Source organism: Eumetopias jubatus, unplaced genomic scaffold (assembly GCF_037043125.1).
Source record: "Eumetopias jubatus isolate StellerSeaLion01/CBP00866 unplaced genomic scaffold, mEumJub1_p1.0 scaffold_11, whole genome shotgun sequence".
Classification (NCBI taxonomy): Eukaryota; Metazoa; Chordata; class Mammalia; order Carnivora; family Otariidae; genus Eumetopias; species Eumetopias jubatus.
In genome coordinates this window covers 45,703,260-45,773,476 of record NW_028274817.1, presented here as the reverse complement: position 1 = coordinate 45,773,476, position 70,217 = coordinate 45,703,260, and the positions used below count along the sequence as shown (strand labels likewise).

At 44.2% G+C, this 70,217-nt stretch overlaps 3 protein-coding genes and 3 pseudogenes across 13 annotated transcripts; 2 read left to right on the top strand and 4 right to left on the bottom strand.

Annotated features, from left to right (window-relative positions):
• The window catches only part of LOC114202254 (protein ARMCX6 pseudogene), a 1,115-nt pseudogene extending 511 nt beyond the window's left edge, over positions 1 to 604 (top strand).
• Positions 605 to 4,962: 4,358 nt separating this feature from the next.
• On the bottom strand, positions 4,963 to 7,275 carry LOC114202247 (delayed-rectifier potassium channel regulatory subunit KCNS3-like; annotated as a pseudogene). Its single transcript, XR_015769412.1, has 3 exons — positions 7,076 to 7,275; positions 6,710 to 6,741; positions 4,963 to 6,450 (listed from the first exon to the last, which is right to left on the bottom strand). The product of XR_015769412.1 is annotated as a delayed-rectifier potassium channel regulatory subunit KCNS3-like (transcript).
• A 3,427-nt stretch (positions 7,276 to 10,702) lies between these two features.
• LOC114202258 (guanine nucleotide-binding protein G(I)/G(S)/G(T) subunit beta-2 pseudogene) lies at positions 10,703 to 12,265 on the bottom strand (annotated as a pseudogene).
• A 10,705-nt stretch (positions 12,266 to 22,970) lies between these two features.
• ARMCX6 (armadillo repeat containing X-linked 6) lies at positions 22,971 to 25,874 on the bottom strand. Of its 4 annotated transcripts, none has more exons than XM_028095346.2 (4): positions 25,776 to 25,874; positions 25,384 to 25,628; positions 24,946 to 25,063; positions 22,971 to 24,636 (listed from the first exon to the last, which is right to left on the bottom strand). In XM_028095346.2, exon 4 carries the CDS (start codon positions 24,488 to 24,490, stop codon positions 23,588 to 23,590), a length of 903 nt encoding a protein of 300 aa, XP_027951147.1. In that variant the 5' UTR covers positions 24,491 to 24,636; positions 24,946 to 25,063; positions 25,384 to 25,628; positions 25,776 to 25,874; the 3' UTR covers positions 22,971 to 23,587. The 4 variants fall into 4 exon arrangements, with proteins under 4 accessions (XP_027951147.1, XP_027951149.1, XP_027951148.1 ...); XM_028095348.2 differs by having other exon boundaries at positions 25,396 to 25,628; XM_028095347.2 differs by having other exon boundaries at positions 25,384 to 25,474.
• A 5,177-nt stretch (positions 25,875 to 31,051) lies between these two features.
• ARMCX3 (armadillo repeat containing X-linked 3) lies at positions 31,052 to 36,501 on the top strand. Of its 3 annotated transcripts, none has more exons than XM_028095359.2 (5): positions 31,052 to 31,188; positions 31,734 to 31,813; positions 32,104 to 32,162; positions 32,408 to 32,478; positions 32,756 to 36,501. In XM_028095359.2, exon 5 carries the CDS (start codon positions 32,904 to 32,906, stop codon positions 34,041 to 34,043), a length of 1,140 nt encoding a protein of 379 aa, XP_027951160.1. In that variant the 5' UTR covers positions 31,052 to 31,188; positions 31,734 to 31,813; positions 32,104 to 32,162; positions 32,408 to 32,478; positions 32,756 to 32,903; the 3' UTR covers positions 34,044 to 36,501. The 3 variants fall into 3 exon arrangements, with proteins under 3 accessions (XP_027951160.1, XP_027951159.1, XP_027951161.1); XM_028095358.2 differs by having other exon boundaries at positions 31,692 to 31,813; XM_028095360.2 differs by lacking the exon at positions 32,408 to 32,478 and having other exon boundaries at positions 31,692 to 31,813.
• Positions 36,502 to 60,798: 24,297 nt separating this feature from the next.
• Positions 60,799 to 65,282, bottom strand: ARMCX2 (armadillo repeat containing X-linked 2). Of its 5 annotated transcripts, none has more exons than XM_028095374.2 (5): positions 65,203 to 65,282; positions 64,521 to 64,947; positions 63,914 to 63,977; positions 63,508 to 63,580; positions 60,799 to 63,165 (listed from the first exon to the last, which is right to left on the bottom strand). In XM_028095374.2, exon 5 carries the CDS (start codon positions 63,034 to 63,036, stop codon positions 61,207 to 61,209), a length of 1,830 nt encoding a protein of 609 aa, XP_027951175.1. In that variant the 5' UTR covers positions 63,037 to 63,165; positions 63,508 to 63,580; positions 63,914 to 63,977; positions 64,521 to 64,947; positions 65,203 to 65,282; the 3' UTR covers positions 60,799 to 61,206. The 5 variants fall into 5 exon arrangements, with proteins under 5 accessions (XP_027951175.1, XP_027951177.1, XP_027951178.1 ...); XM_028095376.2 differs by having other exon boundaries at positions 64,521 to 64,580; XM_028095377.2 differs by lacking the exon at positions 64,521 to 64,947 and having other exon boundaries at positions 63,504 to 63,580.
• Positions 65,283 to 70,217: the final 4,935 nt, after the last annotated feature.

Below are 70,217 nucleotides of genomic sequence, written 5' to 3'. Positions count from 1 at the left end.
GCGGAGCGGAACGGAACGGGACGGAATCCACCCAAAAGCCTGCTGGTGAACACACCCTCGTGTTCTCATTCAAAGAGTCTGCAGTGGGTGCTGTTGGAGATCCAGCCTTAGCCAGTCACCGCATCACGGGGTGCAAGTTACACTTGCTACGTGGAGGACCACACTCTTCTGGGCCAGGCAGGGGTCCCCCCAGAGCTCGGAGTAACTTCTTGGTTTTGCAGTCTGCAGGCCGTGTGCGCTGTCGGTTACTCCCTTGCGGCCTTCCTCCTGCGGCAAAGGGATCCTTTCAGCCGCCAGCCGTGGCTACGGAACATCCTCTAAGAGCATGGCGAGGGAGGCCTTGCCCGTGGCGGTCTCCCTGTCCAAGCTGGGCCGCTTTGTGGAGACCAGACACGTGTCGGGGCTCGTGCTGGAAACGCATCTGTTGCCGCTTAGGTCGAATTCTTTCCCATTTACTCCTTCTTCTATGCGAGCTGATGGATGGAGAACCTGTGCGTCCACGAAGGACACGCCCCTTGTCTGTGCTGTACTGACTTAACCTCATCCACCCAGGCCTACGTTTGTATGTATCATCAATAAAGTTGTGCGCTTTGATTGGCGAAAACGAGACGTGGAACTTGTCCCTGAGTTTACAGTCTGCATGCAGAGGAAGACGGAAGTAGGCGACCAACGCTGACTCCCTGGGGCCTATGCTCCCTGACAGGGGCGCGCTTATGGGCGCTCACAGGAGGCGGGGGTGGAGGTGGGCGGGAGTGCTCAGGATCAGCCTAGAGAAGGGGCTGGGGGCCAGGGGCGGAAGCCAGGGAGCAGAGGTGGGGCTGGTGGCATCAGGACTGCAGGACACAGCACCCGGGAAGCCGGCGGCACAGTGCCTGGCACCTGGAGCAGGGAAATCCCTCGAGGAAGGGGTTTCTCCTGGACTGCTAGCCTGGGCAGGAAGGGCAGTATCCTTGGGGTCTGCCTACACATCCCCGGGGACCACCTGGCAACCCATCGCCGGGCATTCAGTGCCCAAGTCTAGCAACAATGGCTGCCGCTCGCTGTGTGGCCCCTTGGTGTCCTTCTCTCTCTCTCTCTCCTGTGAAGCGGCTGTTAAACCCACTTCTGGGCCCACTCCCTTCCTTGGGACCCCAAACCCCAATTCCTGGCAGAGGGAGAAAGGTTGGCCCCCACTTCCTTCGGAGGAACCTCCTTTTGGCCCTCTCCCCGGTCCCTTCGGTGACCTCCGAGAAGGGGCCCGTGGAGCCCTCCGTGAACTCCCGGTCAGGGTGGTAGGGCAGACGCTGGGGTGCCTGGCAGGGCTATGGCCGGTCCATCGGGAGAGACGTCTCCGTCACCCCCATCCAAGCTCCCGGCCCCCCTGGGAGGAAAGGAGGAACCCAGCCCTGTGCACGGAACCACTCCGTGGACCTGGGGGACTCAGGCAGCCTCCCCGCTGAGCGCTGCCAGAGCCCTCCCAGCAGCCCTTGGCCCCTGCATCACCAAAGCCAGCTTCCCTGAGTGGTTGTGACGTGTCAAGCGATGGTCCTCTTCCCCTAAGCCCTGGCCCACAACACAGGCCACAAGAAGCTTCCCTTGGGCAGGGCTGCCTCTGTGCCTGGTTCCCTCTCCTGGTCTCCCTGGGATGCTGCTCTGGGCCACGGTGCCCTGGGCATCAGCACTCTGCCTTCTGCATGCTCTCCTCCACACACACCATAGTCGTATTTGTTCCTCCCTCCTCCCGGGCTTTGGGTGGCAGGTGGATTACAACTCTTCAGCTTGTACCCGACCCCTCACCCTTCGGGCTGACTAGCAGGTACGGGAGCTGGCCGGGTCCCAGGACCATCTCTGGGGAATCTTCCAACCTGCAACGGGGACACCGCCTCTCCCCAGGCACTGGCACCTTGGATGGCCAGCATGTGACTTGTGGTTACTGTGACAACACACCCCCAGCAGGGCTCACACACACACACACACACACACACACACACACACAGACACACAGCACCCCCGCCCCCCCACCCCCGGGGGCTTCCTCTGCTGGCTGCAGGGCCCTGTCATGTTTCCTAAGTTGCTAATGTGACCAACACTTTCTCCCAAGCCAGCCTCACGGGGACTGGGCAATGTTTCCCAAGTAGGGGTGCCCTGCAGACAGCTCCCACACCCACTTGTCCCAGGGGAGCCTGTTTGGCCAATGCTGTCTTCAGCGACACCCCTTCACGCTCAGCCTCCTGAAGCACAGCACAAAGTCAGAAGATCTCCTTCCTCCTGGCTCGGGGTCCCAAATTAACAGGCACCTCCCCACCCTTCTGCACTCTGCCAAATCCCCATTCGAGTGCTGCCACAGGCAGTTGTCCCCCCTCTCCAAGGCAGGCCTTTGGCCCTTTGGGGCCACAGCTGACTTCTAACACAGGGAGGACCGTGGAGACTGTCTGCTCATCTCCTGAGCAACTGTCTGTCACAGGGAAGCCCATTGGCGTCCAAGGGTCTCCAGGGTGGGACCCTGGCCCAAGGCAAGAGCTTCCGGTGCCTCTGCTGGCACTGCCCTCCCCCAAACACTCCCCCCGTGTCATGTAGCTCAGGCCCCTGGTCTGCCCTTTATGCCTTGGTTGCTTGCTGTGCCAGGCAGGAGCCCTAGGGGCGGCGGAGGGGGTTCGGGAGCATGCCTGCCAGTCAGGGCCCAATGGAGACATTCAGAGGCTGTCAGCCCCAGGAAGACTGTGGTGCATCGCTCCCACACACACACCTAATCCAGAATGGAACGGCGTGGGGCCACCAACACTGAACGTGCCCACCTGCCTGGTACAGTGAACAGATTCTTTCTGGGCTTCCCCGTGGTAAATGTTCGACAAGGGCATCAAAGCTGCAGCTTGTCACACTCCATGGGGAAGTGCCCCGCCTTGAGGGGGCCCACCCCAGCCTAGCCTGCCTCTTGGGTAAATCTGGGGGGCCCGTCCCCGTGGACTGCCTTCCAGCTCCACAAAAGGCTTGGTCTTGCTTCTTACGCATCTCCTGAGGACGTCCACTTTGGGTACCTGTAGGTACCGGCTGCACACCAACTCCCGGTGCCCTCCCCAGCTTGCTACCTCTCCTGGGGGTCTTGGGATTTGCCCTCCCCGCTCCCCGCCCCCATGAAGTTGCACACACCTGGCTTCCAGGCCCATACAGCCAGTCTCAGACTCTGCCTCCTCACCGGGACCCCATGCGCCGGTCTCAAAGCCGTTTCCACCACCAACCCCTCACTTTGAAGTGCCACCCACGGACAGGCACGGCCCTCACCAGGTCAATCTCTCAGCTGCCACAGCGCCATTCCGCTTCGAGTTTGACAACTGTGGCCAGGGCTGGCCCCAGGCTCCCTTAGGGGCCCCCCCACCCCCAGTTGTTCTAAGATGCAGATGGGCGCGTCACCACAGTCCAGCACAGTCCCGCAGAGGGTTGGCCAATTCCTTGTCTGCTACACATGCCGCAGGCGTCACCTCACACTCTGTCACTTGCCTCCTCTCTTTGCTCAGGGCCTCCAGTTCCCCCTGAGGGCAGGCTCCTTCTCCCTTAGAGACTCTTGTTTCTATGTGTGGCTTAGGCTGCCCTCCCTCATGCCCTGATTACAGAGAGAGTCTCCTGCATGGTTTCCTAATTCCTTCACACTCTTCCCCTGAAAGGGTTGTCTCACAGATCTCCTTGGAGTTTACCTTTGTGCAAGGTGGGAAGGGTGACCCAACTTCACTTCTTCCCCCCAGCGGGGAACAGGGTAACCCAGCACCACTTATCACTCTGTTCTCCTGCTGCAGTGTGGCACATCTGGGAACCTCATGCACCCTGCGGAGCATCCCCTCTGTGGCTCCCTGGTGTCAAGTCTCCCCGGGACACACCTTTCTCCCAGGAAGCTCTAACTGACTCGGGGACCCTCAGCTCACTGGGGGGCCCTATGGCAAGGGGTGTGTGTGTTAGCAGGGAGGTGGGTGTTGGTGCTTGTGAGCAGGCCTCTGCCCCAGGTTCCTTCTCAGGACATATTCTGGCCCAGAGGAAACTTAGGAACGCTGTCCCCTGACTTACTTTAACAACATGGGAAAGTGGGGACTGGTTTCTTCCCTCACCAAAGTAAGTTGATTTGTGTGAGAGTAGAGCAAGTTCATTTTCTATGTATAGAGTTGCTCTCCTTGGCTCATCGTTGTTATTAGCTGCACTTGAAATATGGCTGTTGGCACATGTTGAACTCATGTGTTGCGATCGTTTCCCTCAGCCCTTTCCTTGATTTTTTTTTTTTTTTTTTTGGTGTGGTACTTTCAATCAATCTGGAATTTAAGTTTTCTGTTTTTGTCAATGTTTTCTATTGAACTTTTGTGTTTTCATTTATTTAGGACAGTCTTCACATCCCACGTTTACTAGAATACTTTTGCCTATATTTCCTTCTAATAGAAATACAGTTTTCTTTTTAGAATTAGCTCCTTTTTTAACCTACTAGTGGTGTGTATGTGTAATGTGTGTGTGTTCGTGTACCTTTGCTTTGAGGTAGACTTTGTATCTTAATTTTCTCTAAAGGTATAATTAGTTAATACTAATGCCATTTACTACAGAACCCAATTTTTCCCCATAATTAGGCTCCCAGTTTCCATGTCTAGAACAGGAACACAGATTTACATGCATTTTCTCATTTAGTGGATCCAACATGCATGTAGTCTTCAGTCACTGAGCTTTTTTTTTTTTTTTAAGATTTTATTTATTTATTTGACAGAGAGAGAGAGAGACAGCGAGAGCAGAAACACAAGCAGGAGGAGTGGGAGAGGGAGAAGCAGGCCTCCCACAGAGCAGGGAGCCCAATGTGGGGCTCGATCCCAGGACCCTGGGATCACGACCTGAGCTGAAGGCAGACGCTTAACGACTGAGCCACCCAGGTGCCCAGTCACTGAGCTTTTGATTCTACTTATCAGTAATTTACAGTTAGCTTAATGTGAGAAAATGACAAACACAGACTGATACGTAAGCCATAGTAATAAATCCCACCCAATACCATTTACTTTTTTTCCAAAATCTTAGCTCAACTCTCTCTTGTAAAAAATAAATTTCAAAACAAACATTTAATTCACTTTAATGAGGAAAATAAAGAAGATTTTATCATTTTGGAGCAATGAACGTCCAACTATGGCTGAAAGGTACACCCTGAGAATTAAGTGATTTTAATGAACCCATTGAGGTTTATTAAAACTGTGTTAACCTAACATCAGGAAGGGACACAAGATACAGGCACAAATGTCCCTGTTCATTTTGCAGTGTAATTGTCCCGGGATGCTGCGTTATAAACATTCTCATCGTCTTCAATGCTTGAAGCATCTGTGGAATTGGGATTGCTCATCCCAGTTCCCACAGAAGATAGACTGTGGTGAAGACATGCATCCGGTGTGCACAAATATCTCTAATGTTAAAGCAAGATAGCTCATGACACTTCCCTGGTGGGTCCTCACTGCGCTGGTCCACATCAGTGTCTTTCTGCTTCTGGAAAACTTGTTGGAGATAATGTGGAGACACCCATCCAGTCACCAAGATGCTGCAGATGATGCATGTGCTGGTAATTAGCTTCCCGACCAAGGTGACCGAGTGGGTGTCCCCATAGTCCACAGTAGTCGAGCTGATGGTGGCCCACCACTAGCAGATAGGGATGCTGGTGAGGCTGGGCATGTGGTCGTCTTTCTCCACAGAGTAGATAAGCACAGAAAAGATGGAAATGCCCACAAACAGAAAGAGAAGGAGCAGCCCAACCTCATGGTAGCTGTGTCTCAGTGTGGCACCTAGAGACCAAAGTCCTACATAGTGCCAGGCAAGCCTGAGAATTTGGAAAATCCTCATAAGCCTGAGGATCTCAACCACCTTGCCCGTGTTCTCAATGTCTTCACTCTCTTCCTCCTTGGTGTCTACAGCCAAAGTGGCATAGAAGGGAATAATGAAGGCAAGGTCAATTTATGTTCAGAGCATTCTTCCAGAATTTCTTTTGACAGGGAGCAGCACCCAACAGGCTGGCAAAGTCGCAGGCGAACCAGGTGCTGCACGCAGTCTCCAAACCTTCCAGCATGGCGTCATCCACTTCTCCATCTTCCTTCTGGAACTCTGATATACTCTGGACACACACGGCCACAACGGAGGCCAGCATCATGCTCACGGAGGAGATGGCAATGAGCTTGGCGGACAGGCAGGCAGTAGGCTGGGTTTTCCATTCGAATCCAGATCTTCTTCAGGAACTGACCAAATCACCCCTTGTCAAACTTCTCCAGCTCCTTCTCAGAGAAGACTCTTCAGAGGAGGAACTGGTATTCGCGCCATTGCTCTCCTGGTCCCAGTCCTCCTCCGTGGTTTTCTTCCTTGCGTTCCTGGTAACACTTACTGCAGCCGAAACTGATGAAGAGCTCTTCAATGCCCTGGTACTCCATCTCCTGGCAGAACAAAAACACGCACAGTTCCTCCAATGACACTGCAGATTTCCTGTGTAATAAAAATGCAAAACACATCTGAATAAGTTCCGATCAAAATAGTACACTCTTTATTGGCCTCATTGTGGTAATTGCCCGGCTCCAGAATGGCCTCTTTTGAGTGGCAGGTGAGCAGCTTTCTGAGTCTGGTGTGAGGAAACTGCACAAGGGTGCTTTGGTCAACGCACTGCTTAAAGCTCCCCCCCCCCCCCCCGCCCCACGTTAAAATTGACAAGTTCCTCCTCTTGTCCAGGGCAACGGAAAAAACTCACCAAACACCGCGGTGGATAGAGGAGGCAGGGAGCTGGACGGGAAGGGAGATGAGGAAGTTCACACTGCACCCTTGTGGTGTAGATATCACACTCTCTGCCCTCATTCTGTCCAGTGGAATGTCCATCATCATCCAAGAAGCTCCGCCCTTCTTCCCTCATGGAATGTGTGGTGCACGTAGGCATTTCGTGGCCAAAAAGAGAAGAATCCTGTTCTTTTGTTGTATCACCCAGAGCAGTTGCTGGGAAATCGCTCTCCCAGATTTGGGTGAGATAAGATCCTCCACCGACGGGCTCCTTTGTCATCTGTAGAACATCTGTAGAACCCTAAGCTTCTCCTGTTGACTGCGTATGCTTTGTGGCACGCACTCTGCCAGGAACTGCAAGAGTCCGGGCGACTCAGGCTCGCTGAGCTCTACGATGCCGTCTGCCCACCTGCCCGCTCTGCAGGGATCAGGCCTCGCCACGCAGCCCCGCGCCCGCCAAGGTGGCGGCGTCAGAGCCAGGTGGCCCGCCCGGGGTCTGTCTGTCCGCCTGTCCTTGCAGAATCCAATATGTAATGTTTTCATTGTAATTGCCCTGAGTTTATGGGTTAATTGGCAAGCATTGGCATCTTTATAATTTTCCCATCTAGGCACCCTTATCTAAATCCTTCTTTCATTTAGTGAAGCTTGCTTTTTAATGATCTTCCCCATTTCTTTTGTGGTTTTATTCCCATGTATTTGTCTGGGTTTGTTCGCTTATGAATAGGCACGGTCTTTATACCTTCCCTTGCAATGCTATTCTACTTCGATTCCACTGTACCTAGGCATATGTCAACACACTAGGCGTATCTGTGGTTTCTGCTGCTTTTGGAACAGCAATAAAAAAAAGGTGGGGGGAATGATCAAGTGCTTCACCATAGTCACTCCTAAAGAGGAGGGAAAAGGAAAATGACAAGAATTAAGTCCTATTGTTCCACAAATGCTTTCCCCACCCCCAACTGTCCCTATAGACCCTTTCTTTCTTTTTTTTTTCATTTTACTTTTATATTCTCTTGCTCCCTCTCCCCTAGCAGTGGAGTAGCTCAAACTGGTTCTTCTGGTTTATTCGATCATGTTTTTTTTAACCCTGGCAAGGTCTCCATTAAGTTTAGCCGTTAGTATTCTATTGTTCTTTGTTCTTGGATGTATGGATATTGGGTGATTTTGAAGGTACTTTGATGGCTCAAGTTATGACCACAAATAAGTACTTCAAATAAGGGGCGCCAGGGTGGCTCAGTTGTTAAGCATCTGCCTTCAGCTCAGGTCATGATCCCAGGGTCCTGGGATGGAGCCCTGCCTGCTCAGCGGGAAGCCTGCTTTTCCTTCTCCCACTCCCCCTGCTTGTGTTCCCTCTCTCGCTGTCTCTCTGTCAGATAAATAAATAAAATCTTAAAAAAAAGTACTTCAAATAACCATGTCATGTATCTCCCTTTGAATAAATATTGTGAGCATCTCACAAGGACTAATTGTCAATGTGTAAATATGTATCTAGAGTTCTATATTTTTCACTCTCCAGACTTTTAAACTGGGTAGTAGATGGATTTGGTGACTTTCTAAACAGGATGGGGGGCCGGGGGGGGGTGGAGGTAAAGGAAGTGATGGGGGGGTATGTTCCCACCAACCTTCTCTCTCAGCCTTTTCTAACCTCCCACTTGGGCTGCCCCATGCCAGACCCCACACTTTTTGAAGCTTGTGCCTGGGGAAGTGAGAAACTCACCCTAATGCTTTGAGATTTTCTGATATCAGATCTGGTCATTTCTAATCCCCACCCCCTCTAGGGTTTCGATATAGGGATTGATTTGAGCCAGGAGACGGGGCTGGTTGTGATTCCTTCTTCTCTCTCCCTCCACAAAATTCCTCTCCAATGGATACTTCCTTTAGGTCCCAAGTTCTCACTACCTATAGCATCTAGCAAAGATCTATAGTCAGTCTTCCAGGCCTGCTTCCTGATATGTAATGAGAGCTTTTGGAATTTAGCAAAACTCTAAATTGATGGCTATGAGGTTTTTTTTCTTTTTTTTTTAATTTAAATTCAATTAGCCAACATGTAGTACATCATTAGTCCCAGATGTGGTGTTCAACAATTTATCAATTGCACATAACACCCAGTGTTCATCACATCATGTACCCTTCTTTTTTTTTTAAAGATTTTATTTATTTATTTGACAGAGAGAGCGACAGCGAGAGAGGGAACCCAAGCAGGGGGAGTGGGAGAGGGAGAAGCAGACTTTCTGCTGAACAGGAAGCCTGATGCAGGGCTCGATCCCAGGATCGTGGGATCATGACCTGAGCCAATGCAGACGCTTAATGACTGAGCCACCCAGGCGCCCCTCACGTGCCCTTCTTAATGCCCATCACCCAACTACCCCACCCACCTCCCCTCCAGAAACCCTCAGTTTGTTTTCTATAGTTAAAAGTCTCTCATGGTTTTTCTCCCTCTTTCATGACTTCCCACTCAGTTTTCCCTCCCTTTCCCTATGATCCTCTGTGCTGTTTCTTATATTCTACAGATGAGTGAAACCATACGATAGTTGTCTTTCTCTGATTGGCTTATTTCACTCAGCATAAGCCCCTCCAGTATCCACATTGATACAAATGGTAAATATTCATCCTTTCTGATGGCTAATATTCGATGGCTATGAGTTTTAAAAATTAGCTTTGAGAACTCTAAGTTTCTTGAGCAAGGTACAGGCAGTAGCTTGCTTCTCTTTGTGTAAGGCTATAATCCTAAGTAGTTTTTTTTTTAATTTTTAATTGTTATGTTAATCACCATACATTACATCATTAGTTTTTGATGTAGTGTTCCATGATTCATTGTTTGCCTATAACACCCAGTGCTCCATGCAGTACGTGCCCTCTTTAATACCCATCACCAGGCTAACCCATCCCCCCACCCCCACCCCTCTAGAACCCTCAGTTTGTTTCACAGAATCCATAGTCTCTCATGGTTCATCTCCCCCTCCGATTTCCCCCCCTTCATTCTTCCCCTCCTGCTATCTTCTTCTTCTTCTTCTTCTTCTTCTTTTTTTTTTTTAACATATCTGTACCTCTGAAACAAATAATCCTAAGTAGTTTTAATGGTGAATGGGCTACATGAGAACATTATTTACAGGGGGAATTATATTTAGTTTAGTTAAATATTTTTATAACATTATCATTTTTACTTGCTGAAGGGACTGCACCAGACCAAGGTTAAGAATGGGCAGGGACACAGGGGGCCAAGTGGGCAACCAGGACACTGCCCTCCCATATGTTTGCCTCAGTCCTTGGGGGTTAGAACAAGAAACATTGTATGAAGAGTTAGGAAGCTCTACAAAGCATGTATCAGGCATCTCACATAAAATGATATCCACAAGGCTGTGCAAAGACAGATCAACCAATTCTTTACATTTCATCTTAAATTTATTTTAAAAAATTAGTTACATCCTAATGGTTCAAAGTTCAAAAGATAACAAAGGGTATACGTTAAAAATCTCCTTCCCACCTTTCTGTCACCACTACCCAATACTCCCCCACCACAGGCAATGTTACCAGTTTCTTGTGCACAATTCTAGAGAATTATATATATATGTATATATTCACACACATATAATAATCTTGTCAATCATTTGATATCACTACGTAAAAATGTTTTTTAGTTTATAGCCGAATAGTATTTTGTTGCATGAATATGTCATAATTATTTAGTCAGTCCCTTATGTGTGGATATTTAGCTTTTTATTCCCCATTTTTTTCTTGATATTGCAAATAATTATTCAATGCTTATACATATTTCCTTTTCTTCCCTTCTCCTTTTCCTCTTTTTATACACCCAATTTTCATTGATCAAGTTATATTTTTTAGTGTTTCCCTTTGTGCTACTGAATATACTTAGACCCTTATTGCTACGTTTGCCTGCTTTAGATGGTATCTTTTTTTTAATTTTTATTTTTTTATTGTTGTTAATCACTGTATATTACATCATTAGTTTTTTTTTTTTACGGAGTTGAAATTGGTTCCTTTATGGAAAAACTGAAAATATAATAAAAATTAAAATAAAACCAGTTTTAAAAAAGCCAGCCCCTGGAGTTTCTACCTCCTGCCTCTGGCCCTCCAGAGGGACAAGGCCCCAACCCCAGGGCAGCAAAAGGATGAGGGCTTTCTGCCCCTCCTCTTCCCCCATTCTATCCCCATCTTTATCTCCACAGTGGGGGCCCCCGGGAGGAACCAAACCTGGGTAGGGGAGCAGGGACGCAAGGCCCCGTGGCCCAGGGAGGGAGGCTTGGTGTGCACCCAGCCCCAAAGCTCCCGGCCTGTAGTGTGGGCATGGGCAGGGCCCCTCTTGGCCTGGGCCCAGCGGGGTGGTAGCTGTTAGTTCCAGATCTTGAGGAAGGAGTCCCAGGAGCCTGTGGCCACAGCCATGCCATCATCAGTGACCCCGAGGCAGCTCACACGGTTGTCATGGCCAGCGAGGACACCTGCGCGGTCGCCCTTCATGGCGTCCCAGATATTGCAGTTGAAGTCGTCGTAGCCGGCGAGCAGCAGCCGGCCGCTGCGGGAGAAGGCCACGGAGGTGATGCCGCAGATGATGTTGTCGTGGGAGTACATAAGCAGCTCCTGGTCAGCCCGCAGGTCGAAGAGGCGGCACGTGGCGTCGTCCGAGCCAGTGGTGAAGGCGTAGCCATTGGGGAAGAACGCCAAGGCATTGATGTCTGACTCGTGGCCAATGAAGGTCTGTCGGCACATGGAATCCCGCACGTCCCACAGCTTGATGGAGGCGTCACAGGCCCCAGACACAAAGGTGCGGCCATCAGGGGCCAGTGACAGGGACATCACATCGCCACTGTGCCCAGCAAAACCCACCGTCTGCTGGCCTGTCTCAATGTCCCACAGGGCACAGGTGGTGCCCCCGGAGCTGGTGATAATTTGGTTGTCATCCAGGAAGCGGCAGCACGACAGGTACCCAGTGTGGCCGGGCAGCTCCCAGCTGACCCGGACATTGCCCTCGCGGGTCTTGAGGCTGTAGATGGAGCAGATGTTGTCCAGCCCTCCACAGGCCACAAAGTTCCCTGAGGGCGCATAGGCACAGGTCATGACCCAGGAGGAGCGCAGAGGGATGGCATGGACCTTGTTGGTGGTATAGCTGTCCCAAATGATGAGCTTCCCATCCTGGGAGGCGCTGACCAGCAGCCTGGAGTCTGTCCCCCAGTGCATGGCATAGATTTTTGCCAGGTGCCCACGGAGGGTCCTCCGTGTCCTCATCTGGATTCTCCCCACTGGGTCCAGCCCAGCTGTGATCTGGGTCAGTGTTGAATCCCCACATGCTTTTCCGGCATCCCGGATCTGGTTCCGGAGCTGCTCAGCCTCCTGTCTCAGTTGCTCCAGCTCACTCATGGCGCCGGGCCCGTGGGGCGGGGTTGGGGGCGGCTGGGGGCCGCAGGACGGGGGCTGGGGGAGACAGCTCCTCGCCGCTGGCCGAGGCCTGTGGCGGTGGGATTCTGCGAAGGGTCGCTAGAGGAGCGCGAGAGGTCCTGTCTTCCTCCGCGGCGGAGGCGGCAGCGGCCTACATCATTAGTTTTTGATGAAGTGTTCCATGTTCATTGTTTGTGCATAACACCCAGTGCTCCATGCAGAACGTGCCCTCCTTGAATACCCATCACCAGGCTAACCCATCCCCCCACCCTCCTCCCCTCTAGAACCCTCAGTTTGTTTTTCAGAGTCCATCTTCTCTCATGGTTCGTCTCCCCCTATGACTTGCTCCCCCTCATTCTTCCCCTCCTGCTATTTTCTTCTTTTTCTTTTTTCTTAACATATGTTGCATTATTTGTCGCAGAAGTACAGATCTGTGACTCAACAGTCTTGCACAATTCACAGCGCTCACCTTAGCACATACCTTCCCCAATGTCTATCACCCAGCCACCCCATCCCTCCCACCCCCCACCACTCCAGCAACACTCAGTTTGTTTCCTGAGATTAAGAATTCCTCATATCAGTGAGGTCATAGGATACATGTCTTTCTCTGATTGACTTATTTCACTCAGCATAACACCCTCCAGTTCCATCCACGTCGTTGCAAATGGCAAGATCTCATTCCTTTTGTTGGCTGCATAATATTCCATTGTGTATATATACCACTAGATGGTATCTTTTGACTGCAGCTACTAAGGATAAGAAAATCAACATATTTATATTACCTCCCACCTTTTTCTTTCCTCTCCCAATTGCTGTTAATTATATCATTTCTATTTCATCTGGGTTATCACCATTACATTTGTTCCATAACCATAATTACCACATTTGCTTTGGTCTTTGTCCTAAATTTACATAGACTTGACATCAGTTGCTAGAGTTTTGCTACAGTTTCTTTCTTCCCTGTGTTTCTGTCACTTCTGCTTTCTTCTTTGTGATTCTCTTACATTTTCCCTGAGGCCTGACAGCTCATATTGTAGTTCATTCTTATCTTGCCATCCCTTTCTTGAGCTCTTGCTTAATTGCTTCATTAAAACTTTCTAATTCGTGGTGAAATATTTGGTGACAATTTTCATCTACTTTTTTTCAGATGAGTTTCCTTTATCTGCCATGCATTTTTCAGGTCCTTTATCTCTCTCTGTCTCTCTCACCTGTCTTTACCATTTTGATTCCCCATCTTTGAGGGATATCAGGTTTTATTGAACCAGTTTTTTTTTTTTTTTTTAGAAAATCCATCAAAGACAAGGGTCAGAGTTGTTTTCCCTGATACCAAGAATTTTCCTTATGTCCCAAGTCATTAGACAGAGGTAGCTAAGGGTTCAGTCTCTCCTCTTCCTTGCTGCTTGGGGGAAGACTTATCTCCAATGCTACCTTGGGGACAGATTACTTCTTGCAAATTGACTTGTCTCTGTTATTCCTTATTTTGCCCATTTGTCTATGCTTCTTATTATGAATCTTCTGCTCTGTGGTGGCTCTTGTTGTCAATTTGTTCATGCTTCTTACCTTTAAGAAATATACAAATTCATTAACAGGATATTTCTCACATTAAATGTTTTTACTACAATACAAAAAGAAAGAAATACACAAACCATCTCTCCCCTTTCTGAAATTCAGTATTATCTAGCGGCTGACTTGAGGATGTAGAAATGCAACTAGAGAGTTCCTGGAAAATTAACTGAACAGACTGTCAAGCATAAAACCAATTTAAATTAATGGAGATGCTGTCTGTGAAGGAGTTAGAGCTCAGTGTACTCCCAGGCTTGGTTTTGACAGAGTCTCTAGTCAGGCCAAGAAAGGCAAACAACTCCATGTTTTCTGCCAGCCTTTCTGAGCTTTCTTACTACACGGCACAGGGGGCAAAGAAACATACAACACAGTTTCTTCCTGTCCTGGCAACTGAGCTCATGCCTATTAAGAGAAAAATGGGTAACACAAAAGATGCTTAAATCACATCCTATTGCATCTTTAGTTGAAGTGGCTTTTCATCACTAATTTTCCAGGCATTCATCACTCTCCATTGTATTTTCTGTTTTCTTTGCCTGTATTCCCCAGTACATGGTAAGCTCTATGAACACAAGAATGGTGACTGTTTTGTTTACTATTGAATCTCCATCTGCCTCACACATAATTCGTGCTCAGTGCCCACTCAATTTGATTGTCTAGCATTAAAGATGCCATTCTGATTCTGGACAGGAGTTTGTGCTTATCTATTTATTTTTGAAATATTTTCAATAAATATGCATTATGTTTGCAAAGAGAAATTTGTTTTAAAAATGAATTAAACTACATTTACAGTACGGTCCTAATTAATTTTTAAAATGCAGAAGCATGAAAAAAACACCAGGATGTAACACACTCTATCTTGAGGTCTTGCTCTCAGGTCTCTTCTCTTTTCATGAAACTCATCCACTGCTATGGCTTCAGTTATCATCTATATGTTAATGACTCAAAAGTCAATATATCCTGAGTTTCGAGATGAATTTATTTAGTGCCTACAGATTGCATATCCTGCAGCTTTTTCATGTTCAACATGTTCGAAATTGGAGCCATCATTCTCCAGTCCCACACCCAAATGTTTCCCCCTCTGGTCTTCCCTGTCTCCGTGGACACAACCACCAACTACCCAGTTGTCCCTGCCAGAAACCTAGTTATTACTGACTTCTTCCTTCTCCCTCATCCTATATTGCTAGCTTGTCTCAAAGTCTCATTGATTCCACTTCATTACTGTTTTTCTATAAACATTAATATTTCTCAGACCAATACATATATATGATAACAGTGCAATTACAGAATTTATGATGAAAGTGAATAATTTCCCTTCCTGCTCTTCCCTAGACATAGTACCACTCTCTAGAGTCCAGTGGCAACCTTTCTTAATTTTTCTGATTTTAGCTCCTTCTGTCACTCTGGTTTTCAACCAGGGTAATTTTGCACCCCCCCCAGGGGAAATTTGTCAGTGTCTGGAGACATTTTTTGTTGTCACAACGGAGGACAAGGGCACTACTGACATCTTATGGATAAAGGCTAGGGATCCTGCAATGCACAGGACAGTCTCCAGCCCAAAATGTTAGTAGTGCCAAGGCTGAGAACTATTCCTGTGGTTATCTTTAAAATGCCAAAAATACACTTGTACCTCTAATGACCTTCTGCTATGAAAATAGGACACTGAAGCTCATTTATTTCATAATTCGTCCTCCCCCTCTCTTACTCCTAATGTTTATAGTATTATTAGTAATCATAGTTTAATCACACAATCAACAACTATTTATTGAGCACTACATGTGCCAGGCACTATTCAAAACATTTGGAATTTGGTAGCAAGCAAGACAGAGATAGCCTTTATGAAGCTTGCTTTCTTAAGGAGGAAATAGGCCATGAAATCAATTAAAATAAAGAAAGTAGCTAAATGTAACTTTAAATGATATACATAAGCATTTATTTTTTCCTAAACTTTCACCAGGATTTGTTTACTTCTCGCTTTATAGAATGAGGATACCAGCTCTACTGGTATCTACTCTCTTTTCTTCTTTTATCATCTTTTTTTTTAAAGATTTTATTTATTTATTTATTCATGAGAGACAGGGGGAGAGAGAGAGCGAGAGAGAGGCAGAGGGAGAAGCAGGCTCCCAAGGAGCAGGGAGCCGGATGCGGGACTCGATCCCAGGACTCTGGGATTACGACCTGAGCCGAAGGCAGACGCTCAACCATCTGAGCCACCCAGGCGCCCTTATCATCTTCTACATAGCAAGTTCTGCCAGCTGTATTTTATTAAGTCTTTTGCCAACTTGAAATATCATCCCCAAAGTGATATGTGAGTCATTTTCCAAAACTATACCAAATAGATTTGAGTATTAGGACACAGCATGGCTCAGCAACTAGCATCATTTTATATAGTTATAATCATCTAAATTCTGTTCATGATTTTCAACTTCCAGAGTTGAAAGCAGAAAACTTTACTGGGAGACTCAGTTGTTACAGAATATAATATAAAAGTAAACTGGCACTTTCTATATAGATATGGATGATATAGATGTAGATGTAGATATAGATATGGTATATAAAGAAGAAATATCAGCAGCATTCTCTCCATTAGAAGCTGAAGCTCCTTTTGCTTTCAAGACTCCATGAAGGCATCATAGCTTTGATGATGACACCAACTGACTCCTTCAGCTGCTTTCACAAGTTCAACCTAGGTCTTTTGTGGGATGTTGGAGTGTTGCCTTTATATCCATTTGGTCACTTCAGATGGTTCTGAGAGCCATGCAGCCATGGTCTACTTATCGCCTGTCTTCTGGTGTGGTAGAGCTAGGTGTTAAGTTTTATCAGGCTACGAATGCATCTTACCCTGGGGATATTTACTTAATAACTTAGGCGCTAGTTCAAACATGCCCCATCTTATCTGGAATGGTCACATCCCAGAGACATCTGGGATTAGCTTCCGATTTAATGTAGCCCACTATAGTTTCTTAGAAATGTTCTGGAATCCAAGGTCAAGGCTCTTGAGTCATTTGAGTGATACTGTTCTTAGACTCGAGATTCCATAGGTTCTTTTTCCTTATACATCATCAAATGCTGAACTCTGTCTTAATTTGTTGCCTATTTGAAGCAAGTACACATTTTCTTTTGTTTGTATATCTATCGTTATGTAAAAAACCACTCCAAAATTCAGTAGCTTAAAACAGCCATTTTATGTGCTCCTTGTTTTGTGGATCAGGAATTTGCACTGGACTTGACTGGTTGGTTCTTCTGCTATTCTTGCCTGAGGTTATTCATGTGGCTGAAGCCAGCTGGCAGATTAGCTGGGGGCTGATTTTCCTGTAGCTAAGGTAGCTAGATAGAGCAATAAAAATAGAAGATGCCCAGTTCAATTTGAATTTCAAAAAAATAATTAATAATTGTTTTAGTATAAGTTTGTCCCATGCAAAGTTTGGGGCACACTTATATCGAAAAATGTTTTATGTTCATCTGAAATTCAAATTTAACTGGGAGTCCTATATTTTATCTCTTTCTAGGGGTTATCAGTCGGAACGGTTCATGTCTATTCTCCGTTTTTTTCCTTCAGCAGGTTAGCTTGGGCTCCCACACATGGTGGTTTCAGATTAGGAAGGGTGCAAGCCCCATGGAAAATGCACTGTTCAAGCCTCTTCATGGGTTATGTTTGTTTATGTTGAAACTGCCCCCAAAATTTCAAATGGCTGGGTCCAGAGTCAATGTGGGAAGGGACTACACAATGGTATAGATACAAGAAGGCATGGTTCATTAGGAACCATCACTGTAATATTTTCTTAGAGGTTCTGCTAATTGCTTTTCCTCCCTTATTTGCCTCTAATTTTTCTAACCTCTCAACTGATTTTACAAGTCCCCTTTTATTCATGAGTTCACCCACTACTTCAAATCCTCTGCCATTTTGTTCCACTTTGGTCTGGTCAACCAAGTGTGCTGTTTAGCTATTATCTTAACACTAACCTTTATTGCTTTCCCAAGTTTGGATCACCATTTCCTTGATTCTGTATTTCCTTTTGACTTGAGTACTACCTTGTTTAGTTGGAGGACATGTTCAAATGACTCCTAAGAGAAGGTCCACAGGAGATAAATTTTCTGAGTACTTTCAGTCTTAAAAACATCTTTATTGTCACCACATAACTACTTGATAGTGTGTTTAGAGATAGAATAATAGAGAAAAGCATATTTTCTAAGTATTTAAAGGCATTTATTCATTGACATTGACCATCCAGTGTTATGAATAAGAAGTCTGATGTCAATATGATCTGTAGATGACTTTTCCCCTACCCTCGAAAGATTTTAGGGTCTCCTTTTAATCTTTATTATTCTAAAACTTACTTCAGAATGTGTCTAGGTGAGGGTCTTTTTTAAAGATTTTACTTATTTATTTGAGAGGAGAGAGCATGAACGGGGGAAGGGCAGAGGAAGAGGGAGAAGCAGACTCCCAGTTGAGCAGGGAACCCCACATAGGGCTCCACCGGGGGCTTGATCCCAGTACCCTGGGATCATGACCTGAGCCAAAGGCAGACGCTTGACCTAAAGAGCCACCCAGGCGCCCCGTGAAGGTCTTTTTTTATTGGTTGTATTGGGTGAACAACGCATCTTTCTTTGTAATTAAAAAAAGAGAGATACAAACAAAAATGAGATTATATGTATATATCATCCATAATTAATAAACATTAACACTTTCTTGTATTTGTTTAATATCTTTGTATTAACAGATCAAATTAAACTACATATACTGTTAGAGTCACACTTTCTTCCATCCCTTCCCAGAGGTAATTGATATTGTAAAATTGATGTGCAACTTTCAGTACCCATTTTAAATTGTTCTAGAAATATATCTATCCAAAATAATATATAGCATTGTTTTGTATGCTTAAAATTATATAAATGGCATTATCCATATCTTTCTACAAATTGCTTATTTCACACATCATTAGGTTTCTGAGAATTGTCTAGACTGATATATAGAGATCTAGCTCACTCAATTTTACTGCTTTATAAATTCTATTATATAAATATATGATAGATTACCTATTCAAAAACCTACACAGCAAACATCAACCTTACTGCAGAAACATCGACCATTAAAATGGGAAACAAGACAAGTATGCACTGTATCATCAATACTGTTGTTCTGGAGGTCTTTGACAGCGCAATGAGATAAGAAAAAGAAATGAGCTATAAAATATTGAACAAGAAGAGATAAAACTGTCATAATTTGTAAACTATGTATATCTACTTAAAAGTCAGAAAGTAAAGAGCAGCAAAATAATAAAACTAATAATAGAGTTCACAAAAATGTAAAATGACAATGCTACATCAAGAACTTTTATACAAATCAACAGTAATTGTTTTTTTTTCAAAGATTTTATTCAAATATTTGACAGAGAGAGAGAGCGAGCGAGAAAGGGAACACAAGCAGGGGAGTGGGAGAGGAAGAAGCAGGCTTCCCGTGGAGCAGGAAGCCTGATGCGGGGCTCGATCCCAGGACCCCGGGATCATGACCTGAGCTGAAGGCAGATGCTTAATGACTGAGCCACCCAGGCACCCCACAGTAATTGTTATTTTAGAATGAAAAAATATATATGTACAAAATTATGAGTCTCTTACTGACTTTTCCCATACAAGCCCAATATATCTGTCAGGAGGTAGAAACTGCTATGCCATTCTTTGTGTATCATTAAAAGAAAATCTATACAATCTTAGAAAATGTAAAATTACATATATGATGCAATAACATAGATAATATTTATGAAAATATACACAGCACTGTTTATTCAACTTGCTTTTCTCTCACACAAATAAAGTAATTTTGGTGAGGGAAGAAACCAGTCCCCACTTTCCCATGTTGTTAAAGTAAGTCAGGGGACAGCGTTCCTAAGTTTCCTCTGGGCCAGAATATGTCCTGAGAAGGAACCTGGGGCAGAGGCCTGCTCACAAGCACCAACACCCACCTCCCTGCTAACACACACACCCCTTGCCATAGGGCCCCCCAGTGAGCTGAGGGTCCCCGAGTCAGTTAGAGCTTCCTGGGAGAAAGGTGTGTCCCGGGGAGACTTGACACCAGGGAGCCACAGAGGGGATGCTCCGCAGGGTGCATGAGGTTCCCAGATGTGCCACACTGCAGCAGGAGAACAGAGTGATAAGTGGTGCTGGGTTACCCTGTTCCCCGCTGGGGGGAAGAAGTGAAGTTGGGTCACCCTTCCCACCTTGCACAAAGGTAAACTCCAAGGAGATCTGTGAGACAACCCTTTCAGGGGAAGAGTGTGAAGGAATTAGGAAACCATGCAGGAGACTCTCTCTGTAATCAGGGCATGAGGGAGGGCAGCCTAAGCCACACATAGAAACAAGAGTCTCTAAGGGAGAAGGAGCCTGCCCTCAGGGGGAACTGGAGGCCCTGAGCAAAGAGAGGAGGCAAGTGACAGAGTGTGAGGTGACGCCTGCGGCATGTGTAGCAGACAAGGAATTGGCCAACCCTCTGCGGGACTGTGCTGGACTGTGGTGACGCGCCCATCTGCATCTTAGAACAACTGGGGGTGGGGGGGCCCCTAAGGGAGCCTGGGGCCAGCCCTGGCCACAGTTGTCAAACTCGAAGCGGAATGGCGCTGTGGCAGCTGAGAGATTGACCTGGTGAGGGCCGTGCCTGTCCGTGGGTGGCACTTCAAAGTGAGGGGTTGGTGGTGGAAACGGCTTTGAGACCGGCGCATGGGGTCCCGGTGAGGAGGCAGAGTCTGAGACTGGCTGTATGGGCCTGGAAGCCAGGTGTGTGCAACTTCATGGGGGCGGGGAGCGGGGAGGGCAAATCCCAAGACCCCCAGGAGAGGTAGCAAGCTGGGGAGGGCACCGGGAGTTGGTGTGCAGCCGGTACCTACAGGTACCCAAAGTGGACGTCCTCAGGAGATGCGTAAGAAGCAAGACCAAGCCTTTTGTGGAGCTGGAAGGCAGTCCACGGGGACGGGCCCCCCAGATTTACCCAAGAGGCAGGCTAGGCTGGGGTGGGCCCCCTCAAGGCGGGGCACTTCCCCATGGAGTGTGACAAGCTGCAGCTTTGATGCCCTTGTCGAACATTTACCACGGGGAAGCCCAGAAAGAATCTGTTCACTGTACCAGGCAGGTGGGCACGTTCAGTGTTGGTGGCCCCACGCCGTTCCATTCTGGATTAGGTGTGTGTGTGGGAGCGATGCACCACAGTCTTCCTGGGGCTGACAGCCTCTGAATGTCTCCATTGGGCCCTGACTGGCAGGCATGCTCCCGAACCCCCTCCGCCGCCCCTAGGGCTCCTGCCTGGCACAGCAAGCAACCAAGGCATAAAGGGCAGACCAGGGGCCTGAGCTACATGACACGGGGGGAGTGTTTGGGGGAGGGCAGTGCCAGCAGAGGCACCGGAAGCTCTTGCCTTGGGCCAGGGTCCCACCCTGGAGACCCTTGGACGCCAATGGGCTTCCCTGTGACAGACAGTTGCTCAGGAGATGAGCAGACAGTCTCCACGGTCCTCCCTGTGTTAGAAGTCAGCTGTGGCCCCAAAGGGCCAAAGGCCTGCCTTGGAGAGGGGGGACAACTGCCTGTGGCAGCACTCGAATGGGGATTTGGCAGAGTGCAGAAGGGTGGGGAGGTGCCTGTTAATTTGGGACCCCGAGCCAGGAGGAAGGAGATCTTCTGACTTTGTGCTGTGCTTCAGGAGGCTGAGCGTGAAGGGGTGTCGCTGAAGACAGCATTGGCCAAACAGGCTCCCCTGGGACAAGTGGGTGTGGGAGCTGTCTGCAGGGCACCCCTACTTGGGAAACATTGCCCAGTCCCCGTGAGGCTGGCTTGGGAGAAAGTGTTGGTCACATTAGCAACTTAGGAAACATGACAGGGCCCTGCAGCCAGCAGAGGAAGCCCCCGGGGGTGGGGGGGCGGGGGTGCTGTGTGTCTGTGTGTGTGTGTGTGTGTGTGTGTGTGTGTGTGTGAGCCCTGCTGGGGGTGTGTTGTCACAGTAACCACAAGTCACATGCTGGCCATCCAAGGTGCCAGTGCCTGGGGAGAGGCGGTGTCCCCGTTGCAGGTTGGAAGATTCCCCAGAGATGGTCCTGGGACCCGGCCAGCTCCCGTACCTGCTAGTCAGCCCGAAGGGTGAGGGGTCGGGTACAAGCTGAAGAGTTGTAATCCACCTGCCACCCAAAGCCCGGGAGGAGGGAGGAACAAATACGACTATGGTGTGTGTGGAGGAGAGCATGCAGAAGGCAGAGTGCTGATGCCCAGGGCACCGTGGCCCGGAGCAGCATCCCAGGGAGACCAGGAGAGGGAACCAGGCACAGAGGCAGCCCTGCCCAAGGGAAGCTTCTTGTGGCCTGTGTTGTGGGCCAGGGCTTAGGGGAAGAGGACCATCGCTTGACACGTCACAACCACTCAGGGAAGCTGGCTTTGGTGATGCAGGGGCCAAGGGCTGCTGGGAGGGCTCTGGCAGCGCTCAGCGGGGAGGCTGCCTGAGTCCCCCAGGTCCACGGAGTGGTTCCGTGCACAGGGCTGGGTTCCTCCTTTCCTCCCAGGGGGGCCGGGAGCTTGGATGGGGGTGACGGAGACGTCTCTCCCGATGGACCGGCCATAGCCCTGCCAGGCACCCCAGCGTCTGCCCTACCACCCTGACCGGGAGTTCACGGAGGGCTCCACGGGCCCCTTCTCGGAGGTCACCGAAGGGACCGGGGAGAGGGCCAAAAGGAGGTTCCTCCGAAGGAAGTGGGGGCCAACCTTTCTCCCTCTGCCAGGAATTGGGGTTTGGGGTCCCAAGGAAGGGAGTGGGCCCAGAAGTGGGTTTAACAGCCGCTTCACAGGAGAGAGAGAGAGAGAAGGACACCAAGGGGCCACACAGCGAGCGGCAGCCATTGTTGCTAGACTTGGGCACTGAATGCCCGGCGATGGGTTGCCAGGTGGTCCCCGGGGATGTGTAGGCAGACCCCAAGGATACTGCCCTTCCTGCCCAGGCTAGCAGTCCAGGAGAAACCCCTTCCTCGAGGGATTTCCCTGCTCCAGGTGCCAGGCACTGTGCCGCCGGCTTCCCGGGTGCTGTGTCCTGCAGTCCTGATGCCACCAGCCCCACCTCTGCTCCCTGGCTTCCGCCCCTGGCCCCCAGCCCCTTCTCTAGGCTGATCCTGAGCACTCCCGCCCACCTCCACCCCCGCCTCCTGTGAGCGCCCATAAGCGCGCCCCTGTCAGGGAGCATAGGCCCCAGGGAGTCAGCGTTGGTCGCCTACTTCCGTCTTCCTCTGCATGCAGACTGTAAACTCAGGGACAAGTTCCACGTCTCGTTTTCGCCAATCAAAGCGCACAACTTTATTGATGATACATACAAACGTAGGCCTGGGTGGATGAGGTTAAGTCAGTACAGCACAGACAAGGGGCGTGTCCTTCGTGGACGCACAGGTTCTCCATCCATCAGCTCGCATAGAAGAAGGAGTAAATGGGAAAGAATTCGACCTAAGCGGCAACAGATGCGTTTCCAGCACGAGCCCCGACACGTGTCTGGTCTCCACAAAGCGGCCCAGCTTGGACAGGGAGACCGCCACGGGCAAGGCCTCCCTCGCCATGCTCTTAGAGGATGTTCCGTAGCCACGGCTGGCGGCTGAAAGGATCCCTTTGCCGCAGGAGGAAGGCCGCAAGGGAGTAACCGACAGCGCACACGGCCTGCAGACTGCAAAACCAAGAAGTTACTCCGAGCTCTGGGGGGACCCCTGCCTGGCCCAGAAGAGTGTGGTCCTCCACGTAGCAAGTGTAACTTGCACCCCGTGATGCGGTGACTGGCTAAGGCTGGATCTCCAACAGCACCCACTGCAGACTCTTTGAATGAGAACACGAGGGTGTGTTCACCAGCAGGCTTTTGGGTGGATTCCGTCCCGTTCCGTTCCGCTCCGCTCGAGGCGGCCATCTAAGAGGCCAGGGTGTCGGGGAGAGCCTGTGTGTTTCCGTTCCTGATCAAGAGGGACACGAATGAGAGCAGCGTTTGGGCACCCAGCGATTCCCCTGCCAAGACCGGCTTTTCAGACAAACCCATCGACAGTTTCAAAACCTGAACCTTGGCACATCCACTTCCCTCGGATATCAAAGGGAACTTCAAGTCTGAAACGGACTCGGCAAGCATGTGATTAATAACTGTCATGCTTATTAACAAATTGAATCCGGCCCGCTGCAGAAATGAGTTGCAGCAATGTGACACAGTCTCCCGACACACTCCACTGATGGACATCTTAATCTGGCCCTGGTTTTCAACCCTTGCATTTAAGTTATCCAGAGCACAGAAAGCCTTCTCCTTAATAGCGGGGTCGGGAGTGGGGATTGTGCTTCCAACAACGCAGAGGCTGGTCGAATGACGATTGATATCATGGCTAAATGAAAAACCAGCATCCTTGGGCTGAGCAAACCACATTTTCCCCTGAATGAAAGGACACTTAGAGAGGTCAAGTACACACCTGAAATTTTTAAAGCTTTGAGTGCTCCAAGAATTTTTATGTTCATAGGGGAATAGGCGCTGTTTTACTGGGTGTGTTCGGTTGGCCTTGCCCCCACCTGAGGGCCTGTCCTCAGTGCCACCAGGGGCCCCAGGTTCAGTCCAATCCCCATCCTCACTCCAGGGCCGAGCCATAGTTGTGAAATCAAACCAAAGCTCAGGTTCTTCCTCATTCAGCTCCTGGTCATCGTCCCATTCCTCTTCCTCCTCCTCCAACTTGTCACTGTCATCTCTTCCTATGGTTAGTTTGTAAACACAGTAGCAGGCACCAGCCCCAATCATCAGTCCTGCTGCCATCCAACCCACTTCCCGAGCCCGGCCCATGCTCAAGTCCGTGCCAGCCTTTGGACAGGACAGGAGAGGGCCTTGTTCCACCTGATTGAGGAGGATTCTTAGGGCCAGGGTGAGTAATGGTGGAGCGTAGTCCTCTTCAGCCTCTCCAGGGCTCCTGTAGCTCCCTTGTGATGAATCTATGGGTGCAAAATCGTATTAGGGCCTTGTGCTGAGTCTCAGTTTGTGCCTCACTACACAAATAGAGTGGAGTTTGAGTTCTGGTTGAGAGAGGTGGATTATTAGGAAACTACTTCTTTGTTCCTTTTTGTCAACCTCTATCTACCCTCAGGACCCACCATTTCTCCCCCAGGCCCTACAGAAAAGGGCAGGGGATGGGGCTGGGCTATGACAGCCAGGAGGGTGACATGGAGAGGCACACGCTCAGGTAGTTTCCTCCACTACCACCCCCTCCCCCAAAGATTCACAGGCAGGTCTCTCCCACCAACCTCTACCAATGTCAGGTAAATTTCTTCTTCTTCCCTCGTCTTCTGTTGTCAGTACTCCTTCCACGGAGATTGATGGGCAGTCTGGCAGAAGGTCGGAAAGACAGCTGGCTTTGGAGAACTGAAAGTGTGGTGGATGGATCAGCACTGAGAACACGGGTCCTAATACCCACTTTTCTGCATTTTCAGCCTTTGACTTTAAAATATTTCTCACACCTTCCCGACTTTCCAAATGAGGGCTCCCCCCTCCTCCCCCCGTTATCGTCCGCCATTTCCCCAGCAAAGGCCGCCACACCCCTTTCCCTGCACTGAAATGGGAGGGGGTGTGGAGAAAGAAGGGGCCAGGAGAGGGCGACTCGGACCCGGCCCGCGCAGATCCCAGCCCTTCCTCCTCCGCCACCCCCAACGCCACCCCCAGCCAGGGTCCAGGGCTCATCCCACCTTCACACGGACCTGCACGGTCCCAAGGCAGTTGGCTCCTTCCCTCGGCACGACTTTTGAGGCGACCTATGGGCCAAGAGACCCTACAAACCTGCAAACAGGCAGGGAACCGAGGGGACGGAGTGCTTGGTGGACGGAGCAGGACTCGGGACACGAGTACCCTGAGTGTGGCACCTTGCTTCGGAGTCTCTGTCAACCGCCATCCACTCGCCTCACCCCCACCCAAAGTCCGCCGGTTCTCTCCGCTAAATGGGCACAAGGGGGGGGCGGTGGTATTTAGAAAGTAGGCGGAAAGGGAACCCAGCCCGAATCAGCCCGAACCTGGATCCGGGGCGCCCTTGGCCCTCTCCTCTCCCCACCCGCCTCTAAGCAGAGCCCAGGCTGCTACCGACCTCGCGGTCCGGGGCTAGTTTCCTTCTTCCTTCACACGCCTGCGGAGTAATGGGGGGCTGGTACCCAGACGGAGGCGACTAGCAGGACTTCTGCTCCAGGCAGCTCTTGGTCACGTGACGACCACGTCACCGGTGAGCTCTGGCCCCCAGTTTCCACTCCCACAAGCAGTGCGGCAGGCGCCAGCCTGCCCCGTACCTCCCCCCTTCGCATTGGGCCCTGTCATTCTTTTCCTCTATAACAATACCATTAAACCAGAAGTGGCCGTGGCTCTCTGGTGTTTGAATTTGCCTTTTTCTAAGTATACGAAGGGGCCGCATCTTCTCTTGGGTCTGCCATTCCTTATACTTCTTCTGGGGGGAAATTTCTTATCCTTTCCTTGGCTCTGAAACGCCTGCCCCCCAGTCCTTAATTTCTACCCCTTTGCACATCCAGTCTCTGCACCAAAATTGGGGGTGGGAGGTGGCATAAAAGGAAGCTCAAGTCGTGAGGTTTTTATTAATAGTTTTCATACATTTATGTTCTATTTCTTCCTTTCTTTTTTATTGACTCAAGCTAGATTATTTTGTAACCAGAAAACATAATAAATCTATTTCACTTGGAGAAAAAAAATTTCAAGTTATGTACATTTGTGTGTGTGTTATACATATATATATGTAATAAACAAAATTTTCCAGTTAATAGAGAGGCTTCATTGATTTGGTTAAATTAATTTCTACCCTGTTGAAAATGTTTTCTACTGACTGCACAGGAAATAGCAGCTTTCAAACAGCATATTAAAATTTAAAAATATATCCTTACAAACAAAACCAGTGTGCTTTCAGATGATTTATAAATTGGTGGATAAAATGAATCTATAGTGAGGTGGTCAGTGTTTTACTTGTGGCCATTTTCAATAAGTGAATCACTATCCCTTTCTTACTCCTGGCTTAACTCATAGTATTAAGTGTCAGATGGCTGAGAACTTCATAGAATATTGCTGGATAGCTTTCACTCTGGCTTCAAAGGACAGACTTTATGCAGACCCTAAATTCAGTTGAATCTTACCGTTCAGATGAACTTTAGAAATCAGTAACTTCACAGGTTAGCCTGTCTTTTGTTCAAAAGTCTTTATTTAAAGTCTATTCTGAAGTTTCATGGTGTAACTCAGAAATTATCCATAAATTAGAGTTGTCCCTGCTCTCCCACCGATGGAAATGAGGCTTAGCGGGTGGAATTTTCATTTAATCGTGACACTCATGAGATATCTCCGGGATCTGTTGTTCATGTACTATATGTCTGTCATCCCCAGCAGCCCCTAGTGCTCAGCATCTTCCAGTGGAGACAGCGGTGAGGGTCTGTGGGTGACTGTGAATCACTGCAACACCCCTGAAATCGGTGTCATTTTTCCCTCACGAAAAGCATAGTTTACAGGCTGCCAAGCAGTCACCACCAGCTGAAAAGAGGCCTTTTCACTCCCTGCCTTCTGTTACAAGTTCACTGCACCACCCATACAAGCCCCTCAGAATAATCCCAGAACTCAGGGACAAAGTATGCAGAAGTTAGTCCCCAGACATTCAGCTGTCCCTGATAGGGAGTCATACTCTAAATATAGACCTTTCAGGCAGCCTCTTTCTTAGAACGTTGAAATATGACACCCCAGCAGGAAGCTCCCCCTGTGAGGGGCCCCTGTGTGGGGGAGGCCCTTTCAGGAGGTGAGCCAGGGAGCCCAGAGTGCCTTGCTGGTGAATATTCAGAAGTCAAGAACACATCACAACTTTCCGTCTTCCTCAAAACGTTTATAGTCCAAACTCCTTCACCAGTGTCACACCCCTTTTCTCTAAAAATGCTTACCACATTCGTTCTGCATCATCTGCTTCTACTGTTCTTTTTGTCTCCCTTTACTTTCTTCTCCTAGACAAGCGAATTCTATTTATGAAGCTTTACTAACAAATCTAACTGTCCATCATTCAATTTTTGGCTGCTAAGTAATTATATAAGTGGCTTTTGCTTGTTTTGAATGTATACATTAGAAAGAACTAAGGAGTTTGTAAAGCTTAACAAAGCCTCAAGGATAAAAGCGCCACTCTTCCCTCTCCTTACTAGTATAAAGTATCTCCCTCCCCCACTTTGGTATGTTTTCCGGTTATTCCAATGTGTAACTCCCCAACCACCATTTTCCCAGTCCGTCAGACTTTTCCCTGTCAGACCTTTCCCGTTTGAATCCACTCCCTCTCTAAAACGTCCCATACTCCATGGAAATGATAACCCTTTCAATTTCTCTCACTTCTTTGTCATTTAGATCCATAATTTCTACCGGGGAACCTAGAAGCTAGCATTTAAAATCTACTTTGCTCTCCATTATACATCCATCAACAACTATTTAAGGGCATGCTATTTGCCTGACATACCGTTTCAAAAGCAAAAAAGGAAAATCCTTAAGCAGTTCCTCAGACAAGCCTGTTAAAAGTTCCTGAGCCTGCAGAAGGCTCTGTGAAGCCACCGCTGAAAGGAACCTTTTGGCTCAAACTGGTATGTGGTCCCAGGTGATAGTTGTCTTAGACAGTGCTGCCAAACAAAAAAGGATCAGCAGATGCTAACATTAATGGGATTATAGAGAGTGAGAAAAAAATACAGAGAGAAGATCTTTATTTTAAAAAGCTATATTACTTTTTGTATTGTGTTATTTGTTTTTGTGTTGTGTATTAGTTAATTTTGTTTGGTTGCAAGGCAACAGAACCCAAACCTGGTTTAACTGAAACAATGAGGGAGTGTTGCGGACCAGGGTCAGCTCTGAGGCAGATAGGTAGGAGGAATTCACAGACAGTCTCTTCAGGATGCCATTGTTCTGCTCTTTTTTTAAATCTGCATTCTAGATTTAAATTTTAGTAAGAGAGTATTGAGTTGGTCTCTTTTGGGCACAATGCCCACCCTTTTGCTGGGGGGAAAGAGGGGGGATGTAAAATGTAAAATTCACTTCCTTTCTTTTCCCAGAGAGGAATGTAAGTTGTTTCAGACAGTTGATTTGCTGGAGCCTTTTCTTTTATTTTTTTATTTGAGAGTGAGAGAGCACAGAGAGAGAGGGAGAGGGAGAAGCAGACTCCCCGCTGAGCACAGAGCTGGTCGCGAGGCTCAATCCCAGGATCCTGAGATCGTGACCTGAGCCAAAGGTTCAACCAACTGAGCCACCCGGGCGCCCCTTGCTGGAGCCTTTTAACGACTTTGGATGTTAACCCATTGTCCAGGCGTGAATGAGATGCTGGGGGCCTGCGTGCCACAAAATGCCTTAGTTGTGGTTTTCACATTCACTAAACATCAGAGAGGTACAGTTCAGAAATGGTGATGCACAGGATCGTATTCTAAGCCAGAGTGACCTGGCTTTCCTGACAGGATTCCTTAGGGTTGTATTTATATATCAGCGTCTTGCCCTCATTGTTGCATAATCAATGAAAGCAGAGGTCTCTATCAAGAAAAGACCCCCATTCATAGAGACTCGAATATAAATCTAGATCTGAACACCGGAACCCATGCATCTCTGCATCCCCCCCCCCTTTAAGTGGGCCAAAAGGGAAACTAAGTACCGATAGGAGTGACAAGTGAATAATTTACCCTGAGAAATACAACTGTCAGAGGGTACTGAATGTTTTTGTCAGTTTTAACAGTCCATTCTCTCTGTAAGCAAGCTACTACTTAAGAAGCTGCAACCTCAGAAGTTGCTTGGTGAGCCTGCAATCAGAGCAAGGGTACTGGTTCACCTTAAGAAGTGGCTTTCAGTTAAGGAAGCTCGAAGTACTCTTACACATTATGGGGATGGCTCTGCCAAGGAAAGCTGAATGTTCCATTCATCTTAGCCAGGACTCCCTCTCCCCAGACAGCGCTTGGGTGGGAAACTACCAACCCTTAGTCCTCTGACTCTTCTTTTCACACACTCCCATGCTTGAATAAGCCCCATGCTGCACATGATCTTTCTCTGAACACAGTATCACGTAGTTGATTTGGTTTTCTGTTTGCTAAATTTCAGTCATATCCTAGTACTGCCTCCTAGAAGTTACACAGAACTTCTCCGGAGTTCTGCCTATACCCAAACTCTCCAGTCTCTTGATTGACTCCTGTATTGTCTGTGGATTGTACAAGTTATACTTAGATAATAGCCTTATATCTGAACTATTAAGGACTATCCACTGTAGATCCCAACGTTCTGACATTATTTTTATCACTTTTCCCAATATAAAAAAAAATGGTTCAGTCATTGCTGACAGGTGAATCATTGAGCTCACTAAACCAGTCAGTGAAATGGCTCCACACTAATGACTAGAAGCCAGAGGCCAAGTTCAGCCAATTTTATCTTCGTCTCAGGGTTTCTCTAATACTTATTTATTTCAAGGTGATATTCTCTCTTTGTATCCAAGTATTTTTGTAATATTCTTTTATGCTACCTACTTTGTCAGTGTGCATACCTTTTTGGACAGGTACCCACTATGTAGCTGTGACTTCTACTCAACCTTTTCTGTTACTGCCTTCTGAGGGCTCCATGCCTCTTTCTTGCTAACCGATGCAAGTGAAAGTCTGTCGCTCTCCTGTTTAGAACCCTGGCCTAGTCAGAAGATTTATGCAATCTTAGACACTCTAATGAGCTCATTCAGGATGGTGTTACATGCTAGGCCTCAAGACATTAAGATTGTTTGGAGTGAGGTGTGTAGCACTCCCCATGAGTTAGAAAATGTGGGGCTTTTGGAGGCCATCACCCAACATCACTCTCCCAACTCCCACTCTTCCCCCCTCCAAATGAGAATAGCTATACAGTAATTTTTTTCTCACAAAAGAATGCTGGCTGGGGGCAGGAGAGGGCAGGACAAAAAGAACAAAAAAAGTATTAAGAAAGTAAAACAAAACAAAACAAAACAAACAAACCACACTCTCACTCCAGGTCTCCTTTTTTGATGGCTATTTCGTTTCAGATCTGGGACTAGATTTCAGAGGAAATGGTAGACATTAATAGCTGGGAGGAGGGGAGGTTGAAGGAGAGGTTGCTGTCCCAGGAGCTTAGGGAAGGAAGAGGCAATTTTTCAAAAAAGTACAAGTGGCCAGTAGCCCCTGGGGAAGATGCTGTCCCTTCCTGGTAATCCGAGGAAGGCAAACACAACTACGGGGAGATGGGATTAGCAAAGAAGAAAGAGTAACCAGGCCTGGTGTGGGGGAGGGAATGGAGGGGGGCGGGCCCTCTTCTGCCGCACTGCTGGTGGGAGGGGAAATTAGGGACCCGAGTTGGTGGATGACGTAGCTCTCACGTGACCAAGAGCTGACGTGTGCAGAAGTCCTTCTTGTTCTGGTCCTTGTTCCCGTCTGAGTACCAGCTCCCCATTGCCCTGAGGGCCAGCGGGCCTGCGGCAGAGGGAAGGAGGAGGAGAAGAAGGAAATTGTCCCGGATTCTTGCAGGTCAGTGCCAGGGAGATTCCATAAGGTGGGGGGGCCAAGGGCGTAGGGCGGAGACCGTCGCGGGTCCTGAGGCGCCTCCGCCGTCTCTTCCCCTCGCCGCCAGCTTTCCAAGACATCTGTCCCGCCCGCAGCCCATTTCGATGCTGCGAAATGGTGAGCAGGGGGCTGGTTAGGGAGGAGCCCAGAGAACGGGTGTTGGGAATCTGCTGGGAGCCGAGGCCGTAATCCGGAAAGGGAGCTGTGGCCTGGGTGTTGGCCCCCCAGTCCTTCAGGACGGCGCTGGCGGGGAAAGGCTGGACATTTGGGGAGGAGGAAGGTGCAATGTGATGTCGGCAGAACCCTGAGGGGGGTTAATAGGGGTGGGAAACCTTTGACAACCAGGCCTCTGAATTAGGAAAGAGTTTCGTGCTCTGGGGACTGGTCGTCCACCAAGCGCTCAGTAGCGGCCGTTTCCCGTCTTTCTGACTGTGGCTGTGCCTTCCTGACCATGGCTCTGTGTCTAGGGGGTCCGAGCCTCTCCTGGGTTGCCTCTCCTGGGTTGCCAGTCTTTCCGTAGGTTGCGGCACTACGCCAGGCAAGAGAAGAGGAAGGAAATTAACCCCAATCGGTGAAGGTCGATTTGAGGGTAAGGCTATCTGGGGACCCTAAGAGGGGCGGTGGTGGGGGCTAGGGAGAAGCCAGAGATGGCAATAATCTAGGTTAGGGCTGAGGCTGAGTGTGTTTCTTACACTCTCGGGACTGTGGTGAAATGGCGTTCGGTGTGTGTGTGTGTGTGTGTGTGTGTGTGTGGCGGGGGGTGGGGTGGGGGTGGGGGTTGGGGAGAATGACAGAAGGAAAACCTATCAGAGAGTTTGTTCATAATCCTCCTCTCTCAACACCACTTAGTCCCCATGTTTTCGATCTGTCATCCTGCAGGTCTGCTGTAGCAGGTGGTACCTTGAAGCGAGGGAGGAAGTTTCCTCGGATCAGTAGAGGTCGGTGTAGGCGTGGGGGCTGCCCGGAATGGGGGAGGGGCTAGAAATCAGCCACAGTTGGACAAGCTCACCCCATCCTACCTTATTTCCCTAATATCCCTCCCGTTTCGGGTTAGGGAAGGGGCAGGCGTATGCATGTTTTGGATGGCATAGAGGTTACAAAAATCTGACAGCCTGGAGGGTGAATCAGGAAAGCCCATCAATCCATCAAGTTCTCAGTTCTCCCTGGCTCTGGTCTCTTGCAGATCGCAAGGGTTGTTGGGCGTGGCACACCTCCAGGGGAGGGAAAAAGGGACCGACCGCCTGTCTGGAGGAGGTTAGTGCAACAGTGCCACTCCCTGGGGACACCCGAGGTTGGGGTGGCTGAGGCCCCAACAGAGACTAAGGGCTCCATTGCGTTTCTCTAGGCTCAGGGTGAGAGTGGGCTGGGGAGGGTAGAGGGAGGCTGAAAGGAGGAGGATATAGAGGGTTTGTTAACAGTCTACATTTCCTACCAACTACTCATTTATGACTCTCCTGTCCTTCTGTGCAACTCTCTGCATGGGGCAACACAGAAGAGAAACTCAAACCCCATTTCCTTCCTCCACCCCCAGGTCCACCTCCAGTGTCAGCTACTGTGGCCTTGAAGTGGCTGAAGACAATCACCTTCCACAGGCCTGCACCCAGGCCCATAGCCCTCCTCTCTCCCAGCCTGAGTGAATACTCTGTTCCTTGGTCCCTGCTATTGTCAGGGACGATTGCATGGGCTACGCCAGGAAAGTAGGCTGGGTGACTGCGGGACTGGTGATTGGGGCTGGAGCCTGCTATTGCATCTATAGACTGACCCGGGGAAGAAAACAGAACAAGGAGAAAATGGCTGAGGGTGGGTCTGGGGATGTGGATGATGTTGGGGACTGCCCTGGGGCCCGGTACAATGACTGGTCTGATGATGATGATGACAACAATGAGAACAAGGGCATAGTGTGGTACCCACCTTGGGCCCGGATTGGGACTGAGGCTGGAACCAGAGCAAGGGCCAGAGCAAGGGCCAGGGCTACCCGGGCTCGCCGGGCTGTTCAGAAACGGGCTTCCCCCAATTCAGATGATACTATTTTGTCCCCGCAAGAGCTGCAGAAAGTTCTTTGCTTGGTTGAGATGTCTGAAAAGCCTTATATTCTTGAAGCAGCTTTAATTGCTCTGGGTAACAATGCTGCTTACGCATTTAACAGAGATATTATTCGTGATCTGGGTGGCCTCCCAATTGTAGCAAAGATTCTCAATACTCGGGATCCCATAGTTAAGGAAAAGGCTTTAATTGTGCTGAATAACTTGAGTGTGAATGCTGAAAATCAGCGCAGGCTTAAGATATACATGAATCAAGTGTGTGATGACACAATCACTTCTCGCTTGAACTCATCGGTGCAGCTGGCTGGACTAAGATTGCTTACAAATATGACTGTTACTAATGAATATCAGCACATGCTTGCTAATTCCATTTCAGACTTTTTTCGCCTATTTTCAGCGGGAAACGAAGAAACCAAATTTCAGGTTTTGAAACTCCTTTTGAATTTGGCTGAAAATCCAGCCATGGCTAGAGAACTGCTCAGGGCCCAAGTGCCCTCTTCTCTTGGTTCCCTCTTTAATAAGAAGGAGAACAAAGAGGTTATTCTTAAACTTCTGGTCATATTTGAGAACATAAATGACAATTTTAAATGGGAAGAAAATGAACCTACTCAGAATCAATTCAGCGAAGGTTCACTGTTTTTCTTTTTAAAAGAATTTCAAGTGTGTGCTGACAAGATTCTGGGGATAGAAAGTCACCATGATTTTTTGGTAAAAGTAAAGGTTGGGAAATTCATGGCCAAACTGGCCGAGCGTATGTTCCCAAAGAGCCAGGAATAACTTCTTGATTTTGTAGTTTAGAAGCAACACACATTGTAAAACTATTCCTTTTTCTCCACCTTGTTTATATGGTAAAGGAACCCTTTCAGCTGCCAATTTTGAGTGATGAGTATCATTGTATCATCAAGGCTGATGTTTATCTGAGTTGGTTTTCAGGTCTAAGCTGGATGAATGAATATCACTACCTGTTCTGAAAACATGTTTGTTGCTTTTTATCTCGCTGCCTAGATTGAAATATTTTTACTATTTCTTTTGCGTGACAGTGAACCCGTTGGTCATAAGTAAGCTCCCTCCTGTCATTTGCATTAACTTTGTGTATCATCAATAAAGTTGTGTGTTAATGCTGAAAAGAAAAAAGAAAGAGACCATCCTTGTCCTTTGGTTTTATAATCTAGTTGGAGAGATAAGAAATATACAAACAAGAAGATAACAGAATATCTGGAGCATATACTCATTGTCAAATGTGTGCTCTCAGAGCATAGAGGAAGCAAAAGCTTCTGGGGGATATAATAGTCAGCTTCAGATTCCTAGAAGAAGTGGACCATCTAAAATGATTCCTGAATGGGGTAGGTCCTTAGGCTTTCCAAGAGCGGGAGTGAGGGGGCACTAGGCTGAGAAAGGCATGAAGGTAAGAACCCTTTTCCTATGACAGTGAGGAGACTAGTCTACTTAGAGTGGAGAGTGTGGGGAATGGAAAGTAAATAAATTTGGAAAGCTGAGCGAAGCCAGTTTGTGGAGAGCTGTTTGAATAGTATCCCACTGAACACCAAGAGCCATTAAATATTTTTGACCAGAAAGAATAATTGGAATTCATATAGAGGCCTCTCTCACCAGCTGTGCAGTGTTTATGAGGGTGTGGAAAAATGGATCCTACCAAACCCTGGTGGTAGGAATGAATTTACACTGAGTTTGCACAGGTTTGTGGAGGGCCATTTGGTAATACATATAAGCCTTAAAGTATGTAAACCCTTTGTCCTAAGGAAATAATTGAATAACTGGCTAAAGACTGTATGTACAAGGCTATCCATCTCAGTACTGTCCAAAACAGTAAGAATCAGAAGCAACCTAAGTGTCTAGCACACCGGATTGGTTCAATAAATTGAGGAATGTTCACATGGTATATATGTTAGCTATGTTGATTCAAATCCATATTGCCAGGAAAAGATATTCATTCTGCATTGTTATATGAAAAAAGTAGGTTAGATAGCAGTGTTCATAGAATGGTTCCATTTCTTTTTTGAATTAGTAAAACATATTTTAAAGTAGACACTACTATGGAATTATAGTTATCTAAACAGTAACTGGTATATTTGAGTGGAAGGATAATGAGTGATCTTTACCTTTTTACTTTTTATTCATCCACGTGTTCTTATTTATATAAAATGAATACTGGTTTTTTGGAAATTTTTGAAAAAGGAAGTGTTGGGAATGAAGCAGGTGGGTGGAGCATGTACTGAGTAGAAAACAGTTTAGATTAAAAATGAGATGGGTTAAAATTTCCTCTCTGAAATGCTAGATGAGTGATGAAGATGGGGTTTGTCATGAAGGTTAAATTAAATAATACATGCAAAATACTTAGAATGTTCTGGCACAGAGCAGTTAGCTAAGAAAAATGAGCACTCTTAGTTCCCTAGAATGCAGGGTTGATAGTTTTTTGTTTGTTTGTTTTTGTTTTTTTGGTTGACTTTTATTTTGCTGGGGGCATTCTGCCATGTGTCAGTGTCATTTAATAAATAATAGCAACAATAAAGGTTAGCATTTATTAAGTGACTAGTGTGTAGAGTTCTGTCATTCCTGCAAGACAACTGTTAAAATAATTTCTCAGAGGAATAAGGTTTTCTTATTTCACAGGACTCAGTGTTTCCTCATACATGATCTCACCAGCCTCCACAACATATTCCTAGTGAGATCAGGAAAGGGTAGAATCCTCTGTTCAGTGACCGTCTGCTTCCAGCCCCAGGCTTCCATATACTTACCTTAATGTTGTCTATATTAGATGAAAGGGTCAGGGACTAGTTGGCTTCAAGTTGTTGCATATGGTGACCCTATTGAATCACGTACAAGTGGAGACTCATTTGACACTAGTTTTATGGGTGGGCGTGGGAAAAGGCAGCTAACATTTTTCTTGCTCTGTTATTAGGTAGGAGAAAAAGATTTGGGAGGGGAAGGCTAATCCACTTAAAATAAATTGAGTTTGAGGAATCTATGTGATATCCAGATGGAGACAGCCTATTGTCATTTGAATGTATTCAGCTGGCACTCAGGGGGGGAAAAAAGATTTGGGAACCACCAGAGGATGAATGGTAATTGAGGACATGGGAGTGGATGTGATTCCCAGAGAGGAGGCACAGAGTGTAACTGTAAGGAACTGTGGCAGCTGAGGAGAGAAGCGCAGAATTGAAACTGAGTGTATGCCCTTTCAGACGCTTTTACTATCCATATTTCTATATATTCTCTACGTAAAATTAGATGATACTGTAACTAAATTTTTGGAGCCTGATTTAAAATTTTTTTAATTTTCTCCTAAAAAATATTCATTGGAGATACTTCAGAAAATAGAGACTTGTTTTCTAACCCAGATGTGTAGCTTGAACACCTAAAAAAATATTCACAGGGCACCTGGGTGGCTCAGTCGGTTAAGCATTTGCTTAGGTCATGACCCTGGGCTCCTGGAATCCAGCCCCTGCTTTGTTGGGCTCCCTGCTCAGAGGAGAGTCTGCTCTCCCTCTCCCCTCCCCCTGCTCCTATACACCCTCTCTCTCTCTCTCTCTCTCAAATGAATAAAAAAACTAAATCAATCATTTGGGGAAGGGTATGGCTCTAGGATTGTGGCCATGATTGTGGCAGATCACGGGGACAGGGAGGACCAAGGGTGCTCTCTTTAGAGATGATGGCAGCTCCCGGGAAACCGAGGAAATTAGAAACTGGGAGGATATTTGGTTTTGTTCTCATCTAAAGGTTTTAGGAATTTAAGTGGGTCTACCCCAGTCAAATGTGTTCAAAGGTAATTTTACAAAAATGGAGTGTAGTTCTCTTATAAATTGTCACCCAAAGCATAATATTTCAAGACTCAGAAAACTGGCTTTCTTTTTTTAAATTCATATTATAATTGCCTTGTCTCAATAAACATCCCAAGTGTGGGTTTAGCAAATTGCCGTGGTTCAGGCAAATTTTGTGTTTATACCTCTTTTTTGGTTAATTTCTCTGCTAAGTTCCCTTGAAAATGGCTTTTCTGAGAATGATTCTGACTATTTTCAGTGTTATCTTTGTACATTCGATTTACATCACATCCCAGGCTGAAGGTTTTTTCTGGTTTCTCCGAACTGTGGCTCTTCCTTGCCTTTAAACAAGAACTATCTTGCTACCATCCTAGGGTACAGAACTAGGATAATGGCCCCTGGTCTGCCCTGCTCTGAGCTGTGGTTTTAAGCAGGATGACAGATATTTATATTTCAGAATGGTGTACTTCCACACTTGATCTTGTCCATTGGGTCCCTCTCAGGCCTTGTGTTAAGGGTTTGGACAATGTGTGTGTTTGCAGATAGGCCTGGGGGGAGGGAGAAGAGAGGTGGGGAGAGCAGGAAGCCCTACTGGAGGGATAAGTTCATCCTTACAGGTTCATGCACATATAATTCAGTCCACCATTGAGACTGGGCTTAGTATAACTCTCTGGCCCTGTTGACCATTGAAAGGGTAAGTGTAATAATACAAGATCTTTGTTTGAGCACAGAGTCCCCTGTTTACTGAGCATTTCTAAGGTTGCAGAGTAAAGAACATATTATCAAGTGGGGCAGAATTTCTTTTTGGAAAAAAAAAGTGATAATTTCTGTTGAAAAATAATTTCCAAGTAGACCAGATTCTTAGTGGTTGCTGCTCAGAATGTTCTCTCCTTAATATCAATCTCTATCAGAAACCAAATTATCATCAGAAGATTATTTATTTAGTGCTCAGGGAATCAGGGCAAGCTGACTTAGCTGGATGTTGGTGCCATCAAAGGAGAACCTGGTGCATCCATTTCTGCTCTGGGGATTGACTTGTTGCTGAAATCAAATACTTGTATTCAACAATTAGAGCATTTTTCTCCCTGGACACAAATAAAAATTTTGTCTGTTTGGATACCCCCTTGACAGGGGTAGAATATCTGTGCATGGCAGTTTTATGACTATAAAGATGTATTATCAATTACCTTTCATACGGAGTTTGAGAGATGTATACTTTTACAGCAGGAGGAAACTAGTATTTGCAATACATTCTTCCCTACATGTTGATTAGTCTCTCCCTTTTCTGGATTATTTTTGTTGTTGATGTGTTGATGAGTAATGAAATTTGTTATTAAATTTTTCTGAAACCCAAGCAAAATGAATTGTCACCTCTTTAAATTCTTTTTTTCCATTTCCATTTCAGTCTTCTGTTCACTGAAATGTGATTTAACTGTGTTCACACTAATTTTTGTGGCTTTCTTTTGATAAGCTGTAATGACAATCCAGACATAATGACATGGATTCATAAAGCAAAACTTTTAGTTTTTACTTTCTTTTATCATTTAAAATGAGTTAAATGGATTCTCTTTTTGATATTAGAAAAATGGAATTTAGGCAAGAACAAATAAAAGCAACAACATTTAAAATATTTTATAAATCAGAAATCCATTCAAACTGACTTGGACAGTGATTCCTTATAATCAGTTACTATTTAACATCATCAGTCTTCGCCTCTTGTTAAGCTGGTCCTTGTAATCTACAGCCGAAAATTGGAAGTATTAAATCATACCATGTAACCTATGAAAATTCAATAAATTCTGGTTGATTTTCTTCCAATATAAAGGTTAAATCTTTATGTTATGAATATCACAATTTGTGAATGTCTATAAATGTATATTACACACACATGATTATGTTTGTTTAGGTGGATATGGTTATAATCGGGGAAGAATTAAGATATCAGTAACACCCTGGAATTGTTTTTCAACTGTTTTTAAATTGCTGATAGATGTCACAGATATATTTGTTCAATGTAGAAAGAGGACAAATTAGTGTTTGGGGAAGAAGGCCATAATATAGGCTCTGCATTGGCAGGCCACATTATGCTTCCAGCTGGGCATTTGACTATGAGTTCAATTTTAATCTTCTTTACTGTGTTTTCTTAAACCACAGAAATGACTCATGCCTATTAAAAATTAAAACAGATAAACATATAAAGCAAAATACAAAACTGCCCCCCTTCTCACCCATGTTTACAGTTACCTTACTATTACCAGTCTAATGTGTTCTGTGCATATACAAACATAAATGATATACATATTCACATTTTTATCAGAAAATGAACTCAGTCCATTGTTCTGTTTTGCAACTTTTATTTCACTTAAAATATATCACGTGTATCTTTCCAGTGCACCTCTTTCCTCATTTAACTTTGTTCATGCTGTCTTTCTCTGTAGATGATCTATGCTTTTAGGTAGTCATATCACTCAGCCTTTCCCTTTAGGGCTTCTAGGTTTGGGCTCATGCTGAGGCAGACTTCCCACCCCAGGGTTTTAAAATAATTTTTGATATTTTCTTCAAGTTTTTAAAAATGGATGTGTGTGTGTGTGTGTGTGTGTGTGTTTAATCTTTCTGGTATATACTTTTGTGAATGGTATGAAGTAGAGAAGTAATTTTACTTCTTTTTCCCAGCCCCAGACATTGAATATACCATACTTTACTCCACTTTTTGGCAGAAATTTTCATACATTATTAGTCATATTATTTACAAAATGTTATTCTTCTCTGTAAATGGAAACATTATTGCTCTTTTTGCTATCTTTGAGGTATGGTACATTGAGGACTGTTGGTGAAGTCTTCTATCACAGAACCATCTTTATCAAAGATGAAATTAATAGTATTGGGTTGCGATAGTAGTAATTCATTGTGCTATGAGTCTATTATGAAGACATTTAAAACACCAGAAGAATAAATACAATACACTTTGGGCTATGAGAATGCCACAATTTTTAAAGGCAATCTAGCAGATGACTTCGTGAGTATGACAACGCTTCACTCAAAACAATCTTAACATTGTCCTGGGACACATGACAGTGAATGAACTAATCAGTGTATTTGAGAATTTGAAAATCTGCTAGCTAATTCAATCTTCCAAGCAGGAAAGTTATTATATATTGTTATATGTGCCTTGGAACCAAAGATAAGACACTGATCTTTTTGAAACATGGAATGAACTGTTAGATCTAGAGCGCTTGAGCACTATGAATTAAGACATTTCAGTGGACACTAACAAGATAAAGTGATATTCTTATAAAAAAACTGGAAGAGATAGAGATTTAAACTTACAAAACACACATGAGTACAAAATAAAAAATAATATAATAAAAAATGAAATAAATATCAGTGGGACATTGACATTGAGACAATATTAGGTCACAGTCCAGCTTTTTCTTGCCCAACTTCTGGGTTCTATTTGTTTATATGTTTTATAATTTGTTAGTATTTTGATTTTACATTTATTGTTAGTATTTGTTTATAATTCTCTTTAACTATCTTTAACAGGTTTTGGTTTTAGGGTTGCTAGCTTTATAAAATTCATTAGTGAACTTTCAATTTTTTTATTCTTTTCTAAAAGGTAGAGCTTGAGTAACATGGGTTATTATCTCTTCTTTAAAGGTTAGATAGAACTGAACTGTGAAGTCATTTGATCCTGGTTCCTTGTTTAATGGTAGGTCTATAATCACATTTCCAATCCTATCTCTAGTAATTTGTCTGCTCAAATCCTCTATTTCTTCAGTTAATGTTGGTAACTTCTATTAGGAAATCATCCATTACCTCTAGAGTTTTTAATTTGATGTCATAGATTTGAATGTAAAATTATAATTCTTTCAATCACAACTATTTATGTAGTTAAACCCTTTATAATTCATAATTTGTATACTTTTGCTTTCCCTCTGTTTTCACTTAGTTGTACTCATGAAGAGTGTTTTATTGGTCTTTTCAAAGAACCAGCTTTGAATTTATCACTTTTACAGTTGTTTATCTTGGTCATTATTTTTATCTTTAACTTTCCTAATTTCTTCTATTTTTGGATATGTTCTGTTGTATTCATCTTTATCTAATTCTTCAAGAAGAGTACTTATTTCCTTTATTTATGGTCTTCTTGAACAATAATGGTAATTAAAACCTTATTTTTCTCTGAGAACGGCTTTTGTCATGCTCCATAGGCTTTGATATGATGTATTCTCTTTTTCTTTGGTCTCCAGATAGCTTGCAACTTTAGTTTTAATTTTCTCTTTGACCCAGTGGTTATTTTAGAGAGAACAATACTATATTATCAGGTAGTTAGATTTTATGGTGATCTTTTATTATTTATTTCTAATTTTGTTAAGATAAGAGGGTGTGCCTATAAATTCTCTAATTTTTTTAAAATATATTTCCTTCTTCATTTACTGAGTTTTTAAATTTGAAAATTGTGTTTTTCAATCCCCAAAATTATTTTTCTTGCTTTAATTATAGGCCTTTCAGTGCTATCATTATTTATTTTGCTAAAGATTATATTTGAATCCTTCAGTAGTTCTATTTTGGTGGGAGATAATATAAAATTTTCGGTGCACAGACAATGGATATGAATAGTCACTTATGGAAGTGATACAAGGGATTGGGGAAATTTGGAGAATGAAAAACTCCAAGGAAGGTCTTCTGGGAGCTATCCCTTGGAGGCAAGACTGGGCTTTGACTGAAATTTGATTGAAATCAATTTTATGATTCTGTGTTTATTCTTCACCATATCCACATTTTCTTCAAACACTGCTTCTTAGACATACCTAGTGATGCCTATCTAATACTACATTAACGATTTTTCAAAAAGTGTCTTGAGATTGTTACCCATAATTTATCTGTTCTTTTACTCTGTCTCCCCAACCCCTTGCAGATCTGTAATGTATCAAATTAGCAGCGTTTCAACTATTGTATTATGTGTTGATTACTTCAGTTGTAGTGCTCAGAATTTAGTGTCTAGGTGAAAGCAGAGTGCAAGCAAGTAAGTTGTGTAGAGACCGTGGCTTGACCAACAGCTGATACCATTTCCTAATGTGCTCACCCTGCTTATATCTCCAAGGGAAACCTCTAAAGAGTGAGAAAGAAGAAAACATACAATTATTTACTAAGGGATGGGGTGACAGACATCGAAAACTATTGAACATTTCCGAGTACTTTCTCACTGGAATCCTGGAAAGAGAGTGCCATTTCCTCCTTCCCTTGAAGATGGTTTCTTTTTTTTTTTTTTAAAGATTTTATTTATTTGTTTGAGAGAGAGAGAGAATGAGAGATAGAAAGCACGAGAGGGAAGAGGGTCAGAGGGAGAAGCAGACTCCCTGCTAAGCAGGAAGCCGGATGTGGGACTCGATCCCGGGACTCCAGGATCATGACCTGAGCCGAAGGCAGTCGCTTAACCAACTGAGCCACCCAGGCGTCCTGAAGATGGTTTCTTATTTGTTCTCAAAGTAGAGATTTAATATTGCACTGGGGATTGTAAATATATACATATTGACATGTATGCATAAATGGTAGAATATTATATTTTAGATATAAATGTATGGTCTTGTTTTTCTCTTCCACAGTATTTCTTACTTTTCCATTTTCCTCATTCCTTTCTTCAGGAAAGATTTATGGAAGGGATTTGGCAGCCCAAACATACGAAAATATCATACTAGGTTTGGTTGGTGCTCTGCACTAGGATGTATCTGGTTACAGTTTTATTTCTATTCAGCGTGCTGAAGACTCAGTGTGTTCAATATAAATATTCATGTCTTCCTTCAGTTGTGCCACAATCTCCTCAAGTATTTGCCTTTTCCTCATTCGCTCTAGTTTCTCTTTATGGAAAAGCTTCCAGGCATATTTTAATATTTTCCACTCTTTCTGCCATGTAGTCTAACTTCTCATTCATATTTTGCACCACTTGATCTTTTTGGGCTCCATTCTCGGTAATTTTTTGAGATCTATGTTTGAATGTCTCAATTATCTCCTTGCTTTTGAGTTTACTTCTGCTAGGGCCATACACATTTCACCAGTTCCAGACTATTTTTATGTTAATTTATATCCCTTGGGTTATCAAACATGTAGGAAGTGTGAATTCAACCCCACACCTATGGGTGGAGTTGGCCTGGGTTCTGATTGCTCCCAGGGGGCTCTTTACCCACATCCTTACATAAAAGATAAGCAAAACAGTATTTTTGCTGTGAGGAAAGGTTTCTAGTCATCATTTCATGTCCTGGTTGTGCTTCTGTGGGGCCTGGGTTTAGACAGGAGCTAAGTACCAGCTTCCCATCTTCCACTGCCTAGAAGCATTGCCTTCTGTCACTAGGTGGGATTAAAACCCTGGCCTCCAGCCCTTAAAACCAATATCCATCTGTTTGTCTTTATCTCCTGCTCATTGTTGTTAGTTCCTTCTTTGATTCTTGGGGATTTCCATTTCATGATTATGAGCTTGACTATATTACTACTTTTAGAGGGGGTGCATATTCTATCATTTCTGTGAGAGTTTCAAGTGGGAAGAGGAAAGCTTTTGAAGTCAGTTCAGTCTGCCACTGACTAGAAGCTCCTCAGAAGTTTTGTTAGATTAGATTGTGTAGGTGACTTATGGTCATGTCTCTTAAGAGACATTTGGGGATGGGGGATGGCTGCTTTATATTACTTCTAGCCAGGATAGTATAGGGTCTTACCAAGCTTTCTATATCCCAGCATAGCAATGGCAGGAAGCAGCAGAGAAAGTCTTGATTAATCAAGGATGACACAGAAGCAAGTAGAGAACCACCATGTCTGAAGGGGCCACAAGGAAGGAACGAGAATGGTGACTTTTGTAGATGATACCAGAACCATATGGACTCCTTCCTTCCAACACTCTAAGGCACTCAATAAGCATCCTCGAACTTAGACACAACCATGGAGAAAATAGTAGATCTTGAACTCATAGCATTTCGGTCACCCCCATGTAGTGAGACTACAAAATGGAAATTATGAGTATTGTTATAGAAAATAAAAGTTGGATGTCTTAAACACTTGAATTTGTGGACTGAGATTTATTCCAATTACATAAAAATATATATGTATATATATACGTACAGATTTGTTTATGGATGGTAAAACAGTTGGAAGGATATACCACAGTGTGTTAGCTATGGCATTCTGTAGCAGTGAGATTACAAGATATTTATATTGTCCTTTTTGCCTAGTTAACTATATTCCTTATTTCAGCTCAAATTTCACTGCCTTAGGGAATTTTTCCTGTCCCTTATCTACTGCCTCAGAGTGTGTCTTGATCTTCTGGTATATACTCTTGTATGTCTGTGTTCTAGTCCTTCTCTGTACTTACATGAAATTTTAATTATACATACACTTGTGTGATTTCTTGGTTAATGTATATCCTCCCCTAGTCTGTGAGCTTCATGAGTGCAAAGACCTAGTCTGTTTTTCTCACCATTGTATTCTCATTAACTTGCATAGGCACTCAATAAAGACTTATAAAATGAATCGATGAATACATTTCTGCATTGTTTGAATATTTTTATAATGACTGTACGAATTTCATTATTAAAAGAAAATAAAAATCATCCTATTTAGAAAAAAATATAAACAGACCTATTTAGTCTGATTCCTAATATTTTTGAGGGTCATACTTACCATCAAGAATATGTTGGTAATTGTATCCCCGCTCTCCTGAAAAATCCACATACATCCTCCCTCCACTCCTAACACATAATCTTGCATATACTTTCCAGGTATTTTTTACTTGACTGGAGAACACTTGGTCTAGGTTAATCAGTATGGTCAGTGGTGAGAATTCCTTGGATACTGGCCTAAGCCTGGCTGAGGGGCCACCAGGGAGGTGGTGGAATGGCAGGCAGCAACCTTGCAGCAAGGTTAGGTTCCTCCTGGGTTCTCTGGAGTTTGGGGATGAGATACTCACCAAGCTGCACTCCTCAGGCCAGGTAAGAGGCAGGAGAAATGATTCAGGGCAGCTTCTACTCAGGCATTGTGAATAAAGAATGAGAACAAGTGGGTCTTGGGGGGCTCTCCCTACAGCAATCACTTCTCTGGGCTTCATGGAAACCCTCAGCAGCAGAGGTGTAGGAGGGATCTCATTCCGGTTTCCATTGGTAGGAACAAGGCTCCCATCTATGCTGGGACTGGAATTATCTCTATGGGAAACTGGGCCAAAGGTATTTACTCAGGTTACCACCTTGGTCACCTGTCCATATATATCCTTGGAGCGAGCAACAGAGTCAGGTGCCGGAATGCAAAGAAGGAGAGACTCTGGAAGGGGTCAGAAGACAGCACCTTCCCTCACTCTTGACAGAACAGGAAGGATCAGACCATCTCTGCATCCCTCACATTCCACACACTCATCTCTCTCAGCCTCACAGCTCTTCCCTTTGCCCAGAGTTGAATCTCATTGTTCAGAAGGATTCAGTCTAAAAACGTATTAAATATCTTAGCATGTTTGGGGCACCTGGGTGGCTCAGTCGTTAAGCGTCTGCCTTCGGCTCAGGTCATGATCCCAGGATCCTGGGATCGAGCCCCACATCAGGCTCCCTGCTCCCCGGGAAGCCTGCTTCTCCTTCTCCGTCTGCCCCTGCTTGTGTTCCCTCTCTCACTGTGTCTCTCTCTATCAAATAAATAAATAAAATCTTAAAAAATATATCTTAGCATGTTTATTAACACTTCTTCCACAGAAAAATGATACAATTGTAAAACTTAATTGGACTAAGGCACTTGAAATGATGCCTCCCTCTTAGGTTGGAAAATTTTTTTGTGACGGATTTTTCCTCATATTGATTCCTTGTTAATTTTTCAGTGAAAATAATTTCATTGCCTTTTTTCTGATGGTGAAAATGATTGCATGCCGATGCTTATTTTTAAAGGCTGAAATAGTACTGGAAAATATGAGGAAGTAAGTAAAAATCTCATGTTCATTCCCTGCCTCTATTGTTGACCTCCTGCCCACTCTCTAGCCCCAATCCTTGCCCACTCCACCCTCATTTTGGTGGATGGACATGGTTACTAGGGAAATGGAAGATAGTACTGCTTGTGGGATTGAAGGTGGAGTGAGGGGCCTGAAGCCTGGGGATCAGGCCAACCCTGAGAACGGTATTAGTAAGTCTGAAGACATTTGAAAACTGTTACCCAGAGTCAGGAAAAGCAGGCACTGTGACCAGCATCCTGAATGATTAATATCTTTTAATAACATTATATAATTCCTTTTACAAAACTCTTGCACACTGCGGCAGAGGATGTTAGTGCTCTTCAATATCCACGCTGTCTGCTTCCTCCTGGGCACCCAGCTAGATGACAATGATCAGTGTCCCTTATGAATGAGTGTGTCCATAAGACTGAATTTAGTCCAATGAATTGCAAGAGTGATGTGTATCATTTCCAGATTTCCCTCATAAAACTCCATGCCTGATCTGCGCTCTTTTTTCCTATCTACCAGTTGAATGGAGAGAACTCTGAGTATCTAGTGGAGAGTGGAGTATAACATTGAATGAGCATGGGACCCTGAAGGGCCATGTGCAGCAGAACCTCTCTGCTGACCTGGAACATTAACCTGAGACTCTTTTGTGAGTGGGAAATAATTTTTTTTTAAAAAGTCATACTATTTTTGAGTCTTTTGCTACAACGGTTTTAGCTTTTTATGCTACTACGACACTAATAGATTTCTTTCCTTCCTTTTTTTTTGGACTTCAGATGAGGAGGATTATAACTCTATTCCTTTCTTCATATCATACCATCTGCATTGGTCTAATCAAAACCTTTCCCTCTTTTCTTTATTCATTCATTCACTACTTTGTTTCTTCTCATCTCTATTCCTCACTTCCATTCTTCTCCCCAGAGGCTACTGTTCTAATATATTTGATGTGTATATTTTTGTTTGAGTTCTTTTTATTTTTATTTTTATTTTTTTTAAAGATTTTATTTATTTATTTGAGAGAGCGAGAATGAGAGAGAGAGAGCACATGAGAGGGGGGAGGGTCAGAGGGAGAAGCAGACTCCCTGCTGAGCAGGGAGCCCGATGTGGGACTCGATCCCGGGACTCCAGGATCATGACCTGAGCCGAAGGCAGTCGCTTAACCAACTGAGCCACCCAGGCGCCCTGTTTGAGTTCTTTTTAAACTTACATTATTTTGTATGCATGAATTTTTGTGTATTTTTATTTTGGGGGGCAAGCCCTGATATGCACCATACATTTATTAGTAAATATCCCTCTAAAATCAGCAACAATATTAAAAAAAATCATTGCACTACTTGGTCAAGCAGAACTAGCAACTTTCACTTTTAAAAAAGTACAAATCTGTTATAAATTTCGATCAGTATACACATATATAATACAACATACTAGTTATGTTAAATGCTACAAGTCACTGTGAATCCAGTGGAATGGGGAAAAAAAGCTACACATCTAAGCTTTAAGAACCATTTTTTTTCTCTCTATATTAACATTTTCTCAAATACATATATGGGAAAAATGAAGTAACTGTAAAATGTGCAAGGAACAGACACCCCCACCTCCAAATTACATCACAGAACACAGATGCTGGGCCCAGCTAGAGCTGGGGGCTGGGGGCTGGTGCCCACTGTCAGACCTGAGGCCAGAAGTTGGTAAATAAATGAGTAAACAATGACAAGCCCCCACCACAGGAAATCACTGGTAACATGATGGCATCTATAGCAAGGTCGGCAAATCACAAACATCCTAAATAATTGTTTCATAAATTTTTTTGGGATGATTTTTTAAAAACTGGTGTGTTTCCCTCCCCTCCCCACCCCCATAGCTGCTCATTGGAATCATTGCTGTAGCCGAGGCACAATCCGTGAGCCTGTTTCCGCCTGCCCCAGGAACTTTAAGGATTCTGAAAACCTTTTGTTGGGGGTGGGAAAAGGTCGGGGGTGGGAGAGGGTGCTTCCCTGTGCAAAACACGTGGGGTTTCAACACTGCTATAAATATAGAAACGTCGCCTGGAGTTATATACAGTAAGACTTTGGGTTCTCCACGGGGGTAGGGCCAGGCTGATGGGGCCCCATAGCAGGCTGAGGGGAGGCAGGGAGCCAGGGCCCCTTGGGGAGAAGAGGGTGGTTGGAGCATCCTTGAAGTTGCAGGCGCCAAGGGCTGCCTGCTAGGATGTGCCGGCCCCACACGTGGTTCATTCAGGGCAGCAACCCCAGCTGGGGGTTGGACAGGGACCAAGCAGGGAGAAGGTGGGAGCCCAACCAGATCCTATGGTGGGCCTCCACCAGACCTTGGAGGGCAGGGCTCAGGCTGGGAGGGGGCTCCACGCCCTCCCTGGTCGCTGTCCTCCTGGGACTTCCTTGGAGGAGACTTGCCCAGTCAGATGCCAGACGGGCCCTGGCTGGAGGGAGAAATGCCCTGAAAAGCATATGGTCCCGGAAGGCTCTGGGGACGTGTGCAGTACAGTGCATGGAATTATCAATCAGCTGAGCACAGACCCAGCCCCCCCGAACTCCACCCGTGACCGCCAGCTGCCCAGCCCGGCCCCAGCCCCAGCCGCACAGGTGCATGCAGACCAGACGGGCACCACCAGACCATTCCCTCCTCCTGGGCACTTGGCCCTGGTTGGTCCCTATATCCCCCCCTTTAAACCAAAAGAAAACAAATTGTTGAAAAAATCCACACCCACAAATCCTACCCGCGATTTTGGGCCAAATGAATAAACAATAACAGCTGCTCCTCACGTTCATGCAAAACAACAGAGAGGAGAGATGGGCGTGGGTCTCGTCCCCATCACTGCCAGGGAGGCATGGCCACCAGGAACACAGGAGGTCACTCTCCTCCGCATGGCCCAGGCCCCCTCAGGATACATGCCACCCCAGCTCAGGGCCTGTCTCCCGTCTGTTCAGGAGGCTGGCTCTGATTTTTAATTTAGAAATGGTATGGTGCTATGGTTCTCATTGTCTTTTTTCCCCCCTGCTCAGCAGTATTTAAAAAAAATATGTTACATGTTACTCTGTGTATATCTAGGCTGTAGTTTCTAACTGTTGTATGATGTACCACAGTGTTCATCTACTTTAATTTACTTCCTCATTTTCCTAGAAACAAAATCTAGACTGCTTCCAACTGTAAAATACTACCTCAAATACTGTGATGAATATCATTATACATGTCCCCTTATATGCCTATGTGAAATGTGTTCTGGAATATATATAAAATAAATGGAATTGTTGGGCCACCGAGAATATGTATAGTTAATTTGATTAAGTACTGTCAGATTGTTTTTTGGAATAGCAGCTCCAGTCTAAAATCTAATCGGCTGTGTGTGTTGAAGTTCTTATATCTCTGGATCCTTGCTAACAATTGGCTTGTCCCAGCTTTCTAATTGTTGGCCAAATAGGTGTAAATATGTTTGTAATTGTATTTTAATTGATAATTATCTGACTAATAATAAGTTTGAACATCTCTTCATGTATTTCTAAGCATTTTAGTTTTCCTCTTCTCTGAGTATACTTTTTACATATTTTGCAAATTTAGGGTGGTGTGTTCCTGTCCTTTTCGATTTGCAGGAGTACTTTATGTATGCTAGACATTAATTCTTTGTTAGTTTAACATATTGCAAATATGTTTTTTCTATCTGTTATCAATTACCTTTGTTCCTGGTGTCCTTTATTGAATAGAAATTCTCATTTTTTATGTAATCAAATCTATTAATCTTTTTTGCTTTATGGTATGTAGTTCTGAGGTTTTGTTTAAGCCATTGTTATCCAATTGTAGGCCACAAAGATGTTCTTCTCTATTATGTTCTAGTAACTTCATAATTTTAACTTTGATATTTAGGTCTTTCATCCTCTGGTGTCCAGATTTATATTTGGTGCTAGGCAGGGGTCCAGTTTTATTTTTCCCCAGTGAGCCAGTCTTCCTGATACTTTATACTAAACTGTGCATCCTTTCTCCACTGATTTGTGGTGCCAATTTTATAGTATATTAGGTTTCTGTATTATATCTGTCTCTAGGTCTTTCCATTTATCTATTTATCTCTTCCATATTGTTTTTATTACTAAGGTATGGCAGGGATAGCTAATACTCACCAAATGATCTTTGTACTTCCTTACTTTCCCTGCCTGTCTTGCATTTGGATTGGGGCCACATGACTAGACCTGGACAGGGTACTATAAGCAAAAGTAATGTGAATGACTTCTGGGCCAAGGTAGTTTAAACACCTGTAAAAAAAAGACCATGTATTAATATGAAGGAGCCACAAGATGGACCAAGGCTTGGATCAGTGAGTAAGTATATGGAAGACTGCAGAGCTGCCCAAACCTTATTAAATTTTATACAAACAAGACAAAACCTGTGTTTATTTCACTGAGATTTTGGGGTTCATTTGTTAATGCAGCATAGCTTATCGTTACCCTGCCTAATACATATGGTTTTGTAGTATATCCTACTAACTGGTAGAATAAGTATCTCCTCTTTATCCTTATTTCTCAAAATTGACATAACATTTTCGAAGTTTAAGACTTCCATATAATGTGTCAATTAAGCTTTGGCAGATTTTCTTTTTGATGTTAAGCCAATTTTGCTTTCCAGTATTGGTTGTGACATATTTTACTACATTGCTGGATTCTACTTGCTGGTATTTTGTTCTAAATTTCCACATATACGTTTATAAGTGCAACATCTATAATTTTCCTTTTTCATACTGACTTTTTCTGGTTCTGATAAAAAGGTTAGTACTAGTCTTGTAAAATGCATTGGATAGTAATACTTCTTTCTGTTCTCTGGAAGAGTTTGTATAAAATTTGAATTATCTATTCCATCTGGGCTTTTTTGGGGAGGTAGAGGGACTTTTAAACTACTTTTTATTTCCTCAGTGGTTATAGGACACTTTGGGTTTTTCTTTATGAGTAAGTTTTGGTAAGTTCTATTTTTCAAGGAATTCATCAATTTCATCCATGTTTTCAAATTTATTATCATAAAGTTAGCCATAGTATTTTCTTTAAAAATCTCTGCTTATGCATTATTATTGTTTATTTATACTTTTTTTCTTGATTAGTCTCACCAAAGGTTTGCCTTTTTTATTATACCATACAAAGGAACAACTTTTGTCTCTGTTAATAGTGCCTAATGTATTTTTGCTTTCTATTTCATCTATCTTTTGCTCTTGTCTTTTTCATCTGTTTTTAAGTTTATTCTCTTAGTCTTTTTCTAGCTTAATTTGGATGCTTAGCTTATTGATGTTTAGTCTTTTTTTTAGTCTAACATAAGATTTTAAAATAATAATAGCTCTTTTGAGAGATAATTTATATACAAAACAATTCACTATTTAATATGTATGATTCAACATTTTTTAGTAAATTCACAGGGTTGTGCAACCATCACCATGATAAATTTTAGAACATTTTTGTCACCCCCCAAAAAACCCTGTACCCATTAGCTGTCACTCTCCATTTCTCCTCCACTGCCCCTCCAGCCCTCATCAACCACAATTCTACTTTCTGTCTTTATAGATTTGCCTACGCTAAACATCTCTTATAACATAAAATTTTAAGACCATAAATTTCCCTTGATATACTGTTTTTAGTGAATTCCACAAATTTGATCTTCTGTACTTAATTATTTTTCAGTTCTCAGTATTTAAACATTTACATTATGTTTCCTTTTTTAACTCATGAATTATTTAGAAGCATGTTTTAAAATTTCCAAACACATGGGTTTTTTAAATGTTATCTTGTTGTTATTGATTTCTATCCTAATTGCATTTGGTCAGATAAGATAGTGCTTATGATACTGATTCTTAGAAATTTGTTGAAACTTGCTTTATGGCCAAGTACATGATTAATTATTATAAATGTTCTATGTAGCTTAAGAAGAAAGTGTATTCTCCTATTATTGGGTGCAGGATTCTGTATGTCCATTAAATCAGCTTGTTGATTGCATTGCTCACTATTCTATATCTACAATTTTTTTCTCCTTGTCCTTTGAATACTTTAGAGAAGTATGTTGAATTTTCCCATGTGATTGTTGCTTTGTTCATTTCTTTTTATAGTTCTGTAACATTTTTATTTACATATTTTGAGGTTATTTTATTAAATGCCCATACATTTAGAATTATTTTTTTGGTGAATTGAACATTTTGGCATCATTCAAAAACCTTTTATCTTGAAATAATAATAGATTTACAGGGAGTTGCAAAGATAGTACAGAGAGGTCTTCCATACCTTTCACACAGTTTCCCCAACCCCAATGGTTACACCTTACATAACTATAGTGTGAAAACAAAATTAGGAAACTGACATCAGTACAATATGTGTGCACAGTTTTACACTACTTTATCACACCACTGCAATCAAGATACAGAATTATTCCATCACCGCAAAGATCTCTTTTGTGCTACCTCTTTCTAGTCACACACACTCTTCACCCCACCAGACCTTAATGCCTGGCAACCACTAATCTGTTCTCCATCTCTATAATTTTTTCATTTCAAGACTGTTATATAAATGGAATCATATGGTATGTGACCTTTTGAGATTGGCTTTTTTTTCCCCACTCAGTACAATGCCCTTGAGATTCATTCAAGTTGTGTTGTATGAATAGTTCTTTCCTTTTTATTATTAAGTAGTATTTCATGATGTACAGTTTATTTAACCATTCACCAATTTTTATCTTTAATAATGCTTTTTGTCTTAAAATCTATTTTATCTCATATTAATTTGGCTATGCCAACTTCCTTTTGGTTAGTGCTTGTATAGTATATTTTTGTATCCTTTTACTTTCTAAGTTTCTGTATACTTATTCTTTAGCATGTGGCTGGATTTAAAAAACCTGACAGTATCTTTTAACTACTAAGTTTAGCTCATTTTCATTTATTATGATTACTAATACATGAGAACTATTGAGCTTTCTATTTGTCTTGCTTTTTTGAAGCTCCACTTTTCTCATTTCTTACCTTCTTTTGGATTTTTTGTTAGTGCATTTTTTTTCTTTACCGCCTTAGACATTATACACTCTCTATTATTTTAGTGGTCACTTCTGAAACTTTATCATTCATATCTAATTTAAGTCTAGAGTTTATCAGTATATAAATAATAGGTGACAGTCCCAATTGCAATTAATATGGACTGGTATAAACTTATGTTCTTAGGCAACCTCAAAATCTATAATTCTCTTTTTGTTCTGATATTGCAGCATCACCATCAGACCTAAGGTGTTTTCATATTTCAAGGTGTGAGCCTCAATGAGAAATATGAGACAAATTGCTATTTATTTTCTTATAAGCAGGGCTTAGTGGGAACTATTTTTTAAAGGCCTAGAAAGACTCAGGATTTTCCAGGTCACCTATTTTGGTTACCAATGTTCCCAGTTTTGCTCAGGAAATGTGGTAAAATGGTGAATTCAACTGATATTACATTTAAGTAATAGACTAATTTCTGAACTCTTTCTTTCTTTCTTTCTTTCTTTCTTTCTTTCTTTCTTTCTTTCTTTCTTTCTTTCTTCCTTCCTTCCTTCCTTCTTTCCTTCCTTGCTTCCTTGCTTCCTTCCTTCCTTTCTTTCTTTCTTTCTTTCTTTCTTTCTTTCTTTCTTTCTTTCTTTCTTTCTTTCTTCCTTCCTTCCTTCCTTCCTTCCTAATTTCTGAACTCTTTCTTTCTTTCTTTCTTTCTTTCTTTCTTTCTTTCTTTCTTTCTTTCTTCCTTCCTTCCTTCCTTCCTTCCTTCCTTCCTTCCTTCCTTCCTTCCTTTCTTTCTTTCTTTCTTTTCTCTGACAGAGAGAGACATAGCGAGAGAGGGAACATAAGCAGGGTGAGTGGGAGAGGGAGAAGCAGGCTTCCTGCTGAACAGGGAGCCCGACGCGGGGCTGGATCCTAGGACCCTGGGATCATGACCTGAGCCGGAGGCAGACACTTAACGACTGAGCCACCCAGGCGCCCCCTAAACTCATTCTTCAAGTTTTCTTGGTCCAACAGCTTTAAGTGGAAGGAAATTCTTGTAGTAGAATTCTGTAATGGCTCTATTTTGTCTTTTACACTGAATCAGGTATTCCATAATTTAGTCTACTCATTGTTTTCACTGAAAGTTGCTCAGCATCCTTAGAAACAAATATCTGATTCCACTTAATTCCTTTTTTCTATGACGTCATTCTATAGGAACAACTACCTTGTCATGTAGAACTTATCGTAAAAGGGAAAGCACTCAGTTAATTGTAGGCTATTAGTTTTCAACCCCAGATTGTGGAAGGAAGTCTCATTTGTACTATTCTCATCTCAACCCAAATAGCCCATGTTTTCTTGAGACTCTGTTGTTTACTACCCTATTTCTGGCTTACTTTTAGTCTGTAGCCACTTGCTTAAGCACCCAAAAGGAATATAAGGAAAGATACTCTGATATATCTTACAAGTAGTGGAAAAATTGAATAACCTGAGCTGATAAAAGGTGGAAACAAGTGCAGTTCTAGGGATTCCAAAAGCAGCAGTTGGTATCACTTCATCCTTGTGCTCTACCATTAAATAACAGCAATGTATTCTCGATCCTTGCATTTATCAGTTCGTATTATTAAAGAAAAGGAACATGATCACTTCACTTCACGATCCAATTGTTTACCCAAACCAATTAATTAGAGCAAGGAAGGCAGGACTATTCAATGCTTGTGAGGATTGTCCCACTTCACCCATGCTCTGGACATACAATGTAAAAGGTAAAAACTACAGTACAGAATGTATAAGGAATGTTTCACCAGTCACATTTAGGAATAATAGAACAGTATATAGTTGGTACTTAATTCCTAGTACCTGTTATTATTTTGTGACTATTAGTTATTATAAATTAAATCTTTTCAAATAACTACTCTTCAGATTCAGCCACACCTGGATGGACCATGCTGTTGATCTTTCACATGGAATGTGATTTAAGATCCAAAACCTCGGACTTCAGGAAATGAAATATTTGCCTATTGTGTGATTCTTAGCTCATTCATAATCCAGATTTACATGTCTCTGTGCAGGAATAGGTTTCATCTGAAGTGGATGTAAGTTTCCACTGTTAAGAGGAGCAAAGGAAGCTGGGTAGTTTACCCTAATAGCTGGGATTGAGCCAAGAGATACTGATGCATCCATCTTCAGTATATGAGCTCAGACACCACCTCTACCTCACCCAGAAGAAGACATTACTGTTCCAGGACTGACATCTTTTCAGATTCTCCTTACTAAGTGTTCAAACAATCTTGGGTCTAGCCTTACCCAGGGTCACCTTATTACTACAGCAATGATATTCTTTATTAAATGGCCATGGGTTTGATGTCATATGAATTACACTGGTCATAGTAAAACCAAGGAAGATCAACCAAGTAAAAACCTGGAGTCCTCCATCATTTCTCTTCTAAAGGGAGAAAAAAAGCCGTTCACCCATTATCATTATCACCACTGATTTCTTCAGAAAATCTTTGAAGATTCTGATTTTGCTTGAAAGCCCAGGTTTTATTGTTGGTGACAAATACAGTCAGTTGTTTTCCTTGAAGGTCCACACATTGATTTTTTAAAAAGATTTATTTATTTATTTGAGAGAGAGCGAGAGAGAGAGAGAGAGGAGGGGGAGGAGCAGAGGGAGAGGGAGAAAAGAGAATCTCAAGCAGACTCCTTGCTGAGTGTAGAGCCCCATGTGGGCGTTGATCCCACAACCCTGAGATCATGACCTGAGCTGAAATCAAGAGTCAGACGCTTAACCAACCAAGCCACCTAGGTGCCCCTCACACATTCATTTTTAAGAAAATGTCTGCCCAATATCCAAGTCTGAAAAAATGGAGTTTTTCTGCCATTCTTTCAAGTAAAAAAGCAGCTCATTCAGGGTATAACTCAAATGACCATGCAAGTATATTTTTTGGAACAACCACTGTTTTAAGCTATGCAACAGAAGTGCTTTGTGCACACTTCCCGTTTTATCACACAGAATATTAAAAAGCATGCACTCGGGCGCCTGGGTGGCTCAGTTGGTTGGGCGGCTGCCTTCGGCTCAGGTCATGATCCTGGACTTGCTGGATCGAGTCCCGCATCGGGCTCCCTGCTCAGCGGGGAGTCTGCTTCTCCCTCTGACTCTCCCCCCCTCTCATGTGCTTTCTCTCTCTCAAATAAATAAATAAAATCTTAAAAAAAAAGCATGCACTCAAGAATTGAGATTTAATAAAATTAATACTTTTAATATAAATAAGGACTCCTTTCACATTTTAAAATGAAACTAGATTTAAAATTTTTTTTGCATGTGTGGCTGTAAAAAAAGTCAATCACTACTAGTACAGTTTGGCTATGCTAAGGCTCCAGCAGTTTTACCCACCATTGCTTTTGCAGCATTAATGTAAATGTCAACCTAGTGAAAAATAGCAAATACCATGTTAGATTGTTTTGAAAATAATTTTGACCTTACTGTTTCAGGGATCTGCAGTGGTTTGTGGATACACTGAGAACCAGTGATGTATAATATGATTCTGATTCTGTGTAAAAAATACACAGAGATGACGTGAACATCTGAAAGAATTTACCTTTTAGTTGCAGGAGCCTTTTTAGACTGATGCTATGGACTCTTATATATGGTGAATTTTTTTTTATGCCAATAAAATAGAAGCACATCACAGATTTTAATAGTTTTGTAATATTTTACTGTGTGGACATACCATCTATTGTTTAGCCAGATCCATAGTGTTAGACATTTAAGTTGCTTCTAATTTTTCTCTCTTAGAAACAGTGCTGAAATGAACATCCCTTGTGTATTTCTCTGTGTAAAATTATTTGATTATTTCCTTAGGAAAAAAATCCTACAGGTGGAATGCTTGTCTGAAAGTAGGTGCATCTTTATAGCTTCTTTTTCCTTTTTTTGTTTGATTTCAGGTTTTTATTTAGATTCTAGTTAGTTAACATATATGGTAAAATTGGTTTCAGGTGTAGGATTTAGTGATTCATCACTTATATATAACACCCAGTGCTCAACAAAACAAGTGCCCTCCTTAATAACCATCACCCATTTAGCCCATCCCCTACTACCTTGTTCCATCAACCCTCAGTTTGTTCTCTATAGTTAAGAGTTTGTTTTATGGTTTTGCCTCTCTTTTTCTCCAACTATGTTCATCTGTTTTGTTTCTTAAATTCCACATATGAGTGAAATCATATGGTATTTGGTTTTCTCTGACTGACTTATTTCATTTAGCATAATACACTCTAGCTCCATCCACATCATTGCAAATGGCAAGATTTCATTCTTTTTGATGGCTAAGTAATATTGTGTGTGTGTGTGTGTATATATATATATATATAACTTCTTTATCCATTCATCAATGTTGATGGATATTTGGGCTCTTTCCATAGTTAGGCTATTGTAGATAATGCTGCTACAAATATCAGGGTGCATGTGACCCTTCAGATCAGTATTTTTGTTTTCTTTGGTTAAGTACCTAGTAGTGCAATTTCTGGGTCTTAGGGTAGCTTTATTTTTAACTTTTTAAGGAACCTCCATACTGTTTTCCAGAGTGGCTGCACCAGGGTGCTTTCCCACCAATAGTGTAAGAGGGTTCCCCTTTCTCCGCATCCTTGCCAACATCTGTTGTTTCCTGTGTTGTTAATTTTAACCATTCTGACAGGTGTGAGGTGGTATCTCATTGTGGTTTTGATTTGTATTTCCCTGATGGTAAATGATGTTGAGCATCTTTTCATGTATCTGTTGGCCATCTGGATATCTTCTTTGAAAAAAATGTCTATTCATGTCTTCTGCCCATTTCTTAACTGGATTATTTATTTTTGGGGTGTTAAGTTTGATAAGTGCTTTACAAACCCTTTATCAGGTATATCATTTGCAAATATCTTCTCCCATTCTGTAGGTGTTTAGTTTTGTTGATCGTTTCCTTTGTCGTGCAGAAGCGTTTTATCCTGATGAAGTCCCAGTAGTTCATTTTTGCTTTTGTTTCCCTTGCCTCCCAAGATGTGTCTAGTAAGAAGTTGCTGTGGCCAAGGTCAAAGAGTTTGCTGCCTGTGTTCTCCTCTCTAATATCTTTATAGCTTCTTATGCAGATTACCACATTGCCTTCCAGATAAATTGTACCAATATTTAATACCCATTTGTCCCTTTTCTATGTGACCCCCTCCCAGGAGTCCCTATCTCTATCCTTGCCTCATGTTACCATACACTTGCCTAAAAATGAGTGTTCTGTGAGGGGTGTCAGGAAAGCAGACTGGGTTTGAAAAATCTCTGGGACCTTCCCTATCTTCTACTTTCATTGCTTCAGTGGGTCAGGGAGGAGAACAAAGAAGATGCATCTGCTCTTAAATGAATTTAAGGGTGGGGGTGGGGTTCCCATAAAGGCCTCACCACTCCCCCTCTTCTAAGAGAAGACAGACCTGGATCTCTAACCATAGGGGAAAAAAAAAACACTCTTTGCACTGAATCATTCTTTCTGTCACAATGCTTTGTCTCATCATTAGAAATGATAAATCACTTTAGCATTTCATGGTCACCAGAACTGCCCAAGAAAGAGGGCTTTCTTTGTCAGGACCTGCACCAGATCGTATAATTTCTTTTTTTATTATTGTTATGTTATGTTAATCATCATACATTACATCATTAGTTTTTGATCTAGTGTTCCATGATTCATTGTTTGCGTATAACACCCAGTGCTCCATGCAGAACGTGCCCTCTTTAATGCCCATCACCGGGCTAACCCATCCCCCCACCCTCCTCCCCTCTAGAACCTTCAGTTTGTTTTTCAGAGTCCATTGTCTCTCATGGTTCATCTCCCGCTCCGATTTCCCCCCCTTCATTCTTCCCCTCCTGCTATCTTCTTCTTCTTCTTTTTTTTTTTTTTAACATATAATGTATTATTTGTTCCAGAGGTATAGGTCTGTGATTCAAAAGTCTTACACAATTCACAGCACTCACCATAGCACATACCCTCCCCAGTGTTTATCACCCAGCCACCCCATCCCTCCCACCCCCCACCACTCCAGCAACCCTCAGTTTGTTTCCTGAGATTAAGAATTCCTCATATCAGTGAGGTCATATGATACATGTCTTTCTCTGATTGACTTATTTCGCTCAGCAAAATACGCTCCTGTTCCATCCACGTCATTGCAAACGGCAAGATTTCATTCCTTTTGATGGCTGCATAATATTCCATTGTATATATATATATACACCACATCTTCTTTATCCATTCATCTGTCGATGGACATCTTGGCTCTTTCCACAGTTTGGCTATTGTGGACATTGCTGCTATAAACATTGGGGTGCACGTACCCCTTCAGATCCCTACATTTGTATCTTTGGGGTAAATACCCAGTAGCGCAATTGCTGGGTCATAAGGTAGCTCTATTTTCAACTTTTTGAGGAACTTCCATACTGTTTTCCAGAGTGGCTGCACCAGCTTGCATTCCCACCAACAGTGTAGGAGGGTTCCCCTTGCTCCGCATTCCCGTCAACATCTGTCGTTTCCTGACTTGTTAATTTTAGCCATTCTGACTGGTGTGAGGTGATATCTCATTGAGGTTTTGATTTGGATTTCCCTGATACCGAGCAATGTTGAGAACTTTTTCATGTGTCTGTTGGCCATTTGGATGTCTTCTTTGGAAAAATGTCTGTTCATGTCTTCTGCCCATTTCTTGATTGGATCATTTGTTCTTTGGGTGTTGAGTTTAAGAAGTTCTTTATAGATTTTGGATACTAGCCCTTTATCTGATATGTCATTTGCAAATATCTTCTCCTATTCTGTCGGTTGTCTTTGAATTTCTTTGTCAACCTACAACCAAGTCAGGCAGCAGATCTTGGTCTTTTTTTTTTTTTTTTCTTGGTAAGCATCTGTTGTTCCCACCATTCCTTAACATTTCTTATAGTCACCACCTTATTTTACCCTTTGCCATCTCATTTTTGGTTTATTATAACTTCTTAACAACAGTTCTCATTTCCAGTCTTTTAATTTTTTTATTTTTTTAAATTTTAGTATGTTAATCACCATACATCAGTAGTTTTTGATGTAGTGTTCCATGATTCATTGTTTGCGTATAACACCCAGTGCTCCATTCAGTACATCCCCTCTTTAATACCCATCACCAGGCTAACCCATTTCCAGTCTTTTTAAAAAAGATTTTATTTATTTATGAGAGAGAGAGAGCATGAGCGGGGTGGGGGGTGGGGTGAGGGAGAAGCAGGCTCCCCGCTGAGCAGGAAGCCCCATTTGGGGCTCAATCTCAGGAATTTGGGATCATGACCTGAGCCGGGGCTCAATCCCAGGCCCCTGGGATCTTAACTGACTGAGCCACCCAGGTGCCCCTCATTTGCAGTCTTGATGCCTAACCCCATCCCAGCTCCAATCCATTTTGCACCTTGCCACCAAATTATCTTTCCTTTTGTCAAAAATGTCCAGTAACTCCCAGCATATGTCAGGGTATTTCAATCTCAGCTGGGAGTTTGGGATCTCTCCCCAAATTGCCTCATCCTTGATTTCCACCTTTTTCTCTCGTCACTTCTCTTCCCACAGCTTCCATTTCAGGCAAATTGATTACCTTCTTATCCCAGGAACGGATTTCCCACCTGACTATCTTCAAACCATTTTCCCCACTGAAATGCTCTTCTGTGTTTTCTCATGCTGTCCCTTCAGAGTCCAGCTTAAAGCTTTCTAGCAACTTCATTTAACCAGACAGCATATATTTGACAATGAACATGTGCCCAGGTGCTATTAATCCTTTTGTACTTACGTACCTTATCTCACCAGCCAGATTTAAAAACATGAACACTTTTTTTGTTGGTCAAAACATACAACTTTATTGATGATACACAAATGAAGTCTTTGGTGGATAAATTCAAGTCAAAACAAATGACAGAAGTGTAGGCTATTTCGATGGACAGGTTCACTGTCAATTCACATAGAGGAACCAGTAAAAATATTTCCATTCGAGCAGCACGATTAAAGTCACAAATGTGTTTTCAGTACAAGAGGACTATTTATTTGGTATTCATAAAATGGTTCAGCTTAAAGCTGGAGACTGTCATAGATAACATCTTTCTGGATGATACATTATTCAAAACTGGCAGCTGAAAGGATCCCTTTATTACATGAACAAGTGGAAAAGCAGTAACTTTCAATTTTCATTGCTTCCAGACTGAAAAATCAAGAAATTTCTTCAAGTCTTTTGAGAGCACATAGCCAATCAGAATTTGTCCACTAGTTTTATAACTTTCACTTTCACCAAGAGGTCATGGTGATCGGCTAGGGCTCGAATTTTCTTAACGCACACTCCAGATGTAGTGCATAAATAAAAAAGGGAACCTTTATTGAATTCTCTGTAGTTGAATACTTCTGCTCTGAGATTGTCATAGATGATCTCAAACAGAGTAAGGGCATTAATAAGAATTTCTGATTCCACATAAGAATTATAAAGGGAACTAAAGGATGATGGCACTTGGGTGCTGAGCAGTTTTTTTAACATATCTGGATTTTCAGCAAAATTCGAAAGTATTTTCAAAATCTCAACCTTGATTTTTCCACCTCCCTGAGATAGCAAACGGAAAAAGTTTGCAATGGAGTTGACAAGCAGGTGCTGGTAGTCATTGGTAATAGTCATGTTTGTTAAAAATTTTAGTCCAACTACCTGTACTGCTGAGTTCAAATTGGAGGCCATGATATCATCCATCACTTTATTCATGTATACCTGAAGTCGGCCCTGATTTTCATAGTTCTCACTCAGGTTATTCATGGCCATTAAGGCTTTTTCCTTAATGTGGGGATCAGTTTTGTTGATCATGTTTGCAATAATTGGGAGGCCTCCCAATTTGCGAATTGTGTCTTGGTTGCATGAATAATTGGCATTGTTGCTCAGAGTGAGCAAAGCTACCTGTTGGATGAAAGGATCATCCGATTTCTGAAGCAAAGCAAGGACTTTCCTGAGGTCTCGGACACCGAGAATCTCATCTATTTCATAAGGAAAGGGGCGCTTCTGCATGGGAACAGGTCTCCTCCCTCTCCCTCTCTGCTGGGTTTCAGGCTCAGAGTCTGACTCCGACTCTGTGTCAGTCCATCCAGACTCCCCTTCCTCAGAATCAGGGACCTCTGCCAGGAAAGCTTGTCCCCCATTAGCAGAGGCTGCAGCAGCCGCTGCAGCCCCATCCCCAGGGCGGAAGCCCAGCCCCAATTCATCTACTTCCACCTTGTTTTTCTTGCCCTTGCCCTTGCCCCCAGTCCGAGACCTGGTTCCCTTGGCTCCACCTTTGGGTACAGCTCCAGTCGCTGACCCGGCTTTAGGTATAGCGCCGGTATGAGCCCCGGGGGTCGCTTTCTTGGAGGGTGCTGCTGTTCTGGGGGATCCTGAAGTCCCAGGAGCCTCTGCAGCCCCGGAAGGCACTGCTGCCCCAGAAGGCACTGGCGCAGCAGGAGGGGTTGCGGGTACAGGAGCCTCCGCAGCCTCTGTAGGTGCTGCCGCCTCGGTAGGCACTGGCGCCCTGGGAGGCATCGCGGGCGCCCCGGGAGCCTCTGCTGTGCCAGGGGCTTCCGGCAGCTTGGGGGCCCTTGCCACTGTGGGGGCCGCTGCAGCCACGAAAGCCTCTGCCTCCCCGGGGGGTGGTGCCATTGAGGAAGCCGCTGTGGCCCCGGCGACTGGTTCGGCCCTAGGCCCAACCCCTGCCCCTTCTGCCTCCTGGACCTGATTTCCGGCCCCACTCTGAGCCTCAGCACTGGATGCAGCTGGGGCCACTGCCTCAGCTCCAGCTGCGTCCAGAGCAGAGGCTTCATCCTGGGCCCTGTCCTCTGCCCGAGTGCGGACTGGGGTTGGAGGACCGAATCCCGGCCCCAGGTCAATGGTGAATCCGGCCCTTAGTCCGGCTCTAGCCCTGGCTCCAGTCCCAGCCACAGCCCTGGTCTTGGGCTTGGCCATTCTCTTCTTTGTCTGGTTTCTTCCCCTGGCATATTTGTAGACACAGTACCAGGCACTAGCTCCAATCACTATCCCCGCGGCGACGCAGCCAGCATCTCGAACTCGGCTCATGGTGCAGCTGGAGTAATTCTCTGATCCAGGGCGTGGAGCTGGCTTGCCTAAACGGGATGTGTGCACGTCTGGGCGAGGCACTTCCACTCAGGCTCACAGGTTTTCCCCAGGCTGCAAGCCGAGCAGGACCTGGGAGAAAGAACAGCAATGAAACTTAAGGCTCTGGCTCATTTTGTGCTTAACCAGGCCTCTGAAGAGGAGAGCTTGGAAACAGAATGCTTGGTGAGTGGGCTAGTACCCAGACACAGGACCCAGGTTGTCTAAGGTTTTCTATACCTTCATCCCTAGCTGGCCCTACCCAATGCCAATACACAATTTCCCAGCACCTAAATGGGGGATGAGAGGCAGTACGGACATTAGGAAAAATGGTGGGGAGCAGGAAAAACAGTAGAGACCCCAGATGTTGCTCTGATTCCCCCCCCCCACAGGCACCCCCAAGGGTTCCGAGATGGTGCTCATGCACATACCGACCTGCTGGGAGCAGGAGCAGTTAACTTTTTTCCACCAGGCTTGTACTTGTGCAGGGCCCCAAATTCAGACAGACCTGCAGACAGAGCCCAGAAAGGGTGTTTTGGGGTCGTTGGTGGATGGATTCCATTTCCTTTCGTGATTTGAATCCTTATGGGCCAAGTTCTCCCCTCTCAGGGATCCTCTTTCCCTCCTTAACCCTTCCTCCTCAAACCAGTAGTTAAGAAGGCGGATGCCACACCCCTTTCTCTGCACCAAAAAGGACAAGCCCGAGGCAAGGGTGTCTTGTAAAGAGGGAGAAGATGGGGGAAGAGGAGCCTCTGGTGCCAGACTCTGCTCTGGTTTCTGCCATACCCACACCAGGGGTTCCCAGACAGTTTCCCCCGCCCCCCCCGCCCCCCGCACTGACCTCCAAGGATTCAGGGCTGTTTCCTCTTCCCTCAGTTCAGTGAAAGCTTCATCCTAAGGACAGACTGAAGGGCAGAAATATAGACACCAGAGGTTGGAGACTGAGAGCCCGGTGGATGGAGACCCAGCACACAAGTCCCCATAATTGCCTTCTAGCATTCGCGTACCAGAATGACAACCTCTCAATTCCCTCAACTCTTCTTGCCCCTCCCATTCCACACCAATCTCCCCCCTCCTGCGCAGACTCCCCAGGCACTCAACCCCTCCTTCCTTTTGCCCCGCCCCGCCCGTCCGCCATTTCTCCGGGACACACAGCCACACCCCTTCTCCTGCACCGAAGCGGGAGGGGGCGGGGCGAGGGTGCAGCAAAAGCTGGATGGGACGCGGGATGAGGGATTACTGCCCAACAATCTAGTGTCTTCCTCCCACGACCACCCGTCCTTCAGTCCCCAGCCCCCAGACCTAGCATAAGCCTGCAGAACAGGGGCCCCGATGTCTGACCTTTCGGTTCGAGGGTCGTGATTTTCCACTGTTTCTCCGTCCTGGGCTCCGCCTCCCACCCCCACCCCCAAATTCCCTAATAACCGCCATGTCTCCCTCCAGCGTACCAGAACTCCTTTTCCAGGACTGAATAAACGGGGGTGAAGGGCTGTGTGGGTTGGAGGTGTCTGGAAAGCAGTCTGGGAGTTAGCACAGCGGTTTAATACCAGATTCTCTCAGGGTCCCCCCCCTCCTGTGAAGCCCAGACAGCGCCAAACCCGCCATCTCCCCTCCAGAGGCTGGCACACCCATTTTCCAGCACCCCCAAAGGACAGGGGGCCGGCCGGGGGCGGGGGGAGAAGGGAAAGTGGAGGGGTGGTCGGGGGAGGTATCAGCAAAGTGAGGGTGAGAGTGAACGGGCCGGGCCGGCTTGTTTCCAAACTGCGTCCCCTCCGGTCACCCTTGCCCAACCACCCCGCTGGCCTTATATGCGCTGCCACGTTTATTTCTCTTCCCTCCTCCTCTCAAAACAGGACGGGATGTGGGGTGCGGGGCCTGAGTGTCAAAAACAAAACCAGAAAACACTGACTGGGAGAGGAAGTAAGCGGATTCTCCGCAAGTATATCCGAGGCTTTAGGTCCCCCCCTCCCCCTCTCCCCGCCGCCCACCAAAATGAGCTGCGACTGAGCGCGGGGATCTGGAAAGCCGGCCAGGAGCGGGCGAGGCAGAGGCACCCGCGCGGCCTCAGACTCCCGCATCTCTGAGCTACCCCTTTCAGGAGTGCCAGGCTATGCCCACCCTCACACCCACCTGCCCGGATCTGGGGGAATTTTCTCCTCCTCCTCCTCGCCTGGGTTAAACGCACGGCAGTGCGCAGCGCAAGAGAGCTGGTACCCAGAGGAGGACGGAGGACGGCAGTCAGGGCTTTAAGTACCTTTGCCCACGTCAGCTCCTGGTCACGTGAGAGCTGCATCGCCAGTAAGCGTGGGTCCCTAATTTCCACTCCCACCGAGAGCATGAGCCCCCTCCTTTAGACCCACTCCCACCTCACCCCACCACATCAGGTCCTGTCACTCAATTTTTTTTTTTGTCTTTGAAGTCCCAGAGGCCAAAAGTAGCCCCTTCTCCCTGTGTTAGAATTTGCCTTTTTCTAGATACCGGGATGGGATGCATCCTCTTGGAGGGCTATTGGCAAGTTTTACTTTTTTGTGTGTCTTTCATTCGTTTCATTCTTTCCTGGGCAACTGGACACTCCCCCTTCGCTCCACCTTCAATCCCCCATCCACTGGTGCCCACCGTTTCCCTTGCAGTTGGGCCCCTGTTCCCCTATAGGTAAGAGGCAGAGGGTCAGAAAGGAGACAAGGAATGGGAATGGGGTCTGTATTTTTGTAACACTTCTCCGATTTGTTTTTAAAGTGATCACCACCCTTTATTATTACAGTAAGAAAATACCACAGTGCGGGAAGCAGCAACAAAAACGAGCTGCATGGTTTATAGAGAAGATTTCCCACTAATATTGGAAGGCACCATTAATTTTAGTTAATTTTTACCACACAGAAAATGAATTCTATTGGCCCCATAGGAAATAGTTTTCAAGACATGCTAAGGTATTTGAACATCTAAAAATGGAATTTTCCTCAACAAGATAAGCATGTTTTCATGTGATCTATAAATTAATCCATGGAGAGATGTTCAGTTGTCCAGTCTTATTTATTTTGGACAAATAATATCCTACTTTTTCTCCTTCTGGGACAGCTTTTAAGTTGGATAAATAAATGATCCTGTCTTGTTCTGTTAGAGAAATACATTTATTTAATGTTCCCAAACCATTGCTGACTGCTGTGTGAACCTCCTGTAATTTGATGGCTGTAACCATGACAGTTTTGAACACCTGTCCCTGGATTAGGTTCCAGTTTCGTGATTCAGCTCCAGGCAAAAAGAAGAGCTGTTAGGCCAAAGAAAGGACGAAAGTGAGGGATGCAGAGATGGCCAAATTCCCTGTTTTGTGAAGGGTGCTGGAGGTGCTGACCCTCCACCTCCCCCCCGTATTCCAGAGCCTCTTATTCCCTGCAATCAGCCACTTGACTCTGTCGCTCACTCTAAAAGTACACATGGACAGGTGACCAAGATGGTAAACACCAGGGGACCAAACTGAGCCATTGTCTCTGGCTTGTTTCTTCCCTTTCTCCCTCCCTCCCCCCAAATTCCCAGGGATGTGACTCAGGGATACATAGAAGGGACTGCTGTTCCCACATAGCCCTGCAGCTGTGGGTTTCCATGAAGAAGTAATTGCTGCCTGGGGGAAGCCCCCAGGTCGGCCTGCTCTGCCCTCATTCACGGGGCCTTAGTTAACATGGCTCCTAACACCACAGCTGCTACCACCTGGCTTGAGAGGTTCAGCCAGCTGGGCCTCTTACCCCTGGCCTCCTCGCCACAGGGCACCCCGGGAGAACCTAGCCTTGCTGCAGGGTCACTGCCTGCAGCCCACGCCCCCTTTGCTGCTCCCCTCAGCCAAATGTATGCCGCGGCCCCAGGGAGTCTCCCCACTGAGCATACTGATTAACCTAGACTGGACTTTCTCAACTGACCACTTCTGTGCTGTACCTGGAATGGTACACAGGGTTTTGTTTGTGAGTGTATGTGTGGCTAAGTGCATTTTTGGGGGGAGGGGGATTGAGGTCACTGACCCCATCAGTTTCTGAAAGGGTCTGTGACTGCTCCCCTAGATATTAAGAACTGATACAATGGCCTAGAGAGTGTTATATATAATAATCCCGATTAGGAAACTCTTGGTTTTTTTTCTTTTCTGTTGAAAAAAATAACATATATTAATGGTTAAACATATTCAGAATAATCAAGAAATATATAAAGTATACAGAGAAAGAGCTCTGTGATATCTTCCACTCTCAGCCACTGCTAACAATTTCCACTATCCTTTATATGCACATATTAGTAGGTGCACTTGTGGTTATTAATCTAGTTCCAGATTGAGCAACACTAAACACATAATAAGCATTTGGAATTTGTATTGTAATTGTAATAAGTCTGCAAATTAATTTGGAAAACAGTAACATCTTAAAATTGAGACTTCCCCTCCAGGAATATGGTATGTTTCCATTTTGTTCAGATCTATTTTTATGTTTGTTAATGAGATTTCATAAGTTTCTTCAGCTAAATAATTCCTATTACTTGTTAGGTTTTTCCTAGGTATTTAGTAGTCTTTGTTGCTGAAATGCTATTCTTTGTCCAGTTGCAATTTCTGATAGAGAATTTTCTGCTTGAGGAACATGTTCTATTATATATTTATTTTGTATCTGCCAATTTTTGTGATCTATCTTATTAATTCCAATAGTTTTCAGGTGATCCTTTGGTTTTTCCACGTATTTATACATGATCATCTGCAAATGATGATTTTTTTCATTTCTTCCCTTCCAATATTTATACCTTTTTTCTTTTCTTTTCTGCATGTGCTACATTGATCAGAACCTCCAGAACTCTGTTGAGTAATGTGGTGCCCGAGAGCCTCCTGATCTTATTCTTGAAGAAAATGGGAATGCCTCTTTTGTTTCATCATTTAGTGTAACTTTTGCTGTTTCTGACATATTCTCTCCTTTTTTCTTTTTCTTTTTTTAAACATGTATGAGGAAATGTTTTAATAGTGAGGAGAGCTCTTAAAACATTTTCAGGTTGACAATTTTGCCATAAAATTAAATTACTAAAGCCTCATAGAACATTTGAAAAATACAAAAAAAGACACAAATTAATATTCCCCATAAAACTTCCATGTAGAGATTGCCACACTTTGATGTCTTCAGATCCAAGCTTTTTCTCCATGCATTAAATAATTGCATCATTGAGTTCCAATTTTCAGATAGTTTCTGATTACAAAAGTACTTGCCCATTGTAAAAATGCAGAAAAAGATAGACTAGGAAAGACAAATTACTTATGGCCTTTACTACCTGAAGTGCCCCCAACAAGGTTCTCAATGGCAAAAACCAAAAAGTGATACTGGTTAGGGAGAGAAGGACATAACTGGAAAGACTGGAAAGAGGACACATTGTCAAGGAGTTGTATTTACCAGGGTTATTCTCTCCCTTTTTTCAAGGTTATTTTCACTTATGTTTACCAGTACTGCAAAAAAAAAAAAAAAAAGCAATACAAAGAAATAATGTCAGTGAGTGGAGCCAAGTCATAAGTTCTGTGGTCTTGGTAGCGCACAAGGAGTGATGTATCTGCCAGGTCAGAAGATCGTCTGATATATTCTTTATCAGGATAAGGATATTTTCTTTTATATCGGATTTAACATAACCAAGAATGATTTGTTAAATTATATATAATTCTTTATTGCATAAACTAAGTTTCCTCCTATTCCTATTTTACTAACAGTTTTTTAATATTCAGGAATGACTAAGTTTATCAAACACTTTACTTGAAAGGTTTCTTTTCTCCTTTGGTTCGCTGTTGCAATGAATGATTTAGATTGACTGGGTGATTAACATAACATAATAAAAAAAAAGTGTATAGATTGACTGGGTTCCCTGCCACTCTAGTATGCATATAGTCTATTCTCAACACATCCCTCAAATTCAAACTCTGCTCTCCCCCACCCCCACTTCCCCTGATGTTTAGAGTAAATGCAAATGTCTTTACTATAATTTACAAGACCCTACTCTCTTCAACCTCATTATCTCTCTGTTTCATCTTCTATTATTCTCTCTCTAGCTCAGCCATCTTGGTTTCCTTGATGTTCTTGGAATATACTGGGCTTGTTTCCTTCACAGAGCCTTTTCATTTCCTTGTTCTCCTGCCTAGGATATTCTTACCCAAAATATCACCATACTTAGATTCCTCATTGAATTCAGGTCTTTACTGAAGGTTTCCTTCCTAGTGATTCCTTCTCGGGTCACACTAAGTGTTCAACCCATCTCAACTTTTCATATCGTCCTTTTTGCCTTTATTTTTTCTCTTTGTAGTAGGTATCACTAACAATAATATACTGCATATTTTTTTTATTTATCTTGTTTGTTGTTTGTCTCTCTGACTACAATGTAAGGACCATGAGAATAGAGATTGAGGTCTTTTTTATTCATTGCTGTAACCACAGCAACAAGAGCAATGCATGGCATGTAGTAGGTGCTCAGTAAATGTGTTGAATAAATGAACGAATGGCTTTCGAACATTGAACAACTCTCTTGCATTCCAGAAATAAAGCTTACTTGGTTATACCAGATTAGTAGATTTGTAAACCCTCTGATTCACTAAATCAGGATCTTGTCATGTGACAAGTTGTAGAAGAAATTAAGATTGATTTGAGTGGCATGTGCAAAACTCATTATGCAGTAAGTATGATTGTTTATGATATGTCATTTTTAAGTGAATCTTTTTTGAAAATATTTTATTTATTTATTTGACACAGAGAGAGACACAGCGAGAGAGGGAACACAAGCAGGGGGAGTGGGAGAGGGAGAAGCAGGCTTCCTGCTGAGCAGGGAGCCCCATGCGGGGCTCGATCCCAGGACCCTGGGATCATGACCTGAGCCAAAGGCAGACGCTTAATGACTGAGCCACCCAGGCGCCTCTGTGAATCTTTTTTTGTTAAATGAATATAGTTCTATCATATTTTCTGATAATAAAAAGGATGCATACTTAGTGTTTTAAAAAAGGAACAGAACAGTGCTAACAAGAAAATAACAAAATTCATTTTTTCTTTCTGCTCCCTTTCGTAACACCCCTTCCCCCATCCCCATTTCCAGGCATTTTCAGGACTACAGACAAGAACCTTAGGGATTCCAAAAGAAACAAGGCGGAGGGAGCAAATGATGGG

What these genes read in the sequence shown, in the direction of transcription:
- ARMCX6 (XM_028095346.2), bottom strand. Translation starts at nt 24,490, where the DNA reads ATGGGCCGGGCTCGGGAAGTGGGTTGGATGGCAGCAGGACTGATGATT.
- ARMCX3 (XM_028095359.2), top strand. Translation starts at nt 32,904, where the DNA reads ATGGGCTACGCCAGGAAAGTAGGCTGGGTGACTGCGGGACTGGTGATT.
- ARMCX2 (XM_028095374.2), bottom strand. Translation starts at nt 63,036, where the DNA reads ATGAGCCGAGTTCGAGATGCTGGCTGCGTCGCCGCGGGGATAGTGATT.